This window comes from Elaeis guineensis, chromosome 10 (genome assembly GCF_000442705.2).
Source record: "Elaeis guineensis isolate ETL-2024a chromosome 10, EG11, whole genome shotgun sequence".
Taxonomy (NCBI): domain Eukaryota; kingdom Viridiplantae; phylum Streptophyta; class Magnoliopsida; order Arecales; family Arecaceae; genus Elaeis; species Elaeis guineensis.
The window spans coordinates 35,448,089-35,518,261 of NC_026002.2; the positions used below are offsets into that span (position 1 = coordinate 35,448,089).

Here is a 70,173-nt window from a genome sequence, read left to right on the forward strand (position 1 = left end):
TAACCTTATCATCATGGAAGAGAAAAATTTGTAATTGGATAGGCTGGAGCAAGCTAGTCACACTTATAATTGTGGACATTTGAGTTGGTAGGATTTGACATATTGATGGTAAAACTTAGAATGCAATATAAACTTTCTAGTTTCTTCATTTATTGCTTAAGTGTAAGATGCAAATGCTCACAACTATTTTAAAGCACCTTGGTAGCCTTGCTGCAATTTTCCATTCCTTCGTCCAAATTAATTTCCATCCTGTTATCATGGTAATGAATGTTGTTCATACAAATCTAGTACATAGGTCAGAAGTCTCTAAAACATGCAACTTTCTGTACGATGGCATTTGAACCCTCATAGATCACTTCTAACATTTAGGTTTGCATTTTTCAGCCCCCATTAGAGTCTTGCATTGGGTGCAAAGTTCTCTTTACACCCTGTGTGGCTTATAACCACACCCTTTTTTTTCATAACGGGATCTGATGAAGTGTTTGGCATGTGAAAACACCAAAGATTTTTAGAGGAACAAGGGCCTTCATTATCAGCTGGTTAACATGATGTGTGATTAGAATTTAGCCTACTTTGCAGAGCAATAACAGGTACCATAGGTAATTGATGTAGCATCAAAAAGGGGCTTGTTTTCTCTACAGTTTACATCATTACATCGTAATCTGTTTTGCTGGACAGATAGATGTAACATATGATCTAGATGGATATGAGCCAAGTTGCATGATGTCTCGATAAGCAGAGCTAGACAAGCAGATGCTGTATCTTTCATTATAATTGGTCAGCTCCTACTTAAGTATGTCATGCTAGGTCTTTTTAAGATTTGATTTATTAATAGTGTAGGCTTTTGACTAAGTAATTTGAATTAGACCTCTATTCTTTTCTCTTTTTTTCATCTTTTTTTTTTTGTAATGAGAGATCAAAGGTTCTATTAGTTTGTTTTGATATGATCTCTATTCAAAGAGCATGTTCCTGTGTTTCATAGACAGTTTAATGGATTGAATAGTGCAAGATAAATATAACAAAACTTGATTTTTTACATGGAATTTTAGTTGTCTGGTTCTTGGCAGCAAATTTTTCTGTAATTCTTCATTTTTCTTCCCTTTATAGCTTTCTTCTAATATCTAAGGGGCCATCACTTATTACACTTTGTCCTCCATCCTGTGCCATAGCAATGATTCACTCACGGTTTCCTTTTTCCAAGGCATATCAACATTGACTACTAAATATGTTCTTTAAGGTGCATTTCTTGAGTGCGAGAATGTAGATCAATGTTATCTATGATTTGTCAGCTTGAAGATGGGTGAAAAGATTGGGTGGCAATCAGGTGATGGTTCTCTAGGGGGGATTCTTTGCTTTCGATAATCTTAGAGATTTGTTTAATTGATGTCATTTAAAAAAGACGGCGAGATTTTTCTTTGCTTCTACTTTCTTCAAGTTGGTGTTATGAGGCTTTGCTATTTTGCCAAATCGTGATGTGATCACTTTTACCAGCATTTTAGTTGTGTGATTTTTCCCACCTATAGATATGGTTTATGGTTTTTGAACTTAATTATCAACTATATTTGGCTGCATGTCTAGTGTTAAAATTTTAAAGAACAGATGAACTGCTTGTTCGTACTTAAACTAAGTGATGTTGCATGAGCATGGATGCTAATTTACTGGTCTGACATTGTTGGTCAGTTTTTGGCTAAGTTCTTTGGGTTTGAACATGGTTAGTCATAAATGGTTGGTGAATAAAGGCAGACAAGAAAGAAAAACTGCTGAACTTTTATGATCCAGCATCAGCTTTTTGTTTATTAAATGAAGCAAGTCCATTGTAGGTTTTAAAGTAATTTTGATTTATTCTCTCTCTTTCTCTCTCTCTCTCTCTCTCGCTCACTCGCTCACTCTTGATGGTCTTAAAAGGTGGCCTATGAGCGAAAGGGAGCCTGAATCAAGGTATTGACAGTGTTTCAAAGTCCAGCACTCTTTGATTGTTTAGGTGTTTTAAGTCATTTTTACAAAAGTTTCTGTTTAGATGTTGTTTGCTTTTTTAAGAAGTAGTCTCTACCTTGTTCTTTTTTTTTTTGAATTTATAGAAGGAAAAATACCTATTTCTGTTCATGAATAGCTTATCCGAGAATTAAGTCTGCAAGGCTATCCATGTTGGCTGCTTAGTACATGCATCTATTAGCTCTTTTCTGCCTGTAATTTTATGGCAGTTTAAAGTTTTGACATTGACTGGATAAATATCATATTAGAAAAAATTCTGATTTCAATGATCATTGTGCATTGATGTTATAGTTGTGTGATGAACATACAGTGTGTACCTTCTGTTGCAAAGTTTGTGCTTGTTTTTCTGGCTACATTCCTCCATTAGGATTGAAACACCATAGTTTGATAGATGTGTTGAAGATCCCAAATCAGTCTCTTGCACTTTGTAGCAATAAAGGTGCTTGTGGTTTAGAAATCTGCCTTTCACTATTACTCAGCTGTAAAATGACTTATGTTATGCGTCAGGTGACATTTATTGCATATGGTGCATTATTTTTATGCTTTGTTAATAGCTTTGCAAACTATAGCATTTTGGTGAAGTCATGACCTTGAATGCGAGGTTGCTTATTAAGGGCATGTTTGGTTGGAGGGAGTTAGGCTCTGGAATGGAGATGGGAATGAGTGTCTCTTATTCTAGCTGTTTGCTTAGGGGGAGTCCCTGTCCCATATCGATTTTAGGGGGAACGGGAATGCCCCAATCCTCCAAAATCCAATCCGGACCCTCACTTGGTATTTTAGTCCCATTCCAATTCTGATTCTAATTCTAGTCATGAACCAAATGTGTCAGGGAATATAACCATTCTAATTCCCGTTCCAATCCATTCCAATTCTGATCCAGGTCACGAACCAAACACACCCTTAATGTCATTGTTGGTAGCAGTTTTGGGGTCCATTGATTTCCTTTGTAATCCAAATTGCCTAAAGTCATTGTAATCATATATTCTCTTCTGCACTGACAAAATTTTTTATTTGCTTTTAGTATATGAAATTATAAACATCTTAAGATTTATATTATTGATGTCTTGAGATATGAATGCTGAATGGAAATTACCTGAGCTTCTGCTAATTTCACCATCTGTGGTGTAAGAATTGCATTCCATATCATTGCCCTTTCTCTTCTTCAGATTCTTTTTACCTTCTTGTACTGATTTGAAGTGTTATCTATTTTTCTTATTTACTGCTGATTAATGTCTAAAAGGCATGTTATTCCACTTCTTTCATTCCCTCTTATGCCCATCTATTGTGTGTAGATCCAACATTTTATTTTTATTAGTAATTTTAAGGTCTTGCTGATTTTCCTGAATTTAAGACAGTTCTCTCATAATTTATTCTCATTATGGTTTAGGAGCAACACCTAAAGGGGTTCTACGAGTAATGGGTGTACCAGGAATTACAATATATCATGTCAAAAGCCACTTACAGGTATGGGCCATTGCTTTTAATTGAGATAGGTTGATGCCTTTCGGAAGAGCTGAAAATTACTGATTCTTTTGTGGTGTTCTTGTAGAAGTACCGCCTTGCAAAATATCTACCAGAATCTCCAGCTGATGGTTAGGTCTATTCCCTTATATTTGATATATGCTTCCTCTGGTAGATTCTTAGTTACAGCTCTTTCTTGAAAGCTATTTGAATTGAAACTGTTTTTCTCTTGAAGAATAAAATATCAATTGCGTACTAAAGAACATGTTGGTTGTAGGTTCAAAAGATGAAAAGAAGGATTCTGCTGATACCCTCTCTAGCATGGATTCTGCGTCGTAAGTAACCTTTTGATTGATGATGGGCAGTTTTTTTTTTCTTTTTAGTTTTAAATTTAAAAACTAGCTTAGGTGTGTTTTTTGTGGCCTCCAAATTCTCAAGCATAATTGGGCTTTCCTTGAAAACTTATCAGATGATGCACTTTTATGATAAAAAGTTGGGTAGGGTTAAATCTTGATTAATGGGAACCTTTCGTGCTTTATTGTTGTTGACCTGTTATGATGAATGGTTCAGGAGGAACTGTTTGTTCTTATTACCACTGCTTGAGCAGGTGAAGTCCTTGGGAGATGTAGCCAGCAAAGTAAAGACTGCACCTGCCTCCTGATGCTAACAATGGAACTTGAAATTTAGTCCATAGTTGGTTTTAGGGGTTCATTGTTGTGGATTGTCTTTGTGTTGGTAGTCTACCAACTGCTTGACTCTCGTATATTAGGGATGCGATCTGTATATTTATATGACCATTTGTTGAAGCGTATAACCTTGGTAACATTCTATGGTCCATTTCATCCTGCAGAGGAATGCAGATCAACGAAGCTTTGAAAATGCAAATGGAGGTTCAGAAGCGGCTCCACGAACAGCTTGAGGTTTCTGAATTTACCAATTGACACTCTGGCTCATCTGGCTCATTTATCTTGATTGTTTTTCAGTTTTCCTTGACTCAAAATGCAAGATTTAGTTAGGTTCATAATCAGGTTAGACTTTTGTGTTATTGCCAGTGAAAATTTCATGACAGATGCTTATACAAGCAAATCTAAGTAATCTTTATTTATTTATTTTTTTATCTGTTGCTCTCTTATGTTCATTCTATACCTTTCATCCCTGCATTGCCACTTTTGTTAGGTCTTGTAGGTCCCCACGGTCTTGTAGAGCCTCTTGAGATCTCAATTTGCTTATTGTGGCTGTGTACTTTGTGGCACTTTAGTCAAGCTCATCATCTTATTGTTCGACTTCTGCATTAACTCTATCTGTACATTTTCGATCATTTTAGGTCCAAAGACAGTTGCAGCTGAGAATTGAAGCTCAGGGGAGGTACCTACAAAAAATCATCGACGAGCAGCAGAAGTTAACTGGTGCACTTAAAGCCTCTGAGGAAAAACAAAACCCCTCAGAATCTCCATCCACTTCACAGGACTGCATTGGTGACCCTTCTTCCCCACTCAAGAAACAAAAGATTTCTGATCAGTCGCCAGATGCAACGCATGAAATGCCAGTATCGGAGTCCAAGCCTGATTTCATTGGTCAGTGGGATCGGGAGTTGTATGAAAGGAGTGTTGCTGGTTTTTCTTTTGACTTGGGGTCAGAATTTAAAGAGGGTGGAAATAATTGTGAGCTGCAGGAACACCAACTTGCCGGGGCTACTGCTAACAGAAGTTGAAATGGTGGTCCAAAGCAAAGAGCTCGATTGGTTGCTGGACCTGCCTCCATTGTATTGCTTCATCCACACTGGAATGTGTAATCTTTCGTGATCGATGTTTGCATTGTATAATTCATGCACTCTAGGCCATTTGTAATTATGTCTAGAATCTAGTACAAGTACTGATTCACTAAAGATACATATATTTTTTTCCCTCATGGTAATATGGCAATAGTATTTGTAGTGGAAAGTGGAAACTAAAGATTGGAAGCCAATTGTGCACTATGTGGAGATGGTAGTAAGAAGTTTATGGTTGCTCTAGTTTCTGTGGTCTTATTGGAGCGGGTACGGTATCATGGTTGTGCATGTGTTTTGCGTGTTGATTGGTGAATCAGCAGTATCCCTTCTTCTTCTTCTAGCTGGTCATCCATGGCTATTGGGAGGTGATGAGGATGGTTAGAGCAAAGCATTGAGGCTTTGTTTGGTAGCTTTCCAGTGAAATGAAAATTTCAAAGGAGAAAACAGAGAAAATTTAGAGTCAATTTATTTCAAAAGAACCTTTCTGGTTGATTAGGATGACTCAACTATAATCGAAGTCCTAATTCATAGAAAAACTTCCAACCCTTGTACTTGACCACTTTCTGGTTTCTATAGATTTTAATTATCTTTTCCTTCATTTCTTCTCCACCCAAACAAAGCCTGAATCGCTTTTAGAACTTTCATGGAGGAAGCAGTATTTGCAGTCAACCAATTTTATAGTGAGCCAATAATTTTGTGCTTATCTGCATCACGTTAACAACTCTGGTCTTTCCAAATGCATCACTTGAACTACTTTGTACAACTTTAAACAACGGCTATTATAATTTTCATGCAGGATGCATCATTTGCAGTCCAACAATTTTATTGCGAACCAATAATTTTGGGCTCATCTGCATCACTTTAACAACTCTGCTCTGTCCAACTGCATCACTACAACTACTCTGCACATCTTCAAACAAAGCCTGAATGGTTTTTATAATCTTCATGCAGGAAGCATCATTTATGGTGAGCCAATAATTTTGGGCTTATCCAGTTATCTGCACCACTTTAATAACTCTGCTCTTTCCAACTGCATCACTTTAACTACTGTGCACATCTTCGAAACAAAACTTGAATTGCTTTAATAATTTTCATGCAGGAAGCATAAGTTACAGTCAGCCAATTTTATGGTGAACCAATGATTTTGGGCTTATCTGCATCACTTCAACAACTCTGCTCTTTCCAACTGCTTCACGTTAACTACTGTGCACATCTTCAAACAAAACCTAAATGGCTTTTATAATTTTCATGCAGGAAGCATCATTTGTAGTCAACCAATTTTATGGCGAGCCAATGATTTTGGGCTTATCTGCATCACTTTAACGACCCTGTTCTTTCCAACTGTACCACTTCAACAGTATTGCACATCTTTTGCCTCTTCGCCAGGAGAAGTCTCAAAGCAATTCTACTGCAGGGTTGGTGGTGTTCACTCGACTTTGCATGACGAGCTAGAAAATAGTGGTAAACTTTCGGAAGATCTGAACCCAAATCTAATCTAATAAGAAAAGCCCCCTAACTTCATTTATGATAAACTTTAAGCAGATCTGGTAAAAATCTTTACAGTTCTTCTAGAAGTCATTTAATCTACATTCAACCTTTGTGTGCATACACCATATTGGAGATATCTGATCAGGACAATATCTCCCAAGATCTTTTCAATACTGCATGTCCGCAGCAGGAAGAGAGAAGAAATAAAACAGAAACAATCAAATATGTGGATTAGCCAAAAAAAAGCTCGTCTTCACGGGACATGTAAATTTCACTATGAGAAAAGAAAAAAAAAATTACAAGAGGAGATCATACCCTCAATCCTCGTACATCCAATCTCTCCCTCACAAGAAACTTTCTCTCACAAAAGCTTTCTCTTTAGGAAAATTCTCCTGAACCTCTAAAGCGACCGCTATTCGCAGTCCAATAGTCTGCCTGAAGCCCCTGCTCCTGCTTCTGTTGGCACCTCGCCTCTATTGATCTGGATCTTCTGCCGAACAAAATCGCACGCACACACACATCTCTGTTTATGGAACAGAGCTTTTAAAGCCTTAATTCCACGAAAGAATAAGAGTACAGACTCCTCACAGTGCCCAAAAACTTCTTTAAACCCTCGGATCATGACTGGTAGCGCCCCAGGCCGTCCGATCGTGACCTGGTTTACGAAAAGAGGCGTAGACTATGAGAAACGTATAGGAAATGGAAACGCTGTCTCGATCCACACAAGTCGTTGTGGACTGCCGGTCCACGTGCTGCGCATGGACCATGTGGGAGACACCTCGTCTGGGCCGCGCAGCGCGCGCCCGTATGGGCCTGGGCCGCATGCTTGCGGCCTGATTGCGTGCACCGCTACCTCCGCCAGCCCGGCGCCAGTCGCCGCCGGCCTCCACAGCTCCGAATTTTATGCTATCTTCAATCGAACATATCTCGTTCATCCGAACTCCGTTTGAGGTGATTTTAGGCTCGTTGGACTCCGCTCGTCGTCACGAACCTCGCTGTGGGCTCAATGTGGACCGTATCTGGAGGTATAAAATTCTAACAATCTCCATCTTAACTCGACATTCGGCCTCTTAATTCTGAGAGCTTCTGGATCTCCTCGTCCTCATGTCCTGGAGCAATCGTCTGCTAATCATGGATGGACAGACATGAGAGTCGAGCCAAGCCACTTGATCCCATCTCCATCGTATGCTATGCTCCTCCTGATCTGAGATCTGCTCAAGGTATCATCTTGCTGCAATAGGAATCTCACCTTGCGATATCGCTTGTCATCCTCCTGAGTCTCGCGTGTCGTGTCCGATCCACCTTTATCTGGATCTCCACCTCGCTCTGGACTCCTCTTGGCTCCTGAAGTTCTACCTTGCATTGGGCTCTCCGCTAAGTAGTAATATCCTCTCGTCCTCTTCTTCTCCTCCAGAATAATCCTATAGCTGCATAGCATCTTCAGGATTTCTCCATCAGTTACCGTCCTGTAGTCTCTCGAATCCAGTCTGTTCAATGAGATAAGATTTCGTATGAAATAGAGTATGTATCGGACCTCCTCCAATCTCCTAACTGCACCATCATGTATCCTCCAATTGATCGTCCTGATGCCTCTGATCGCACAGCTCGATCCATTCGGTAGATAAACAATGCCTTCATTGCTCTACAGGAAGTCAAACTACTCCTCTCTGCAATATACATGATAGGTGCATGCAAAATCTAAAATCCACTACTGGAAAGAAGTAGATACCTCATCAGATATCTCCAAGATATCATCTTCTGAGTCGCTACTGGCTGTCGCTGTAGTAGCCCTCGTTCGATCCTTGAGTTAAGAGCAGGCTCTGGCTAGATGCCCTAACTCGTCACACTGGTAATATTTGATCTTGCTCAAGTCTTTCATCCTGAACTTGGATCGCCCTCACCGCGATTTTCTGTTGCTCTGTCTATCGCCTCCTGCTTCTCCAGAAACCACCAAAGCTGAGCTGCCGCCATCTGAGCTCGAAGTTGGGTTTTCTCTCCTGAGAACCTCGTTTTGGAGAATCACCATGGTGATTTCATCCATTTTGATGGTACTCTTCCCCACTAGAAGAGCAGTCACCAAAGACTCATACGAAGGGAGAAATGATGCTAGCAAGACCAGTGCCCTGGTCTTCTCCTCAACTTTCTCGCCAACGTTGAGGAGGTCGGTGAGGATCTTCTGGAAGTGGCTGAGATGCTCCTGCATGCTCTGTCCTTCAGTCATCCGTAGTTGGTAGAACTGCCTCCAAAGAAAAAGGGTGTTGGTGAGAGACTTCGCTATGTACAATTCCTCAAACTTCGACCACAGCACCGTCGGAGAAGCCTCGTCAAGTATATGGATTACCACCTAATCTGCTAGGTACATACGGATGGTACTCACCGCCTGCATCTGTAGCCATCTCCAATCCTGCACCTCCATGATGGTCGACTTCTTCTTGCACAAGAGAGCATTGATCAGCCTTTGCTGGATGAGCACGTCCTTTACCCTTGCCTGCCACAAGGAGAAATTATTTTTTTCATCAAACTTGTTGATCTCCATCTTGATTGATCCTATCTTCTCCATCTTCAATCTTGCTCACCACCGCTGCAATCTGTGTTCGGTACCGCATCGTTCTGATACCACTTGTTGGGGATGTCTGGCTAGGACACCACCTCTCAGGATCTTTTTCGATACTGTGCGTCCGCAGCAGAAAGAGAGAAGAAATAAAACAGAAACAATCAAATACATGGATCAGCCAAAAAAGGACTCGCCTCCACGAGGCATGCAAACTTCACTATGAGAAAAGAGAAAAAAAAATTATAAAAGATCATACCTTCAACCTTCATACACCCATTCTCTCCTTCACAAGAAGTTCTCCTTCACAAAAACTCTCTCTAGGAAGACCCCCTGAACTCCTGAAACGACCGCGGTCCACTATCCAACAGTCTGTCTAAAGCCTCTGCTTCTGTTCCTATCAGCGCCTCATCTCTGTTGGTCTGGATCTTCTGCCGAACGAAACTGCATGCATACACATATCTCTGTTCATGGAACAGAGCTTTTAAAGCCTTAAATCCGTAAAAGAATAGGAGTACAGACTCCTCACAGCGCCCAAAAACCTTCATGAACCTTCGGATCATGACCGGCAGTGCCCCAGGCCGTCCGATCGTGACTTGATCCACGAAATGAGGCATAGATCATAAGAAACGTATAGGAAACGGCTCCCGGTCCATGGTGGACCATGAGAAATTGAGGGGAAACGCCCTCTCGATCCACGTAGGTCGCCGTGGATTGTCAGTCCATGCGCTGTGCATGGATCGCATGGGAGACACCTCGTGCGGGTTGCACAACGTGCGCCTGCGTGGGCCTAGGCCACGCCCGCGCACGCTCTCGGGCCTGTGCCACGCACTGCACGCATCTGCGCATCCGCACTTTGGGTCGCACGTGGCAGCAATGCGTGGCTGTGCCACCGCTGCCTCCGCTAGCCCGCCGCCGGCCCCGCCGCTCCGGATTTCATGCTATCTTTAATTGAGTGTATCTCGTTCATCCGGACTCCGTTTGAGGTGATCTTGGATTCATTAGACTCCATTCATCATCGCGGACCTCGCTGTAGGCTCAATATGGACCGAATCTTGAGGTGTCAAATCCGAACAACATCATGGGATATAAAGATAATAGAATGAGATGGTCTTGATTGTAATTGGTGTGATTAAGGAGAGCAACATAATCTTGAGCCTATTTAGTTAAGGATAATCTGGTATGAAAAAATAAATTTCATATTTATATATAAATGAATAAAAAAATGTTAAAAATGATGGATCCATATCTATTTTTTTTGAGAGAAAAGTTAAAACAAATACTATCAAATATTTATATTTATTTATTAATAATTAATATATTGATATATAAATAAAAATAATTTTTTAAATATATATAATTAATTTAAAATATTTATTTATTTATATAAATATATTTTAATATCAAAATAACCAATTGACAACGTTTAGATAAATGGGTCATAAATGGCCGATAAAAGAATTGTAAAAGAATATTTATACCTAAATCATTTATTCAAAGGTGTTGTTGGATATTTAATAATATTTTTATAAAAAAATATTTTTAATTAAATATAGTAATATTTTTTCAAAACAAATTTTAAAAAATAATTTTTAATAATTAATTAAAAAAATTATATTTTAAAATAAATAATTTTTAGAAATGATTAAATTATCTCGTATTATCAAAAGAATTTTTATATATTTATGGAGAGATAAATAGTATTAAAAATTTGATGATGATATATATATACGATCAATCATATGGATCTACACGTTGGACAGTCTTATTGGATATTTCTACTGGATTTGTTAATTTTTTTTATTATGCTGATTTGTATGGATATTTTTATTTAGACTGGCTGCGGAGGGGGAGCGTGGCCTGGCGGTGGTGGAACCGTTGGCTTTTTATTTGGTCAATGTTTCTTGGTAAACGTATACTGTCAAAAATGAGCCAACGTCTTGATTTGTTTTGACTTGCCTTGACGTGTGTACTGCATTACAGTCTTAATGAACAATGGAGTACTAAAGCTAACAAATTCTCAGTTATTAATTAAAAACTCCAAAAAAAAAAAAAAAATACAACCTTTCCTTTAATCCTTTCCCGGCTCGCACTTTCCTCTTCAATTCATCTCTCACCAACTGTCTATCCCCACTTTGAGATCTCGGAAACCCTAGCTCTAATTTCTCCGGGACACTCGCCGCGATCGATGGCCGTTGCCGGTGGGGTCGCGGCCCGAGCCCTAGCCCTAGGCGTGGCCGTCGTCCTCCTCGCATCCCTGGCTGCTTCGAACTCCGAGGGCGACGCGCTTTTCGCTCTCCGCCGGAGCCTCTCCGACCCCGACAACGTGCTCGAGAGCTGGGATCCCACGCTTGTCAACCCCTGCACTTGGTTCCACATCACCTGCAACCAGGACAACCGTGTCACCAGAGTGTATGCCTCTTCCCCTTGTTGTCTTCCTTCCTCTTCTTCTCATTCTTCCTCCAATTGCTTGTCTTTTTTCTCCACAACCCGACCCCCTTTGCTTGGATTCAAGAAGTGATTGCTCGATTCAGAAAAAGGGTTTGCTTGAAGAATTTGCATTTGATAACATGATCAATGGTTCTAGCTCCCTTCAACTCATGGATTATTGTTAAAACCCTTATTCTGTATTGAATTAAGGAAAAATCATTTTTTAGACGTATTATATGCCCAAAGTTGCAACCTTTGCCAATGAAAATTGCTTAGATGAAGAATTCGTATTTGATTTCATGATAAAAGATTCTACATCCGTCGATACCTTGATTTCTTATATTGAATTATGAAAAAAATGATTTTGAGCTCATCACATGCTCAAAGTCGCAGACATTCAAATAGAAGTTCCTGAAACATTTTAAGCATGAATTCCTGATGTGATTCGAATAAGACATGTTGTACCTATCTTGCTACTGTGTTTTGATTTCTTATGATGAGGTCTAAGCAATAGGTTACACATGACAGAGAGGTGCAGATTTAAATGGATACAAAAAGTTAACGTTTTTGACGGTGGCCAAAATATTGACTCGAATGACTGGGATGCTGATGAAAAATCTTACTTAAGTTTAGTTTATTTGGTGGGGTATCTATTTATTATTTATTTTTGAAGATGTGCTGCCTTTTATCTTCGTATAACAATGTATTATATGATATGCTGAGAAAGAGATTGCAAAACTTTTTTTTTTTTGGTATTCAATTCTGTTTTTGTGCAGGGACCTGGGAAATTCAAATCTGTCAGGCCATTTAGTACCTGAACTTGGAAGGCTTGAACATTTGCAGTATCTGTAAGTCTCCTCTTTCTATAAGCCGTATTTGGCTTTACATGATGCTATTTTTTAATCTCAATCTGGCTTTTCGATTTATTTGTTTGACAAACATATATAACCTGAGATTGACTGTCAAGAACAAAAAAATGCAAATTGAGACAGTATATTAACAAGCAAAATAAAACGTATTTTGAGATATTGGTCCTAATAGGATTATTTCTTATTCCTTACCTTAATTCTGAATCGACTCTTTTGAAGAAAATAAGTTTCTTGAATTTTTTTTTTAGAACTTTGAATTATATCCCATGAAAGGAATGTTTTAAAAAATCACCTAATTATTTGAATCTTTGTGATGAAGTCGATGAATTATACATCCTGTGGTTGAATAACAATGACTTCATTTTTTTACTCTATCTCTTGGTAATATTTGTATAAAACTCGATTGGATCCTCCTTGAAGCATAACCTAGAAATAGATCTTTATTATCTAAATGGATCCGGAACATACTATTGGGAAGTGATTTAGTAATTAAACCTTCATGAATCAATTTCTGTTCTTTCATTTCAGGTGATCCCCTTGATGTATCAACTAATGAAGGAAGAGGTATATAACTCAGTTGTCCTCTATATTTCACAAATGTGAAGTTCAAGATAAAATTAGGATACTAGAAGAGGAGGATCATCATATATTGTACAAAATTTTCTCTAGTTCTTTCTGGTTGAACTTCTCAATCTGCTTTATACCTCACAAATAGAAAGAAGTGCAATTCCCATTCTGCCTAAAATCTTAGAAATTTGTTGATAGTTGGAATAAATTTGTTAGAATTACAGGGAGGGCACCAACCAGGGTTCGCCGTACCGGTCCGAACCGTCCGGTACGGGGCGTACCGAGCCGGACCGGTGCTTTAACGGTCCGATTCGGACCTTTTTTTCGAGAAACACCCCGAACCGCAGCGAACCGAGCGGTTCGGTCCGGTTCGTTTCCATACCATCCAAAATCGGACGATATGGTTCGTTTCGGTCTGGTTCGGCGTGAACCGTACCGACCGTCCCATGTGAATAAAATGAGGAGGGGGGAGGGAGGTGGGGTCGGAGACCACATGCATAAAGGGAGCATGTTTGGAGTTCTCTGAGATGTCTCAGAGAACTCCCGAGGGTCCGAAAGTTGCGAAGGTCTCAACGAAACCGTTGAGACCTCCGAAAAATTAGAAAAAAACTCTGTCAAATTGTAGGAGTGGTTCGAGGAGAGGCTGATCTTTGGCCGGAGGTAAGATAATGTGTTATTTTCTTAGTAAATATTTTTTTTTATTTTTGTTGTTAAAAATAGGATAAGAATGAGAAAGAATGAAAATAAGAGAAAATCATGCCAAAATCTTGTGATTTTGGGATGATTTAATTATATGTGATAGATCTTTGGAAGATTTATACGATGATACCAAAATTGTTAATTTTTGTTAATTATATATTTTTTAAATATTTTTAAATATTTATTTATTTAAAAATTAAAAAAAATTAAATTTTAGGAAAAAAAATCAGAGTTTGGGAATCATGTTTAGAATGATTCAAGCTACTTAAATCTAATTTCAATTTTTTTTTCAAATATTTGAAATTAAAAAATTATTTTTTTAATTATTTAAATTAAAAAATTTAGTTATAAAATAAAAAATATATAAAAATAGTGTTATATTTTAGTTAATTTAAAAATATTATTTGAAGCATATAACATATTTATTTTGAATGTATAAGTTTTAAAATAATTATTAAAATTATTTTAAAATTATATATAATTATTTTAATTATCGTTAAACTCTCGTATTTTGTTATACTTGCATATATTTATAAAAAAAAAATTTAGAGCATGACGTTCGTTCACTTTAATTAATCAGCTATTTTATAGTATATATTTATTTATATAAAAATTATTAAAAAAATAAAAAAATAAAATATCAGTGTTAGTTTTGAAATTGAGAATAATGTTTAGAATGATTCAAAACAATTGAAATATTTGAATCTAACTTGGGATTTTTTTGAAATTTTTTTTGTAAATATTTAAATAGTAAAAAATGTTATCAAATAAAAAATATATGTAATTAGTGTTATATTGCAGGTAATTTGAAATAATTAGTATTTTGTTATATCTGCAGAAATGAGTAAGAAGAAAGATCAAGAGCGTGACATCGGTTGGGATCATGGCGAGATGCTCTCAGCTCGGCATCATTAGAGATGCAAATGGTGCAACACAAAGTTCAAGGGAGGAGGAGTGACTAGGTTGAAGCAGCATCTGACTGGTGGTTATCCTGATGTGTCCATGTGTCGGAAATGTCCGCAAGAGGTCCGACAATTGATGAAAAAGCACTTTGTTGATTCGAAAGCAGCGAAGGAAAGGGCAAAGCAGAAAAAGACCAAAGTAGACCGTCGAGCTGCAGGGCCACCTTCTTATCACTCTAGAGAGTCAGAGGAGGCTTCTGCTCCAGATGATGAGGAGACACAAATTGAGGCTGTCATTCATGCGAGCTTGGCGGATCAGTACCAGCAGGAGGAGATGGCCCGGTACAGAGATCGATTCGGACCATCATACTACAAATCAGGATCTGGATCAGCGATTGGTAGGGGAGAATTCGAGTTCAGGAGGACTACCTCAGTCAGAGAGCCTGGTGGTAGAGGGAGCAGACGCAGCATATCTTCTTTGTTGGGAGCTTTTGGCCGTAGGAGGAGGTCCTCCAGAGATATTCCAGCAGGAGCCAGCATTCAGGATTTGGATCCACATGCTTTGTCCAGCAAGGATTCAAAGCAGCAGAGAATTGACAGTATGCTGAAAAAAGATAAGAAGGATATGTGGCGAGCTATTAGATTATGGTTTCATTTCAGCCATATTCCAGCAAATGCAGCAGTCAATCCTTACTATCGATCTGCTATTTCAGCCATAGAGGCTGCCAGCCAGGGTGTAGATCCTCCAGGACCTAAGGACATCTATGGTCAGCTTTTTGACAGCAATAAGGAGGATCTGCAGAGATGGATTGCTTCTTACAAAAATAAATGGCCTACATACGGTCTGACAGTGATGTGTGATGGTTGGACAGGTCCTACTAGGCGGAGCATCATTAATTTTTTGACATACTGTGATGGAAAAATATTTTTTCACAAATCAATCGATGCTTCAAATAAGATGCACGATGCCACATATATCCTTGATCTGATGGAGGAGGTGATTGATTCAGTGGGTGAGCAGCATGTCGTGCAGGTCATCACAGATAATGGACCATAATATAAGGCTGTCGGGGAGTTACTGATGGAGCAGCGACCGCAAATATGCTAGATTCCATGTGCTGCACATTGCATTGATCTTATATTGATGGATATCGGAAAGATTCGCAGGGTGCAGCAGGTAGTGGACATTGCCCAGACCATTACTAGATTCATCTACAACCACACATGGGTTCTTTCATTGATGCGGACGTATACTGGGGGGATCTTACGACCGAGTATCACACGGTTTGCTACCAACTACATAGCACTTGATAGTCTTCTTCAGAAGAAAACAGTCCTACGTCAGATGTTTGTTAGTGCCGAGTGGCAGGAGAGCAGATATGCGAGGGCCGGCACTGATGGAAGTCATGTGGAGAACTTGGTGACGAGTCAGTCATTTTGGCAGTGGACTGAGAAGATAGTGAAGGCTATCAAGCCTTTATATGAGGTGCTTCGCGCCGTGGACAGCGAGAGATACCCCCAGATGGGTTTCTTATATTACATGATGGAGAGGACAAAGAAACAGATCAGTGAGAATGATCCTAAGCATGCTCAAGAATTCATTAACATTATTGAGCACCGTTGGGACTATCAGATGGGCAGAGATTTGCATCTAGATGGTAAGTTTGGATTCAAGAATGTTTTAAAATATTTTTTCGAAGCATGAAAATAAAATTGTGCTTAATCAGTCTTGAAATTTATCTGCAGCTTATTACTTGAATCCGAGATTTCAGTATACTATTCCGGGGATAGATATGGATAGCGAGCTTCTTGCTGCTCTTCGCAATGTCATATATAAGATGGTGCCCGATCCAGAAATCGCATCGTTGTATCTGCAAGAGGTATGCTAGTTTAAAACAGATGTAATTATTCAACTGAATTCGATCTGATATATTTATAAATAATAAATATATTTTGTTTTAGACGAAACAGTTTAGAGAGGGATCAGACAGTTTTGGAGTCCCATCAGCTGTCGTAAGCAAAAAGCAGATGAATCCAGGTAAATTACATATCAATAATGAGCAATTTAGATTGATATGTAATTTTGCTTAATAATATCATCAAATTTGATATGTAATTTTGCTTTTGTAGCTGAATGGTTGATTCATTTTGGAACGTCAGCAGAAAATTTGAGACATATAGCTGTCCGTATTCTTTCTCAGACGGTCTCTGCTAGTGGTTGTGAGCATAATTGGTCCACTTTCGTCCTTATCCACAGCAAACAGAGAAATCGTCTGACACAAAAATGCCTTGACGATCTTGTATATATTCACTACAATCTGAGGTTGAGGCTAAAATGTATTCAGGAGGAAGTTCAGTTGAAGTACACTGATCCGACGTTGGATGATTATGCCGACGAGGATGACGATCCGATCATCGGATGGTTTGCAGGTCAGCAGCAAGAGCCAGAGCTTGATGAGTCAGGATCCCCTCCACGACCAGCCAGTGTGGTGGCGAGGGAGATCAGGGTGGATCCAGAGCAATGGGCAAAAAAAAATATTCCACATAGGGTTCTAGCTGATCAGCCATAGTCTGAGGGGACACAAGGGACTCATTCATCACATGACTCGCTATCCGATACATCTTCCCAGAGATTCGAGCGGGAGATGTATAGACGATTCTCTCGGCAGCCAGCAAGAAGGCATCCATCTTCCCAATCACAGGAAACTCAGTCACAGAAGGGCACAAGGAGGGAAAGGAAAAGACAGTTGTACGTGCACCACTCTCGAAAGTACAGGAGCTATCTAGTTTAGATACGGACACCAGGGAGAGTGATGATGATACTGGTAGTAGTAGCCATGGATCTAATGATCAGGGAGGAACTGGAGGACAGGAGACCACCGTTTATGAGACAGCCACAGGGTGATATTCGATTCACCGGTGAGTCTCAGTTTGCGCATGTCACACAGGATAGGGATCATGGTGGGCGAGTCGGTAGAGATCGTGGGGAGCCGATTTCATATAGACGACGGGCTCCTAGAGGTCGTCCAGCACATGATGCAGCTGCGGACAATCTTGCACGTGGAGTAGGGTCCATGGATGTATCTGGATCATCCTCGCATTATGGATCCTATTATCCACAGCCATCTTATGATCCATATGCATATGGTGCATCCGAGGCATCATCTTCTAGTGGTTACTATCCTATGCAGTCTGGAGCATCTTACGGATCAGATTTTGCTACTGGCATATTTGAATGGGCTCCTCCACAATCGTACCATCATCTCGAGGATACTTCTCAGAGTCAGAATTTTAGCGAGAGGTCTGAGATGTCTTACAATCCAGAGAGGATGCTTTGTGGGATAATGAATATTCGAGAGTACGGTGCAGCTTGGCTAGAGGGTTGGACTGATGTCCCTTCAGACTATGCTGATGATCCAGACATCTACGAGCGTCACAAACACTCGACAAGAAATTAAATGCAGAGTACATCTTAAGATTCGTATATCAGTTATTGCGCTTTGTATTTAAATATTTAGATATATTTTAATGTATATTTTATATATTTTTTCTTTAGTTTTAAGATGACACAGTTGAAATATAATGTAAATAAATATATGTTTGAAATTTTGGATCAAGAGTCTTTGTACCGCAACCTAACTCCAAATTGAACCCAAATATATCAATAATATGCAATATAATGCCATATTGAGGTTGTATTTATCAATTATTAACTTCAAAAATTCAAAAAAAAAAATAAAAATCGAAAAAAATATTGTGTACCGGTATCGGACCGGCACGCTTGGGCGTACCGAGTGTCGGTACGGTATAGTACCGGTACCATACCATATCGGTTTGGCACTGGCACGCGGTCCGGTACCGGTACAGTGAACCTTGGCACCAACAATTATTTCAAAGAAAGGATGTGAGAATTACCTAGGTCAAACACTTGATAAAGACCTTCCAAGGTCTGAACTTGGAATCTTCTCCATGTGGAAGAGGTGTGCAACAAGTGGGCTTTTGCCCAATTTGCCTGATTGGATGGACATTTAAGAAGGGAACAAATAACTATATTACTTTAAGCAACAACTGACAGTTGCTGTTAGGACGTTGGAGGGATCCTCTGGATATCAAGTTTCGGTAAGAATATGATTAAATTTATGTTATCCTGCATATGCTGGAACATGATACTACAGAAGAAGATATACCACAATTTTGGAGGATACAATGTTGCTTGAATAGCGAAAGTTATTTTAGTATCAAATATTTTTTTGAATTTTGGTTTTTTATTAATTAGAAAAATAAAGGAAAGAATTATATGTGCCAGTATTGGTACATATATATACCTGGACATTGTCGACACTTTGAGGCTTGCTAATGAGTATAGGAGAAATGAGCACCGGACTTTGGAGGATGTCTACCATGACTTTGACTTAATCATCTATCCCTATCCTCTGAGCTAGTAGGTTCCCCCACATACGCATGCACACAATGACTTATACAAAGACACAAATTTCATAGACTTTCTTTAGTCCATGTATGAATAGGTGAAGAACATGTACATAGAAGTCTTCGAAATAATCTATTGCATGAGAGGACAAGTCTTCAAGCCTTTTGCTGCTTGAAAATCATTTTTCTCAGTATATGTATATCATGAACCATGATGTTCTGTATATATACAATGGTTTCTAATATAAAGTCCTAATGTGAATGATTATTGAGAATGAATACTCATTTTCTTCCTTTCTGAATCTGCACTTCAGCTGGTTGTTCTTTTTGATTCCTTATGTTCATCTGCAATTTACTTCTGCAATAACTCATGACTATTTCTTCTACTGTGCTTCTAAATATGCAAGAGTTCTGCACAGTCTTTGGCAGTTCCTTAGTTGTTTATGATATATCTATAGCTTCCGTACTAATTTTGGATTTGTTTAATTCTTTATATTACTTATACAGGGAGCTTTACAAAAACAACATTCAGGGGACAATCCCAGCAGAACTTGGTAATCTAAAGAGCTTGATTAGCTTGGATTTGTATAACAACAACATTTCAGGGACTATACCTCCAACATTAGGCGAACTGGAGTCTTTAGTATTCTTGTGAGTTCATATTAACTGTTTTTTCCATCTGGATAATATATATGAATAGTGCTCGAGTGAATACAATCTGTGGTTGGTATTTTCCATATGGGCATCAATCACGTCACATCAGTTGGCCATCAAGGATTGGGGACCCAGTCCGTTCTAGTGGTACTGTACTGGACTGGAGAGATTCCAGGTCCTTAGGTGCATCCAGAACCCTTGGTCTCTTTCACCCTGACACTTGGGACAGCCTGACATCCCAGGATGCTGGTTTTTTAATCTATTTTTATTTTTTATTTTTTCTTTCCCCCCTTCATTCTTGTTGTTGATGATTATTGTTGTCCATCCTAGTTTGTCGCAATATCATCATGGTACCATACCGACCTAGACCTCCACTGGGACAGACCCCAGTACTGGGATTTAAACCCTTGATTCCAACTAGTGGGATGCTGGTGTAGTGTCTCTGACAAGGTTAGCATTTCATAAATAAAGGGCAGGAAAAAGCAAAAAAAAATATTAAGACCACCTTGGGCCTTCTGGATCCTTTTGGTCTAACTTTATTTCTGTTCCTGCCAAGTTGGTAGCTTTCTTTTTTGGATTCCTGTGTTATTGCTGATTGCATTCTATGCTTGTGTAGACGGCTTAATGATAATAAATTAACTGGGCCAGTCCCAAGGGAACTTGTTGGAATTTCTAATCTCAAAGTCGTGTAAGTGTGGCAGTATTTTCACCTACTTTATATTACAATAGACAATATTTATTTCTTGTGAGCTAATGAATTGCTATTATTTTGTGCCTTCAGAGATGTCTCAAGCAACAATCTTTGCGGGACGATTCCCACCTCTGGGCCTTTTGAACACATCCCCCTGAACAAGTAATTTCTGATTTTCTTTATTTTGATCTATGAAATCTTCAGTATTCGTTGTTCTGATCTTTAAAGTGGAGAGTTCGTAACATTAGCTATTTTTCATTGTCCATCCTTATATCTTAATCTGCTTTATCTTAGTAATGCAATAGAATTGATTATGACCACTGCCAGTTGCTGGAGTTTGCAGCCATATAGTATTGCTGTTGGATCCATAGGATTTAACTGTAGAAGGTACGTGAGATTATTATATTTAAGAGGTTGTAGCATGCAAACAATCCCAACAATAAATTAAATCTGATAATAAAACGAGATGTTTTATATCGACTAGAAGGAATTTGTTTGCATCTACAGCTTCTGGCAAGCTTCAAGAGGTACAGATTTGTCCTTTGATTCCCTGATCCATAAATTAGGTCATGCTTGCAAATTTGACAGACTTGTGCTGTATTATCAAGTGCCTTGCTATTTATTTATTTGCATTTTGCAGTTTTTTTGCACTGCTCAAGATATTTTCACTGTTAACAGTCCTTTCATGGAAAATGGTATTGGAGGTCTTGGAAGGATTATGAGCTTTGTTGGAAGGTTTGTCATAGGAATAGAGAAAACTGGAGGGTAGTGGGGCCATAACAAGTTTGATAAGGTTTTTTAGTGGTGGAGGTGCATTTCAGATATCATGTCTGTGTTATGGTTGGGATGAAGGAGATAGTTATGTAATTGGAACTGCCATTCAGTCTGGGCCCTCCTTGCTTATGAACCCATTCTTCTTATTAAAGAATTACATAAGGAGATGTATTTGATAGCATCTACTAGTTTTATTTAGAGATGAAATTTACTGAAGGACATCAGTGAATTGAACCATGTGCTTGATGTCTTGGTCAGAGGAGTATACCAGAATATTAAGGTGAAATAATGGGAAATTCTCCTTCCCCTTGAAGTGAGGTAACTCTTATTATATAATTGACTAGTATGATCTGTTATTTGTTTGTATGATTATGGTTACAAATCAAATTTATGCTACGTACCTGTTGTAACAACTACCATGGCCTCTCTTCTTATAGTATGCCTTTTTTGGTGGGAAAAAAAAAATCTATATGATGATCCATTTGTTACTATAACATCATGAATGTGAACTTTGGGCCCCCACCAGGAGATTGGGATAAATAGTAAGGCATCTTCCACTTAAGTTTTTGTGTTTATTTTGTTAGGAAGACACAAATCATCTACACGTGCCTCTACTGTTGTGACTTAAACAATAAGCACCATCCAGGTGAGCTTTGGGACCTTATGTGCATGTGTGGGGTGAAGAGCATAAAGTTGAGGATTGGGGAGGGCTTTTTTAGCATAACTTTTGGTTTTCTTGGAGTGATTGTATATTATCATGGGAACTCTATGATTTAATGTCCTATTCTCGCAATGGAAAGTATTTTGCTTTTGGTTTATATTTATTTTGAAACTTTGAATCTTGCAATTGGCTTAAAACTTTAGAAAAGTTTATAATTGTATCAAATATTAATGGTGATAGCTTGATCATATGCAAGAAAGATACTGAGAGAACTTGATAGATTGGGGTGTCCAAACAGGTATTAGGTCATTATAGATTGGGGAAAGACCAGAGAAAGCTTGGAAGAAATTTGTGATAAAGCATATAAAGATGATAACAGTGAGTAGCTGCTTAGTAATAGATTTCAAAGAAAAATCATAGGCCCACCCAAATTGATGGTATAGGCATTATTTTGATTTCTTTTGCTTTTAAATTTTTAGAGATGGTTACATAGGCTGAAAGGATTGGAAAAGCTATATGAAATTTTCTAAGAGCACATTTTCAAAGGCCACATTTTACTGAGCAATTACATGATTTTCTTCTTAGGAGAAAAAAATTATGGATTTTGATGAAGTTGGGAAGGGCTAGACAAGCTTCAAGTGCTAGAAAAAAAAATAAAGGACAGGGTAGAGTGGCTTCATTTCACCGGGCAATTTCTTGTTTTATATGTTGTGGCATTTGATGAAGCTGAGATTTCCAAGTTGATCCAAGAAAGTTGAGTTAGATCAATATTGACTCAGAATGGCATCATTTGTGGTATCATCCATGCGGTAGCTGTGGTATAGTTTAATATATTTTAATTAATAATGTTTTCATTTCTTTTGGTACTTGGTTTCCAAGATAGTCCAATCAAGAGTGCTGACAATATAGTGGTTTCATGATCATGGAGAGAGAGTTTCTTAAAGAAATAATTTCTCATTGGTGTGGATCCTCTAGAATTTCTATTTGATAATTAAAACAAATGGCATCATCCCATCCATAAAGTATCAGCTTTCTGGATCATGGTACTATCTACAATTATAGACTTCTTTTTTCTGCATGATGATCAGAATAATTCTTTTTCTTACTTCATTGTCATATACCTCATGTTCATCATCAGACGTATCATAGGGGCTGCTAATTAACGTAAACTGGATGTTCCTGAAAGAACAATTTAATGAATAAGCTATTGGTTACCTTTTTGTTCTCACAAATTGGACATTAATTTATTCTGTCATGTATCGTCTAGCTGTAATCTCAAAATGCTCTACATTTTTCTCTTGGTTTTTTCCTCTCTTCGAATTACTCTATATGGCGATTATTCATCTTCTCATTTCACTTTATAATTATATTTCCGATAAACATGTTATGAATGATTCTCTGCAACTCTTGAACAATAGGAAACAATGTTGTGGCTACTAATAATTCTTTCTGAGCATTCACCTTGCAGCAGGTGCAGGTTTCATTATCCATTATAGAATCTGAGCATCACTATATAGATCAAGATTGCATCAATCTGCCAACGATTATGCTCTTGTTGTCTATGACAATTAGTAAATAGCTTTTAGGCACTGTAATCAGCATCTCCTTTCCGTCTTGTCTATTTATATACCTCTTATGATTTTGCCCTTTGCTCTGCAGCTTTGAGAATAATCCCCGTTTGGAAGGTCCTGAGTTGCAAGGGCTTGCAACCTATGATACAAACTGCTAGATGGTGACTGGTGACGAACTATCACAGCGCAGTGTACCTGGGGTTCGCGTAACGTTGTCAAATGGGTAGGGAATACTTACGTATTGGTTTTGGAGTTCAATCTAGGCCATTATATAAATCTACTTTATAGCTGTCAGCCTCATATTTGTCATGCAGAAAAGACTGCTGCTTGATGTTGTATTCGGATGGCTGGGTGAATGTTTTCCTTGTACTGCTACCTGGGGTTATAATAAAATGTAGACCAACCTAATTCTAAAAACTTTTGAGCGTGGTATTGCTGTGTGTGGCTTATGGATGCAATTGGAGTAGTCTGAGTGTTTAATGACTTGCTTCCAAGCTCTTGCTTCAGATGGGGTTGTGTTTTCCTAACCTGTGAAATGTTTTTTAAGGAGCTGCTTTATGCTGAACTAGGAGGAGAAAATGTTAATCCTTGGGCTGTACCCTGCTGATGGAAGGCCGTGACCTCCGACAATCTTTGCTGGTGTAGAATTGAGTGTCTTCACCCGATTAAACCTTGTGTTTCATATTTTGTGATTGACCTTGTATCAATAGCTTTCCTGTGATGATGTTGTAGTTTTGTTTTGCCTTTTTTTTTTCTTTGGAATAGTGCTTTTGGGTTTACAGCAACAGGTTGGAGTTCAGGATACCAACTGTTTGATTTGTAGTAATTACTGATACTGAGGCTTGGTGGCAAAGTAACGTCCAAAATCTAAGTCTATTGGTTGGAGTATATAGCTTTTCACTATGAATCCAATAATAATAAATGTTTTCTTGTCTGTGCAATCCCATATTGTAGCTGAATATTTGCGTGGTCTACTCGAGATAGTGAGTAATCTGATCGTCTCCACTCCCTTCGTTTGTCATGAGAGGGTTGATAAGGATCCATCTCATAGGGCTCCTTTCTTTATAAATATTGTGAACCCTTCTGTCACAAGTCCTCATAATTACGGGATCCTTGTCTCCTTGCCTATACAATTAGAAGCAACATTCAAACTCGAATTTATTGAAAACCTTAATGGTTCAGAATTTGTTGAAACAAAGCCTAAGAGGTTTCTTAACTAACCATGATTTAGGCTGCAAAAAAAAAAAAACAATAGCTGTTCAGGAAATATTAATTTTCTATTCACAGGTATGGAACTTTCAATTGATTCTCAATCACCGTGGCTATGAAAATGGTAGGAGAAAAATCTAAAACAATAGTTCTCCTTTAATGATCAAGACAAAACCACTTATTTTATTATAGGAAGAACGAGGAATTTCTTTATGAAATTCATTTTATAGGTATTTACAAAAATCGACCTCAATTTTATAAATCAGTGAATCTATACTCAAAACCACTGGGTGAGAATTCTTAGTTAGCACTGAACAACCAACATTCACTAGACACCGCAAGCACAAGAAGCATTTAAATTTACTCAATAACCTTCCATTTAGGAATCAAGGTGTCCCGAATGTGTTGCAGACAACTATTATCTAATTATACTTAAAAGTACCTGGGAGATCTGACTAAAAGATGATATAAATAGTTCTGAAGTCAGTAAATGTTCTAGTTAAAGAGAACAAAAATTAAATCACACCACATGCTGTAGAACAACCTAGCCATGTGCAAGTAAGTACATAAAACAAATTCCCATGGTGCGTCTCTATCCTGGAAGCCCCTCCTACCACATACATGCATTAGATGCAACCAACTGCCCTCAACTTTTTGTCATGCAGAGTTAGCAAGAACTAATACGCCTATTTTGTGAGATTCTGTCATTTCTTTCTCCCTTCCACAGTCTGTCAGAAGTTCTGTACCATATTTAATATTGAATTCTGCAAACACTTACAACAAAAAACAAAAAAAATGTAAACATTAAATCAAGGTATCATATGCATTTGCATACGCCCAATGCCAGTAAAGTTCTCTCATTTTTTTATAATGGAAGTAGTTGTTCCACCGCACGTGGAATGAAGCCTGGATCTGGGAGACACAGTCTGTTCCAATACTTTTCATCCTCAATATCTACATTAGTTAATGCTCTCTGATAACTCTCAACAGCCTTCCTTGGATGTCCTTTGGCAATGGATGCCTGCAAGTTCCACGACACATCAGAAGCTTGTTAGCTGCCAAGCAATGGCCACTATTTGAGCAAAAAAGAATACAGAAAACTACAGTGGTTGTAAGAAAATATGCAAGTTTTTTAAGAACCAAAGACAACCACCAGACTGGCTTGAGTGTCAGATTGTGAAATATCTACTTTGGAGAACTTGGTCCTTCTCAAAGCTAGTAATTATTTAAGCTTGTTGAAGGAAACCAGGCAATTTAATAGTTCTGAATAAACTAATGTGTTTATTCATGGTACATGTATAAGAACTCGTACATCTGATAATTAAACACCTCTTGATGCATCTAAAATAGGCTAGATGGAGTGAGATTTTAAAGAAGAGAACAAAAGACATAAGAAAAAAATGAGCACACAAAATGCACAAACCCAATGCTTTTTGTCGAGTTCAAACAGACAAAATCTCCATTCTCTTGATTCCACCCCATCAATGCAGACAGATATATTGGTCCAATTTGTGTGATGAAATTCCAATCTGTGCAACCCAAAGCCCAACCCAGCTCCAGTTGCTTTGACATATGCTTCCTTCAGACACCAATATCTACAAAATGAGCCACAGCAGTTTCAATGAATTACAACAGGTACGTGGCTGCGCGATTGTACTGCCTCACAGGTTCACACAATTAGTAGCAAATATATTTACATGCACACAAACTTAATCTGAAACTTGAGTTTGTAGAATTAATCTAGTAAAATATTGGACTTCCAGTGCTTCTTAGAAAATAAGGAGCGATTTATATTCACATTAGTTGCAGATATCATTATGATATTGGGTCAATTGTCTAGAATATGAAGCAGCTGATAAAATAAAAATTTTTCATAATGCAACATGATAGAAACCATGCTAATAATCTTGTACCTGCAAAACTCAGCCAAGATTTCATCTGAAATGCCAGCATTGACAATTTTCTTCCATTCTAAGACTGTAAAATATGATGAGAAGTTCTTGATGAACTCAAGAGCTGTTTCTTGCTGAGGGACAACAAGAGAAAAAATGTCTAAACCGACAAGGCAAACTGATTCAGATGCTATACCAACATAGTCTCCATGATGTGATACATTGAAGTTGAAATTTGGAAATGGAAAGTCCCATTCAAGATTCTGCATTAAATTGATAGAAACAAATCACCAGATATAAGACCTATGAATGATACAAGTATGCAGCAAAAAGATATATCGGATTCTATGAGTTTCTTGAATGAGATCTTTGCACAAGGGAATGTCAAAACAAAAAAGTTTATGCTATTATATATATTTTGATAAAACCTTTAAACTTCTCTAAAAGAAAGCATAAACCAGTAATAGATTCTTCTAGCCACATTTTCTGCACCTTTTTCTTCCTAACCTTGAACTACATATTGTTGTTTTGGTAAGTAACACAATTATACTGAACTGATATTTCATTTTTATGCAACAATTGAATTAAAAAACAAGTACCTTGATCATATTAAAATGATTCATTAGACAGCAGATCTTAACCAATATGAAGTGATAAGACTAACTTTGATGAAATTACAGCCATACCAGATATGGTTTTCCCTCAATTGTACGGTCCAAGATTATCTTGCCAAATGGAATACCCAAAACTTCATGCACAAGTGTGTACTGAAGCAACCGACTAACAAGTGCTCGTTTCCTGTCCTCAAACCTTATAAACCTATTTAAATGTGAGCTTGATGTTAGAAAATGAATCTACATAACCAGCTGAATGACATAGCCAGTTCTAAGTCTCAAACTTTGAGAGGTAAGAAACAACTTGATTATCTCAAACTAATCAATTAGTGCAAAGAAAAAAAGGTGAACTCTCTTTACTTAACCAATCTTCCTTTATAAATTATAATCAAGACTAACAAGCCTTTCTTGGTTCTAGTCACTGTGGTTTTAGGAGCTAGGTTCTTATATGGCTTCCTAAATGGAGAAGAAAATAACAATGTAGAGACCAAAAAAAATTTCAATTCGAGAACATACTAACACCGAGAGCACTGTATATGTTCTTTGGCTGCCATTCAATTTTTCAAGCAAATATTATCATGCACAGGAAAACAAGGAAGCAATGCTCAGCTTTCCCTTGTTTAAGGGGAACAAACAGTGTATCCAATTCCTTTTTGGGGAAAAAAGGAGAGAGCATTCCCAGACATTACCCTGAACCTTGTGCTCTAGCTTTCTTCTTTCTCCCATTTTCGTTACAATTCTGATGCACACTGACCATCTCTACCCACCTGCCCCCTTCATACGATGGTTAATCTAACCAGGCACTGTATGCTCCTTGTAAACCCTGTAGCTCCTCCCTCTTGTCTGCCTCTGAAACATCACATATCACATTTACCTTTGGATAAATGGTCAGAGCAAAGGCTTCAACTACAAGGAATTTACCAGGTGAGAGAGGACTTTAGAAGAGATCAAGACTTGACACTCTAAGGTCAAAGTATCCTGATTCCAGATACTTAGGGACCTCAAACCACATAATATCGTTTTGTTTTTCTTCAAGAAGATTAAAAAATCATACTTTTTAGAAGTCACTAAGAATATCTCACAAGTTGTCCTACCCAGGACTGCATCAAAAAAAAAAAAAAAAATCGTTTTGTTCATTTAGATGTCACTAATAATATCTGAAGAGTTATCATTTCAATTTGAAGAAAAACAACAGAAAAGATAAGAAAGAAGTGCTCACCGGGTGACGGCCGCCTGCTCGTGTGGCGGAAGCCGAGAAACGAGGAAAGAGAACTGATCCTGAGAAGGATTCCACTGAGAGATGTCGACCAACCATCTCCGCACTCCATCCTCCATTCGCCCTCCCCACCCAAAACAATAAGAGAAAAAGAAAACCCTCGAAGCCAAACCCTAGAATGAGAGAGAGCTCTCAAATTCCCCCAAATTGCCGGCCAAGTTGAAAACTTCATTTATTTGTTTTATACCTTCCGGCCAATCACGGTATGCTGCACCTCCACACAATCCCAGATAAGTCGTTTCTACTTTCATGTGGACCGTTATTTTGCATTGGACAATGTGAAGCCCAGTAATTCCAAGGATCCGCGGACTATGATAATACCACCGGGGATTTCTTAGAAGCTAGGGTTTCTGATTTGTTAAAAACCCCGATTGCAAACTTGTCCCGATGCTGGGGAGAGCGCTTCGGAGCTATGGGAGGAAGGTCGCCGGCGCCGGTGTTCTCGAAGGCACGAGATTGATATGTTTCGCCGGAGAATTGGAGGGGATTCCGAGGGAGACCGCGGACGTGGTGGTGATCGGGGCCGGGGTGGTGGGGATCGGGGTGGCCAGAGAATTTGCGTTGAAGGGGAGAGATGTTTTGGTGGTGGAGGCCGCCTCTACATTTGGGACTGGAACCAGTTCCCGGAATAGTGAGGTGATTCATGCTGGGATCTACTACCCTCCCAAAAGCCTGAAAGTAAGGAGATTTATCTGTTTTTTGGTTCAAAATCTCTCTTTTATTTATTTGGAATTTTTGCAGAAGGTGGCTGAGGACTTCTTCTAGTTCGGTAGTTAATGTCTTTGTGAGATACATTGTCTAAATAACTATACTAACGTGATAAAGTTTCGATTTGTATTCAAAAGACCTCATTCAGAATACTGGATTTCTTGGTCTAGAGTAAATTTTCTCTTCAAGTTTGCAACTTGCAATTCTAATCTTTATTATTTGTTGGAAGAAGCACACCTAGTGAACCAGATGGAAATTTAATCCTGGAGTTCTCTGTTAGAAGTCAGAACTCATGATACTATGCTTTAAGATCTTCACTATAGCCTGTTTAAGTTGAAATGGAAGTTTAGTTAAATTTTTCAAGCCAAACTAAGCCAAAATATTTACTTTGGGCACCTTTTGCTTCTATTATACAGGAAACAGCCAATATCCTTCATATGTGATCTACTGTCATTGCCTTTCCGGCCCTATTCATGATTGGTTTCTACCATCAGATGTGGAACATGTTTGTCCACCGCATTAAAGAATAGACATTGCTTTTAAAGACATATTCGCTTTGAATATGTGATTTCTTTAGCAGTAAATAGATTTCAGTTATATTATCGGAACATCATTTTTTGTAGTGTTCTTGAGAGCTTCTTTATCCTTGGGCAAAATATGCCCTGTTGCCTCAGGATTCCCAAAATATTGACCCGGCAGAGGATGGCTGCCTCTCACAAGTTTATAATGGAGTGCGCCTTGTTTTCTTATCCAGCTTTCATCAACATGCTTGTGCTTCACAAACTGGTCTTGAATGCAGATATCTTTGGCTAATCATGAGGTCTCGAGTTTCTCTGTCCTCGTAGTCTCTAGAATTTCCTTGCTGCAACTTTCTGTATCGTTAACTAGACTTGTTTGTGTTTGCTACCTTCTAAATTGTTCACATACATTAATGAAGTTGCACCTTTAAAAGCTTATGACTGTTGTTCAGGCAAATATAGCTTATGTTTTTGGTTATCTATATAATAATAGCAAAGCAATATATGAGTATTAGGAGTGGCTTTCTATGTTGACACGTTAGATTATAGGATAATCTCCCATAACGTCATGTGTCAAGTCTTTTTTTTTATATATATATTTTTTGCCATCCGCCACGTTTCCACTCTCCCCGTAGCGCCCTTCTTTCTTCGTCCCTCTCGCGAGAAGAGAAGGAAGCCGTCTCCATCGTCCTCTTCCTCCCCATTGTCACGTCAGCCTTCCCCTCCGTTTTTGCCGGCACTGCCCCAACCACCACCGTGGCCGTTGACGGAGTTGGGGAGAGCCCCAACAGCTCCGGGAGCGTGGAGGCAGGGCTGAGGAAGAATGGCGTCAACAAAGTGGCGCCGGCTAGTCCTCATCTTCGCTGCCGAGCAGCAAAGAAAAGGGGGAAGGGGAGGAGATGCTAGCGATGCGACGGTGGGTGCGGCTTCTAGAATTGTGGCGCCAACAGTGTGATTCATTTTCAATTTGGATTTGTTTGATTCGATGGGATGCGATTCCTTATCAGAACGGTTCTGAGACGGTGTCGAATTCCATCAAATTGGAACCTGTCCTTTTCTTCCTCAGCCTCCTACCGTGCATTCCACCACCACGAGCAATCCCCGTTGGAGTTTGATATGGGCGATGCTGGAGAGAAGCTCGAAGAGTATACCATCATCAAAGAAGGGGAGGCTGAGATCCTCTTGCATTGCGGCAACATAGTCTTCTATAACAAAACCTAGGTGCCAGTTTCTCATCCCTTACCTTTTTCTTGATTTTTTTGTATAATGGTTTTCTAGTTGTCCTTTTGTTGTTTCGGATTTTTCTTTGGTTGGTGTTGGTGAAGATCGATCCTTTTTGCTTGGCTTTATTATATTGTTAAAAAAAGTTGTTTCTTTTTTTGGGTAGAATATTCCTTTTTCATTGATATTGTTGTGAATTTGTGGTCAGATGTTGAACTAATTCTATTATTCATAGCTTAGAGAACGATGTTCTTTGGAATTTTCTTATTTGATAACTATTGAAATAATCTTATCAGTATTTTCTCTAATAGTGAGCTCTGTGTCAAATGTGAAACAAATAGAAGTGAATTAGTGTTTACACCCTGAGTTTAATTTAGATGGATATCAACCAAGATTTTGGGAACAATAGTGTTCCTCTCCCTTCTCTCTCTATCTCTTTTGGAATAATGCTCGACAAAGCATAGGGTGAGTCCTCCCTTCTTTGATGATCAGAGAAGACAAACTTGGAGGATGGCTTGGATTTTGTGTTGGGTATTTATCGTGTATTTTCAAGTTTTTTCTTTATTTTTTCCTTTCTCAGCCCTTTCAATCGGATGGGAGGCTTGGGTTTAAATTGCATCATGCGCACCGCACAGGTTATATACTAGTTCATATCTATCAGGAAAGAGGAAACAAGATCCATGCTACTTTGGGAGTATTCTTATGCATTTTGAAATGTCTCTGCAGGCAAGTCTTTGCGTAAGAGGAAAGGAATTGCTCTACAAGTATTGCTTTGATCGAGGAATCCCCCATAAAAGGACCGGCAAGCTTATAGTTGCCACTAGTGTTGCAGAAGTTCCAAAGTTGGAAGATTTATTGAGGCGAGGGACAGAGAATAGTGTTGAAGATCTGCGAATGATGGAGGGATCTCGAGCTATGCAAATGGAACCGGAACTTCAGTGTGTCAAAGCATTGCTGTCTCCTAGCTCTGGGATAGTCGATTCTCACTCACTCATGCTGTCTTTAGTGGTACTTTCTACATCTTATTAGACCGAAGTTCTTGTTTTGTATGTCCAGCAACATTCTTCATTTTTGTCCTATTCATCCTAGAAATTTTTAGATTGATTCATCCCAACTATATATGGCTAACTTAATGCTCCATAAAAATACATGTTGCGAAATGTACACTTCGAAACTGCAGTCTCTGAAGAGGCATCACCATGTCATTATCTAGTACAATGAGGTATTTAATTTCTTTCTTTTTTTTAATAAGTACTATACTCCTAGGAAAAATGTCATCAACAGCTACTCTCACAAAAAAAAATGTTACTTTAAAATCAGAACTTCCTTGCTGATCCTGGAACAACATTTATCTGCATATTAAATCAATAAAACTATGTCATTGAATCAATTAAGATAGTGATTGGGTGACAAGTAACTTTTCTAATGATTTGTGCTGTTAAAATAAACTTGAATAGTTGCTGAGTTAGGTTTTCATGGTTAGCTACTTATACTCCTACTCATACTCCTGGATTATTTATCTTGTCATAAAGTCTTAGCACAAGTGGATCATGGAGTTCACCTTATAGTTGTCATATATGGACTTATTTTGTTGGAAATGCTACATTTGATTGCAAAGAATATCATGGAGTGTAGACGAAATATCCTGATTAGCACAACTACATGAACACAGGGGGAAGCTGAAAATTTTAGAACTACTTTCTCTTATAATACTACAGTTATCGGTGGTCATTTTGAAAATAATTGCCTCCATCTCCACATTTCTGAGAGCAAGGACCTTGAAAATCATACTGGGGACGTTCCTTTGTTGCCTCAGCTTATAGTGATTCCCAAGCTTGTAATTAATTCAGCAGGATTGAGTGCAGTTCCGCTTGCAAAGAGATTTCGTGGCCTTAAGCAGGGAGTTGTTCCTGCTGCTTATTATGCTCGTGGATGCTACTTCACTCTCTCTAAACCTAAGTATCCTTTCAGCCACTTAATTTATCCAATACCAGAGGATGGTGGTCTTGGAGTGCATGTTACATTGGACTTGAATGGCTTTGTCAAGTTTGGGCCAGATGTTGAATGGATTGATGGTATAAATGATTTATCAAGCTTCTTGAACGGGTAATTTTACAAAACTTACTTGTACTAGCATTTTTTCTGTTTGTGGCTTTTATTACCATAACTCATCTGTGAGCTCCAAAAAACTCCAGGAATGCATATATCTTGAAATAGTTGGCATAGATAATAACTGGCTGCATCTCATTGCAGCCATAAGGCTGATGTACATTTCTAGTTTTCCAAAGTAACTTTTTGTGAATCTTCAATAAAAAACTTTAGATAGCACAAAGGGTTATTATCCAACAGTAGATGAAGATAAATGGTTCAATATATCGGTATTTGCAATTTTTCTGCGTTCTGGTTTCATAAGTTTTTAATGTTACTTGATAGTGGGAGACACCTGTATGGCAATACCTTATCCAAAATGTGAGTTGAAAGAGAAGCCGACAAAAAATCAATTATGGAATCGAATATGTTCCACAAACAAAATTATCATTAATTTTTTTTAAATGCCACAAAAGAGCAACTAATCCCTGTTTTACATATTATTTGAGAGATGAATTTTTCTATTATAAAACTGAAGTTTGTTCATTTTAATGAAAATTTTCCTGACCATTCACACTTCCTGTTAATCTGGCAAGCAGATGAATTATACTTACATGCAAAAAATTGCATAGCTACTGTTCAGAGAGACCTTTTAATATGGACTTCTCTCCAGCATATAGAAGTTACTTATAATGATTAGCAACTTTCTTTAAAGTTCTGAAAATATACATCTGAAACGTGCTTCAGGTTTGATTACTCAGTCAACTCTGATCGTTCACATAGATTCTATTCAGAAATCAGAAAGTATTTTCCTAATTTGAAAGATGGATCTCTGGAACCTGGATATTCTGGGATTCGACCAAAGCTTTCTGGTCCAAGACAACCTCCTTGGGATTTTGTTATTCAGGTATCTTTCTTTTTGTACATCTAAAAGCATCTCAGAATCTACCTTTTCTAGTTCTTTTATTGTTGAATTTCTTCATTCAGGAAGGATCTGGTTCTTCTTTTTTTTTTTTTTTTTTGTATTACTTCAAATGGTAGGTTTTTCTCAATATTAACCAGAAAAGTCTTTGCTTAACATTCCGAGTTGGTTAGACAGCTCTGAATGTTCTTTTCTGAGTATTGCTTATATTGGTATTCTTTCTCAAGCTAATTCAGTGTTGCAATTTTAAAAGGAGACCTGTAGCTTTATTTCCAGTGGTGTCTTTACAAAACGTACATCACAAATTTTTTAGTTGCATGACACAACCATTTTTTTATTTTTTATTTTTTATTAAGGATGCATTTATTGATATTAATTTAATTGAACCCTATGAATATTAGACAACAGAGTTAAGAATAAACTAGAAACAGTATACAATATAATGACACTAACTATCTTTGAGCAATAAAAATGAAAATGAAATTCTATACCAAATGGCCAGTCTTTTAATTGGATAAAGCACTGTACATTTGCAACAGAAAATAAAGAACTGCTAGGGGATTTCTTACGTAAGTATGTGGTAAACCACTTGCAATTGACCAACCATTAGTGATTAGCACCAGCCTCTAGCCTCATGATTTAGGAGAAGATGTGATGGCCAGATGAATCTCTACCATGCACTCGAGATAAAAATCTGCAACTTATATTTGTGATAATGAGACATGTCTTAATCTGCTAGCAAGTACAACAAACCCAATCAGAATTTCATCAGTAAATTTTGAAAATTTTCAGAACTCGTTTGAGTAACATACTACAAAAGTTTAAACAATGGTATTTCAGAATTCAACTATAGCTCTTTTAATTACCATAGCTCACTAAATGAATGTTCACCATCTAGAATTTTGGTTAAAGTCTGGCAAGCCTCTTCTACATGTCCTTGTTTCAGTTTCTTTTTCCCCTACATGGTTATCCCTTTCTTTTGTAACAATATAGCTCGACTCATGTTGCACTGCCTGCAGGGGGAGGACATTCATGGTGTTCCTGGACTCATTAATTTGTTTGGAATCGAGTCACCTGGCCTAACATCCAGCTTAGCAATTGCAGAATACATTGTAGCAAGGAGTTCAAGATGACATTTGCCTCATGGAGTTCTATCATGGTCAGGTCTTGCTGCTAAATTACATTTAGCCCTATAAGAATCATAACTAATGGTTCAAACTATGTGGAGTGTTTCCATTTGGTGCCTGTTGTCTATTTTCCAAGATACACTTATGCTTTTTTCAAGGTATATTTGTTGTATAACCATATTATTTATATAGGTTTTGAAAAAGAGGAGTTAGATGAGGGCACTGAGGAACGTATGTACTATAAAGGGCATGCAAGAGGCAGCTCCACTTTGGTTTATAAGTTTCTGTACAAATCTGAAGGAACCATAATCAACTCAATAAAGAACCCAATAGCTTTTCTTCAATCACAAAAATAAATCTGCACTGAAGATATTCCACAAACCAGGCAGCCATTTCAATCTCTGAAAGATATTTCTTTAAACTTGCAGAAGATGGCATAATTCTTGCTCAGGGGAACTATTTTCAGTTTGTAAGGATGGAGAATGAGCTCTCTCTCTCTCTCTCTGAGTTGGAATATAAATCTCCAGTTTGTGCTTCAGTGCCTTCAATGATGGCCCTGAGGATAATTTTGATGGTTGGCATGGAAAGATTGGCAAGGGGTGCACTGTCTGCCACTGGGGTGGCAAATTAGTGGCATGGGGAGATTGGTGTAGGCCAAAGGCAGGCTTAAAGTATTCAGATTACCATTTCACATGTCCGGAGGGCATCCCAAAGCATGCTTTTCTGTTGAATCATCTTCATCGAATCCCATGGCAAAAATGTTTTCCTTTTGTTCCCCAGCAGATCACAGAAAGCCCATCACCCAGAAAACAATTTATACATCAATACTGCAGTTCAAAGAGGCAGTGGTAAGCCAATTTAGCTACATCAGCAATCACCGGAAATTTATTGCGGCAATCCTTCAACATTATTATAAGAGAAACTTAGAATCATCTAAAAACATTTTTTTTTTTTAAGTTGTGCATGACACTCTTGAGCAATAATTTAATTCGAGCATTCTTCTAATACCACGTTACATAGTTTAAAAGAAGCCCTCCCTGGCCAATCCCAATATATTAAGTAAAATGTTTTGATTCGAAACATAACCACCAATGGTTACTTCGCATTGACATCCTCGCATGGGGGTCCTCCACTCCACCCATTGGTTAATCATTGCCAACAACTGTCTGAACCTGGCCTTCTGAAAGCCTGAATCTCTGTCAAATGAGTCAGCTCAAGCTTTGTGACCAAGCCCCTGTTTGTGCGGACGTATAAGAGTTGAGAAGGAGCGTACTTTGCTGAAGTAGCTGTGGCTTTCTCTGGATCCAAACTATTTCCAGCTATTTTTTTTCCCTTTGTTGGATCTTTCAGGAATACACTTGGTTCATTTTGTGTTCACCAAACCTCTAAAATGACCTGCAGCTGGATCAATTGGACGATAAATGTGCAGTTACAAACAACGCAATAAGCCCTTAGTTATTTAAAACAGCGGATTCTTCGTATCAGAATGATAAAATTTTTTTGGAGGGAGATTCGAAGATGGTAGTTAATTGGATTAATGGCAAGGAGTTTTCACAACATCCCGTACTAAGGAACATCAGACTTGTTTGTGCTACCCTGTCTGAATTTTCACGCATTCGTGTTCTTTAAGCCTTAAAAGATCTAGACAGAAGGATTTCCACCCATTTTGGCTTTCTTGATCAATGCGGATATAGGTATCTCTTTCATCCGCTTGTAGTGAGTCTTCTCACACTTCTGTTACCCAAAAGAAAAAAGAAAAAAAAAAATTCCTCCACCTCATCATGAACATAGACCAAGTTTGAGCTGGCCTTACTTAATTCAAGCTTGGGCTTTTTCTACACCTAAATTCCACCATGATGCCTGTTGCGGGAGAGATCTGCTGATCGAGTCTAATCCTCCATAGAGGTACGCCCAAGATGATATGATAAGGTCACACCGGCTGTGAATCCAGACATCATTCATACGGTCAGTCGCGTAGGTGAAGCTTGCACCTAACATCCACGACTAACAACCTCGATACCGAGGAGTGGGAGAGATTCCTTCTATGACGAAGGCTAGAATGTGGCCTACATGTCTGCAGAGTTAGACTTAACAAATACAGATTCTGGCTAGCAACCTATGGCTCGATCTCCAAATAAAAGAGATAGGAAAGAGACCCTCAGGGTAAGCAAGCTCATTCCGCCTTTGCTATCTTTTCTCTCTACTGTTTCTAAATCTCCGACTAATTTAAGCATCAGAGGGTCTTCCGTCGGAACACCGTTGATGAGTGTGCACTTTCTTTGTAGGTACTCTCTGGCATCGTAGATCTTGACCGATATCCAGTTCTGACCATATTAGCACTCGACTGGAGCCTTGCAGCAATAGATTGACACTAGAAAAGGGCTTCAGGATCTTTTTAAGAAAAGAGAGAACATGGTGTGGATGAGAGCACAAAACCTCACTGTCTCCCATCAGTAATTTGTTTGTCGCAGTCGGAGCAATGCTGCTCGTGGATTTGTTGCAGTACAACCTCCGATCATAATAGATCTACCATTGTCTGAAGTCCTTGCTCACCAGATCTAGATGCTGACCAGTGCTATATAGCAACTTTAATAAGTGATGAAGTAGCAGCAGTAGCATGTAGAATCGAATCCTCGAGCGGTTCCGTCCCATCTCAGCAGGCAGTCTCGCTCCCAGAGTTCGGGACCCACCCTCCGGAGGCATTCTTGCCACTCAACTGCCATTTTGGCTCATTCATCTTTTCGTCAAATCCTAAGAGAAGGGGCATAACAAAGAAGCTCTTCCTCTACTGGCGATTTGGTCCCGATCTACTTTTCTAAGCCTAGAAGATCTTGGCGGGAGGAGCTCAAGAAAAAAAGTTTGAAACATCAAGCATTATCTCAGTGAAGTCCATATTGGGCCTCACCGGAGCAGTGACAGTCTTGACTTCAACTCTCAACCACCATTCACTCAGATCATTTTGGAGGAACTGATCTTGAGTCAGTTCAAGATATCTCAGTTAGACTTGTATGACAGCTCTACAGATCCTCTTAATCATCTACAAATTTACAGAACCCTTATGATGCTCTAGGTTGCTTTATACACCCTCCTATGTCTCACCTTCCTGACCATCCTCAGAAGTCGATGCATGCATGGTATTATGGATTTTGATCAAGGTCCATTTATTCATTTGAGCAACTCGGTAGGCTATTCATTATCCACTTTAGTAGCTGTCGACCTCAACTGAGGAACTCAGACAACTTCTCTCTCCAACAAAAAGAGGGTGAGTTATTGCGTGACTACATCACATGCTTCAATGCTGCTATGCTCAAGGGTGTGACCTCGATCAGTTAGTGGCAATGTCGGCACTCAAGCAAAACTTATGAAATAAGTGCCTTGCCTTCTCACTTGATAAGAAGTTCTCGAGAGACTACGCCGACCTGCTGGCTCAAGCTCGAAAGTGTGCCTAGGTGGAGGAAGCTCAAGAGATCCATAGGCAGATGGAAGGAAAGAAGATCTTTGGCAAGAAGAGAAGTCAGAAAGATCCCTGGGTGGCTCCGACCAAGATAGAATCTTTTTGATTGTGAAAGAGCTATCGCCTGAGAAGCTCTTTCCGGCAATTCAACAGCGACACTCCTCTGTTTGCCCCACAATTTCAGATCTTGATGGAGATCAAAGGCTAAAGATATCTATGGTAACTTGGACTGATAAAGTCCCCCTCAGATAGGAGCAGGAGGAGGTACTGTCTCTTTCGCCATGATCATGACCATGACACTGAGTGCTGCGAACTCAAGGACGAGATTGAAGCTTGGATCCACAGAGGCTACTTCAACAAGTACATATGGAAATAGCAAGATCGAGCCCCCGACGAGGAGAACAACAACAATCGGTCAATGGCCGGTATTATCAATGCCATTTCCATCCCAACTGGAGGCGTGGGGGGCAAGAAACAAAATTAGAGAGAAAAAGAGAATAGTGCACCAAGGGGCATCACTCTTCTCTATAACTCTTAAGAAAAGTCAATGGCATCATCATCGCTTTATCGACGACAGCCAACCATGATGTAAATATGATTTTTATTTATAATAAAAATCTACCTGACACTCTATTTATGATGTTGTCTGAAGGATAAAATTATCAGCCAATCTAGAAAAGGAGAGATTGAAGCAAAGGCCACATCAAATGATACACAACCCCAGCAATGATGTTCTTGAAAGCAGTCTCAGAAGATTCATATGGCGCATGACAACCCAATCGAATCATCTGATCCTCTGTTGGTCTTCGCATGCGGATGAAGCCTTAAGCCCCATAAGGCTCGATGCCCATAAGAGAGTGAGAAGGTCCCCAATGTTCTCACGACATGGAGGCTTTGCCATCGGAAAGCTTAACATAGCTCGTTATAGCCACGGATGGCCCACTATAGCCATATAGCCTATTGTAGTCTAGATGGTCCACTATAGCCATCAATGTGACTTATTGTAGCTACGGATGGCCCACTATAGCTGTCAACATGACCCACTATAGCTACGGATAGCCCACTGTAGCTTCATGGCTTACTGTAGTCAAGACGGCCCACTGTAGTCACGGATGGCCTACTGTAACCAAGATGGTCTATTATAACCATCAATATGGCCCACTGTAGCCACACAGCCCATTATAGCCATTAACATGGCCCACTATAGTCAATAGGGATCAATCTCATAGAGATCTTACATTACCAACAGAAGCGGATGACAATTATGGAAAAAAAATTGACTCATCCCAAAGCAACAAAGAGAAGCACTAGATTATACAAAAAGAAGCCTCAATGAGAAGAAGTGTTTCGTTCAAAAGGTTCATTACATTTCAACTGAGTAAAGCTTATTACAACAAAGAAAAAAGAAAGGATCAAAATGGCTCAGCCGGCAATCTCGGAGCGTGAGCCAGGCTTCAAGATGATGCAATGCCTGATGGAGAGCGTGAGACTCCCCATTCAACGACACTCACCGGCCCCCCTCAAAAGAACATCAGCGATGATGTAGGTGCTTCCCTTTCGGAATCTCACTCACCTTCACGATGCATCTCCATGGAAGGTTAGAAAGCAGCATTGGGTAAAAGAAGAAGCAAACCTTCTAGAAAGATGCAAGATCTAATCGTGGAGGATAAGGCATCTAAGAGCCCAAATGGCTACCACTGTAACTTCTTAACTGGAGCAGAAGAATTTCCAATACCTTCCATGTCAAAATGAGATGCCCACCAAGCACTCTCTTAAAGTATACGATGACTAACTAGGGGGAAAAAGATCTCCCAAGTTGAAAAAAAGTACCAGCGATTTTTCGACATTGGACAAGGCAGCTCCACCATAATATTGAGGAAAACAACTAGGAGGATACCAGCTCCAATTAGTAGAGCCCCTATTTATAGAAAGGACAAGCCCAAGCAAATTTAAATACCTCTCTAGTTATGCGGCAGATGTTGCCACCTTAAAAGCTGCGCTTCTTGAAAAGCATATATCAGTATTAAATGCGAGCCCTTCCAGATTTTCAGACTATATGACTTCCTGCCATATACTATCGAGACAAATCGTCTTCTCTGATTCATCAAAGCAATGCAGCACCGGTCAGCATTCGATGCTTGGCACGAGTATGAGTCCAAGACTTTCAGTCCATTCAATATGCAAATAAAGCAGAAGCTTCGGACAATATCAAGGAAGACTTCAACTCGAGCACAGAATTAATTCGACTGACCTATTCGAGCCATTTGAGCTCTTGATCGAAGTAAAGAGCCGATCACACCAACATTAAAGAGAAGCAAAAACTTCGAATAAAAGATACATATAGTGAAGCACATATTTTTCATTAATTAAAAATTTTATTATAGAGCTTCGTCGAAGTGAAGGAACCAAAAGAAAATACAAAAAGATGAAGATCTAATCCTCATCCCAAAAAAACACCCCAGTTTCTTCATCATTGTTGCTGGGGCGAGGGCGCCTCAAATTTAGCTTCGAGACCATCTTCTTCAGGCCTGCCTTACAGTGGATGAATCCAGTCGAAAATGCCTCGATGAGTTCGTTCTCAAAGTTCATAGAGACTTTATACTCCTTGATGCATTAGAGCCTAGCCTCAGCAAGAATCTTTGTCGCAGCCTCGATAAACCTCCGACGGCCCTTGGGCAAATGAGGCTCTATTTGAACCTCGCCACCCTCCAAAGGGGGATGAAATCTAGCCTGATGAAGCAAGAGCTTGGAACGATCCCGATGGAGCAACATGCGGCCTCATGGCCGCGACTGATCTAATATTCATTGAGGACTGCTATTAGTCAAAAATCAAAAATTTGAGCTGGGCACTCCTTACCCTTTTGGATGAGGACTCTCCACCGAAGGAGCTTATCTTCTTCTTCATGGCCGACTTAATGATTGACGACAACGGCAATGACTTTATGATGATCAAAAAGAGAAATTTTCTCTGATAACTACAATGACAAAAAAGCAACTGACAATCGGATGGCAGGAAACCACATCGGATGGGTGGGCCATTTATATAGGCCACCAATGGTACAAATCCAATCATCAAATTGTCAAATTATGTTATTTGATCAGTTCTAAAGTGGGGGACTGCACGGCCCTTCATCACATCCTTATCCAATTGAACTGTGTGGGAGAACTCATAAAGCATACTTCGAAACTCATCAGGACTTGCCATGTGGCAAGCATGGCAAGTCATGAGTGAGTCCAAAAGCAGCCTCCAAATCTCCTCTCTCAAGCATGACATTTCACGGCTCCTCGAGCTCCATCCCTAATAAAAGAGGTATGAGTTGCGAAATGACGTCTCCTTAAATCCTTGAAATCTTTTCTAAGGGTAATAACACAAATGTGACTAAAAAGGAATCAGGTCAACAGTCCAGTTACCAAGATAGTTACTCCCTTCACTCAAAGCCTAAAAATCTCTTCAAACTCGGATGTGGGGGGTATATGTTATGCGAGAGATCCACTGACTGAGTCGAATCCTCCATATGGACATGCCCAAGATGATGTGATGAGATCACACCAGCTATGAACCCAGACACCACCCATACGGCCAGCCATATACGTGAAGCCTACACCTGACACACATGACTAACAACCTTGATATGGGAGGGTGGGAGAGATTCCTTCCATGATGATGGCAAGAATGTGGCCTACCGATTTGCAGAACTAGGTTTAACAAATACAGATTCCAGCTAGCAGCCTACAGGCTCAATCTTCAAATAAAAGAGATAAGAAAGAAACCTCCAGGATAAGTAAGTTCACTCCATCCTATCTTTTTTTTTTTTTCTATTGTTTCTAAAACTCCGATTAGCTTAAGCATCGGAAGGTCCTCTATTGGAACACCTTCGATGAGTGTGGACTTTCTTTATAGATACTTCCTGACATTGTAGATCTCGATTGTCATCCAGCTTCAACAATATTAGCACTCTACCATAGCTTTGCGGCAACAGTGTCTTTACGGAGCCTGAAAATTGGAAGCTTCTTTCCATCATTTAAAGGGTGCTTTGTAGCCCAAACCAAGACATGAGACTTTAAGACTTGTTTGTGCTCTTGAGTACATGCTAACAGACTGCAACCGGCTTATTTTATGCTAAGACATTGCATATCTATAAGATCCTTTTTTGCATGGTTTTTTTTTATGCAATATAAACACTGACTTTAATTTTAGAAACAATAATCGAGAATGTCACCCTCAAAGATCCTTTTTGCATGGTTCTTTTTTATGCAATTTAAACTCTGAACTTTAATTTTAGAAACAATAATTGAGAATGTCACCCTCAAAACTTAATCTCAAGACTTCTTTCAAATGAAAAGCAGTATCAATGAGCCATATGTTTAACCTCAACAAGCTGCCTTTGTAAATCTGATCTTTCTTTACATTGTATCTGGCTGGTTAATCTGCTTTCACCTTCATCCTCTTTCCTAGTTTTCACCCAAAACCAAACATGCCAAGGCCAATCAATAAACTCAAAATCGCATCTCATTAAATAATACTTGCAGCTTTAGACTTGGGCATTCTCTCATCCTAAAGTCCTTCGGCTTAGATTAAGATATTGCATGAATTTGGTGTGAATCCCATCTAATAATTGCCTACCACATGATAGGCTTTGGAGACCACAAAATAATCTACGTTATATAATATACCATAGTTTATGATATCTATAGGTCATAAAAAAATAGTGACAGTTTGAAAAGGTGCAAGCAAGCAAGCAAATATCGCGGCGTCGAAAAGAAGGGAGGCATTGTCCACTTCAGCAGAAGAATATAATTACTTGGAATCAAACCGAGGCGAAGAGGATCACAGGCTTATCCAATTCCTTTTGAAAACAACGGTTTCGCACGCCTCAATCTGTGGGCCCGCATCCATATCTGCTGGCTTAAAAATTTGATCATATCTTTCTTTGAGTAATAATGGAGGAAGGAAATATGTACAAGGTTGTGGTTGCGTGAGTAAAAAGGAATATTTCCAACTTGTGGATTTGATATCAGCTTGCAAAAGAAAAGGTTAAACTCCAACCCATCAAATTGGCATCCACTTAGAAAAAGCTAGAGATCATTTGCTATTTATCATTGCTCAGTTCATCACACGATCAAATCTTATGCAGAGCATCAATTTTGATTAGATGGATTGAGCGGTGATCATTCATAGGTGATTGGTGGTAATGCTCTGTCAACTTAGCCAATAGCTTATTATGATATTATATATGTGATTTTTTAAAAGCAACATGTTAATATGATAGTATATGACTAATTAAGCGCAAAACATGAACAGGCCATATATGCAGACATGTGAGCATGTTGGAAGAGTCTTTCCATCCTCAAGTTAAAATGAGTCAATTACTTGTTCTCCTTCAGTTCTTGTACTTAAAAAGAGAAGGAAGTTCATCCTATATACTAATTACTTTATTATATTTAACCTCTGAATAGATTAATATCCAACCTTTGATTTTTGTAATTATTTTTATATTCCCCCCCTGCACCAAACCCCCTCAAAAAAAAAAAAAAATTCCCATATGTAGGGATGTAGGGACTAAACATAAAACCTTGACACTTTTGTGTCCTTGGTCTCATCAACTAAAAATCTATAACATCTATATCATATCTTGATAAAATCATATTAGTTTATCTTAGTTCACAATTGGATATCCTATACAATTATTTTGTATATGGTATATCCATCACCACTATCGGAATTGAAGCATTAGGTTATAAGATAAATCTAGCACTGACCAACCATAATTAGATAATTGGTGCATTACACGTGGCCAAATCTTTCTCTCTTGAATCACGAATGCTATCAATAGAAGCAAGCATACTTGGCCTAATGTAATTTAATCATGCGTCAGAAGATGGGCATCACGATATCTTGAAATTTTAGAATCCAATTGAAAACGATTTTGTTGTGAAATTAAGTATCATGAGATTGAATAAGATCTATAATAATAAGAATACTTGAATGGATAGGCATATGTGGATCATTTGCTTTGATTTTTTTTTTTTATCAAGATTTAGCATGCTAGCATTGACTTATGAAAAGGTATTTTATAGAGAGCATCTACATAGAGGTGCTCTTGTATAAAGAACTTACGATGTTTTGTATCAAAAAAATATCTATGTTGTTTGTTTGGTCAACTTCAACTATTTTTTTTCTTAAACAAGTTCTTTTGAAACTAAACATTTCTTTGGTGGTACCCAATTAAAATTATATATTTTCTAATCTTTGTTGCGAGGATAGTAAGATTTTTTTGTAGATGCTATGAAGCAAATATAGACATTATAGGTCCTGAAAAATATGAAATATCATATGAAAAGATTTAATCATTAAACAATAATAGCATAATAGAATTTTTAATTGCTTTAGTAATAATCTAAAAATATAAAGAAATTATAGACATGAACAAATAATATCTGACTTTTTTAGAAAAAATATTTAAATATAAAATAATAGATTCAACTTGGCGAAGTGATTTCTGGCTTGGCCTATAATCATTCCAATCTATTTACTGTCTAAAACAATCCAAAAAGATGTATTTAATTAGTGCAAAACTTTATTCTGCTAGTTCTAGTATATTGTAAGTTGTGGTCTTCCTATTTAAGGCCTCTAAATTATAATGAGCAAGTAACTCCATGTAAAAAGCTCATTTACCTTTTTTTTTTTTAAAAAAAAAAAGCTAATTTGCGTTAATTTGAGGCTTTTAGCATTGATGAGATTTATGACATGAAATAATAAAAGTAAAAGATAAGGTGAAGAGGATAAGGATGACCCCACTCATCCTCCCGTCCCTATCGTCCTTCCTATGGGGTTTTAATAAGGATCCACGACCCTTGGAAATGCCAACGGTACCCTTTCCAAATATAGTTGCCCTCCTTATCCGGAAATTAATTATATACTTGTACGAATGCTTTTAATGGAATAGCACATGGTATCTTATCCTATTAGCTACGGCTATCCCGGGGCCCGTTTAAAGCGGCTTGTTGCACTCTAACACTCCTATTAGACATCAGGCAGCAAGTCAAGGGGATCAGCCTCTCTCTCTCTCTCGATGAACATCAGTGTCACACTCTTTGTTTGGCAGCTTTGAAGTATGTGAAGGATATTGTCCTACCCTGCTTGAGCTATCTAAGTCGACAGCCACTCTCACACTCTTGGCAGATCACTATAATGGTGCCCTATTGGCACATCAAAGTACTAAGAAAAAAAAAAAGTTTTGCTTAGTACTGTAATCATCTGATTAATTATCCTATGAATTATATTATGGAACATGATTAATTATGGAAATGGTTAATGAGTGCTTCAAGAACATAGGTGATTGGCAATAGTAATAGTATGTATTGCTCTCATTAGTCAAAGTTATTTCATTATCAATTATATTTCTATGGTTACTATCATAAAATCTTTATCTTTTTGTTATTCTATACTACCTACTGATATTAAATCAATGATGCAAAAATAGGAGTCATGTCTCCAAATAATCATACAGAAACTAGACAAAGTGAAAATCAAACTATTATGTACCACAAAAATAAAACAAAACAATTATACATCTTGTTTACTTTGAAAGTCTCTCAGACTTCAAAGTCCATGAATTATCAATCTTATAATTTATATAATTATATTTAAAAAAACATCATTCCTGGATTAAAAAAAGCACCTTCCAAACTTTGAAAGATAAGCATAAATATTTTATGTATATTAATCATAATATTGATTAATCATGAATCCATGAAATTACAATCAATCTTGCATAAAAAAAGAAGTAGATGAAGAGCCAGTTATCTTTTACTTAAAACAAATAATCTAATTCTAATTATTAGCTATTTATATGTTGCAAAATGGCATATAATCAACCAAGATACAAGGCAGAATATCTCATTCTATCCAGCATAGCTGTTCCACAATACATAATTAGTAAGATAATTAAAGCAAATAGTGTGATCATCCACACCTCCAAACTCCACAGTAACAAACGATGATAAAAAGTAATATTTTCTAATGATGCATTTAAATTAAAGCAGAAATTCATGTACCTTTACAAGTAATAACTCCAAATCCTCATACCCACTTTTGTCCTTCCACTAGCCTAGCGGAAGGTGCGGTTGAGCGCGGATGCAGAGGGGTATTTTGGTCACATAAAAACGTTACTGCCCAGCCCTTGTCCGGCTGGCATCTCCACGCTGCGCTCTAAACACGCCAACCTCCCCGATCCATGGGGCCCACCACATCCAACGCGTTTCTATCTACCACGTGTCTACCTCGCCACGTCATCACCCTCGTTTCGTCCCCTCTTTAGAAAAGCCTTTCACCTCCTCCCTTCTCTCTTCTCCTCTCGCTCTCCGGCGCCGTTCAGTGGCAGTCGCCGTAAATTTCCACCTCTCCCGCGGCATTTCCACAATCCGCCCCTCCCCCTCTTCCCCTTGCTTTCTTCTAAGCTCTCGCCGGAGTGGCTCGCTTCGTAAATAAGTACGATCAACGGTGGCATTATCTTAGTCATTTCTTTTGTTAAAAAAAATTATTTTGTTTAATATGAATTTTTATTTTTTTTGGGTAGTCCTACTGGGAAACGGAGATGGGTAACGCAAGCGGGAAGGATGGAGAGAACGGGCCCGGCGGGCCGTCGGCGAGATCGGACGGCGGGGATCTGGCGAACAACCACCTGGTGGGCGACATGGGGATCTCGCCGCCGGAGAGCCCCCGCCAGTTGTCGCCGTTCATGTTCGCTCCCCAGGTCTTTGATTTCTCTCTCCATTTAGCTATTGTTTTATTGCTCATTTTTGTTGGATCTTTTTAATTATTTTTGTTTTATTGTTATCAAAATGCTGCTTTTTTTTTTTTTTGTTCATATATATAATCTGATGTGAGTTGCTTGGTTGAAGTTCTTGATGGTATTCGTGTGTATGTTTGTGATTTACTTGTTTCGTTTTTTTTATGTTTAACTTGATATTGTTTTTGGTGTAACGAGTGTTAATTTGGTAACATATTGTTTAAATTATTGGTTATATGAGTAATGCCTGTTGAGATCCATTGCATGGTTAGTTGTTGTTTATGTATTTTTAATTAATTCTTCTTTGATGATTATTAGAGGTAGTTTACTGAAAAAGAAAGAAAGAAAGATCTGATCGGATTAAGAGGAGTTCTTGAAATTCTGCAGCATTGATTCTGTTTTTAGAATTAGTGGCTTTTTGAGCTTCATGATGTTGTTAGCTCGTGTTTGGAGTGGGATTTTTATTTAATTGACTTAACAATGGTCTGAATGTGACATGTCTCTCTGAATTTTTCATGGTAATTGTTTCTTTGAAGCTCTTTATCTGGCATTAGTTTAGTGGGTGCTGCATGACATATTATAATGGGGAAATCTAAATTCAGTCATTAGCAACAGCCAGTTGGATATGAGACACTGTTTTGCAGTGCGACATGTTAGCGACAAGAAGAAGAGTGCTATGTGTTCCTTGAGTGCTGAATAACTAGATATGCTTGTCCATAACTTTGTCTGCATCGTTTATTGAATCTTGTTATTAGTGTGTAGATTTTTTGTAAAGGTGATGTCTGAATGTGGTCGCTACAGCTGGTTGGATATGAATCCCTGTTTGTGCTGTGCAATGAGAAGTTGACCTCAAGCAAATGAGTGCTAGGTGTTTGTCAAGTATTTAGTAATCAGATATGGTTGTTTTGAATTGTTGGATATGTGGATGACCATGATAGGAGCAATTGGGAATGCCTGGAATATTGTTCGGGCAACAATTGGTTGGCTATTGGGCCCTTGATTTGCCATGAAAGCCATCGGCAACACATGGAGTGGTTGTGAAAGTGGTGGTTTGGGTTCTGAGCCAGTAGCCATGAATCTCTTGAATATTTTGGCTTGTGGAGTGTGGTGCATGCGGACACATGACTATGTCACTAGGAGATATCAAAAACTATACCGATTCAAGTAATAGTCATTTATGCTTTAATATGCAAATTCATTATTTACCGCTATTATTCTGTATATCTCCTATGCCAGTGAGGTGTTGTGAAAATGATCCTGAAGATTCTAAATCTACCAACTGCATGTTGCTTGAGCTTCAATTCTTAATGGAGTTGCATGTGCAACTAAGCATGAGGATTTGCCATTCTATGATGATGCTCTTATCCATGAAGATTAGTTACTATAATACACCAACTAGCTAAGAAAATGGTGACATTGGTCACGTGGATTTGATTTCAAATATTAAAGTCTGATGTTGTGTGTTCATTTTTGATTTTTACAAAGATATCTCTTTATTTGATATGAAAGATCTCAATAAAAGGAAAGCAGCGGGATGTCATACATAATCATTTAATGTGAACATTGGATGGAAAGGATTAGAAGAAAACCATGATCCATTCATGAAATTAAGATTCAGAGTTAAAAGAGATTGCACTCAAGAAGCTAGAACAAGATAGCCACTGATCGAACTACGTTAGTTCATGGCATGTTAATGTGATCTGGCATCATACAATAAATCCCTTAAAGATTGTTATCTTAAGGAGGAGATTAATTTGATTACTTGGTTTTGTTTATTGACACAAATCAGCAAGACAGCAATGCATTTGGTATTGATATTAACTTTGCATATAAGAGAGCTAGTATGTAGTTTTCTATCTTTTCTATCTCAAGATTTTTATTAGATTTGGACTTAATTCATTCAAAGCATGTATATTTTCAGATCTAATGATTTTGTTAACTTTTGAGGTAGCATTGAGTGAGTTTGCTATCCTTTTTAGCATTACTATTTATGTTCTTGCATATAAGCAAGACAGATCATTTGGCGAATTTGAAACAAAGAAAATGAGGAGATCATTCGGGTACTTAAAAACAAAGACAATGACTGTCTGGAAAGAGTTATGTCCTGAATAACGATGATGAAATTGGTAACCCATTGGTCAAATATTGACTTTGTTGAAACTGACTGTTGGGATTTCTTTCTTTTTCAATAAATGTTTTATGTTGCCATGCAGATTAATTTCTCTTTATAATGCCACTAATTAAAGTCCAAAATTAAAACCAGGAGACTTTATTGTATAGAGAGTTACATATATTTCTAGTCAATGGCAGATCCAAAAATTTTGTTTTATGGGGTCAATATAATAAAGAAGTGGAGGAGCTACACCGGGAGAAAGAGAAAAAAAGAAATAATAAAATATTATCTTTTAAAAATAATAAAGTATATAAAAAATGATAATTTGTAATATCTTAAATATCCTTTACAATAAAATATTATAAAGTATTACTGTAGCAAAATCCTAGATATTATGAAATATTAAAATTATAATGGCTAACCAAAAATTATTCTAATCATATATATTTGATATGAGTGGAAAAAAGGAGAAGACAGAAAAAACTAAAAGAATGTTACAAAAAAATGAAGCTAAAAAATACATATCTAATTCAGGTTGAGAAGAGAGACAAGAAGAACATATGATTTTCTATTGCATTTAGATTGATTAGGATATAAAAAATAAATTAATATAAGAATTAAATGTAAGGGTGGATGGATGGGATTATAGGGTTGGGATGGGGCATTAAAAGACAAATAGAGAAGTAATGAATAAAAGAGGAGAAAGAATGAGAAGGGGGGAGAGAGGTCAAAGTGGTGTGACAGAGGGAGAGAGAGGTGGGATATGTGAGTCATTAAAGAGAGAGAGAATGTAGGTCATAATTACTCTTTTCATCCTTTAATGTGGTCCTTTTAAGGTGTGAGGTTTAAATATAAGAGGTGGTCCTTTTAAGGTATAAAAGCCAAATTGATGTGAGGTTTAAATATAAGAGGTGGATGGATGGGATTGGGGTGGGGTATTAAAAGATAAATAAAAAAATAATTAATAAAGAAAGAAGAAGGAGAGAGAGTGAGAGGCAGGATGTAAGTCATTAAAGAGAGAATGTAGATTATAATTACTCTTTTGATATGGTCTTTTTTATCCTTTACTTCTTCAAAATTTTATATGAGATATGGAATTAATTCATAAAATTAATGGGGTCAATTTTGGCTTTTCCTACTAGCATATATATATGCCTAATGTTGTGGGATCAATTTTGACTTTTTCCACTAGTTAATATGTCTTTTCCTACTAATATATATATACATGGGGCCCATTTTTTTTGTGGGGTCAATTGACCCCTCATTTTCTTACGTGCATCCAACAATGTTTCTAGTTATGATCAGTAGATATGTATCTTTAGTGTAAATTCTCAATTGGCCATGATTGCCATATGCTTCTGAAGAAGAAAAAATGAGAGTAAAAGAAGTTGATGCAAAAAAAAAAAAAAATTCTATCATTATTTTTTTCCTTTTACTTTGCCTGAGCTTCTGAAGAAAGGACACCAGCTTTTGTAGTCCAATAACTATTATCTATGGTTCACCCTATATGTCTAGTATGATGCTAGTTAGGTGTCATGACTTGTAGATGATGATGAATACTATGTGATAGAAGAAAACAAAAATCAAATCACTATTAGATGGGAAAAAGAATTCATGGAATACATGACAGTCAATGTGGGCTTACCAGATTTGGACTTGCCTTTTCAATTATCAGTTCTGACTACTTGGAGCTTATTTAACTAGTGATAGCCATTCTTCTGAAACAGATTAACAGGTCGGTCTTATGTTTCAGATTCCAATAGCTCCACTGCAGAGAGGTGCCGAGGTCCCTCCGGCTTTCAATTATACAAGGATGAACTCTTCTCATGGGCATTTGGATTCTCCCCTTGAAAAGGGAATTCCCACACTGATTACATGGAGCGATGGAGGAAACGATGTTGCTGTGGAAGGGTCATGGGATAACTGGAGTTCAAGGTAAATGCTGTTAAATAAGTAATATTCTGTGGTTGTCATCATAACTTTCCATTTTCTGGGTTGTGAATAATCAGAAAGAACAGAAATTTTAAAGACCAACTGTATTCTATGAGTGAGTTTTTCAGGAAGGTATTACAGAAGTCGGGCAAAGATCACACCATCCTGTTGGTCCTTCCATCTGGGGTCTATCAGTACAAGTTCATTGTTGATGGTGAATGGAGGCACATTCCTGATCTTCCTTGCCTGACTGATGACATGGGGCAAACCGTTAATCTTCTTGATGTCAATGTAAGTATTAATCTTATTCTTTTCCATATGCTCTTATGATCAACGATGAACATCTTGCTAAACTTATTATCATATTATCAACATTTTCCCCCTTATTCCAGGATTATGTTCCAGAAAATCTGGAAAGTGTTTCTGAATTCGAGGCACCACCATCGCCAGACTCCAGCTATGGTAGGTCATTTCCTGTTGATGAGGACTTTGCGAAAGAGCCACCAGCACTTCCACCTCAGTCGCATGTTACAGTCCTTGGCCCCCAGAACAATGAGGATTCTTCAAAAAAGCCCCAGCATGTTCTTCTCAACCACCTCTTCATCGAGAAAGGATGGGCTTCGCAGTCACTGGTTGCCCTTGGCCTGACCCACAGGTTTCAGTCCAAGTACGTGACTGTTGTCCTCTACAAACCTATGAGAAGGTAGTAGCAGTAGAAACATCTGCTACAGAAGTTTGAGAAGGTGATAGAAACAGCTGCCACCCTCCCCTCTGTACGTAAGGGTGATGCAGTTGCTGTTGATTTTAAGGTACTTTTGCACTGATACTGTGAATTCTCTCCTTCTATAATTAGTTTGTCTCAGGATTTTTATATTTTCTTTGAGCTTTTTATCACCTGGCATTTTGACCGCACACAATTCTCAGTTGCTATAACCTTTCTGACATGACAAGTTCATGTTGGATCCGCAGATAGCTGCAGAAAACTGCTTGTCTGATTGTGACTGCCTACGATTGGATAGGTAATCACTCCAAACTCATGGTAGGAACCATTTTTGATATGGAAATGGGCCTTGTTACATCTGTGCAGCTCTGTAATGATTAATGGCAGATTAAGTTAAGAGGAATGCTAATAGTCCTTGTCAACTACTAATTGCTATTGCATTGCAAAAGCTTAGATGGGGTGAATGAACATGGTGTAAAGTAACACCATTATAACCACATTAAGCCATTGCTGTTATGAATAGGTTTCCATTCATTTGTCCATTTGACTTCAGCCATCACTTGGAAACCAATGCTTTGAGAAGAAATGGATGTGAATTATACCAATCAAATTGTCTGAATGTTGAGGGCTTGAACATCGTTGGATCTGAGAGATTGTTGTCATAGTTTTTCCTCCATCCAAATATCTATTTGCTTTGCCTTCCATCTCAAATAGCTCTAGTTTCAGCTAGAACCTGCCCATTATTCCCATATGCTTCACTTGAGTGTTACCTTCATCAAGAGCCGATGTAACTGTTCTTTTTGAGCAAAAAGGTGGAGAACCCCACCTCACACTTTCATCGGAAAAGAATGAAGGAAATAAGGTTCGACGACTCCGCTTTACAGAACTTGCATAGCATTATTATGCTTCTTAACAAATGATCAGGCATTTTATCCGGAGCCATGCCGCCCAGCACAATGCCGAAATTGCCTGCATCAAACCTTGAACCGATGCCTGAGGTTCATCCACAAAACAACATCGCAGAAAAAGATAACGCTTCTGGTCTATGGGCTCGCCTTCACCACATACACACTCAGCTGACCTCCAGTCCAAACCCAGTTCCTCAAAATTTCCAGCATCAGGATTCTATTTTTAAAGGGAAATTACAGACCCGTTGACATTAAATAGTCTACAATTATACCAAGTATACTCCTTTAAAGTTTCAATTAGCCCCCTTGACTTTAGTTTGAGTCAATGTAATCTTCCTCTTCATCTAGCCTATGACACCATCAAGGATCATACAAAATGATCCAACCGTCCTCAGCCTAATAAAGGCTGCTTACCCCGTTTGTTTCGTGTAAACTGAAATAAGGAATGAAGCAACTATCTTACTACCCTACCCTACCCATAATCGACGACCCTCCACTCCGACAAGATCCTTCTCCGGCAACCCTCCAGTGAGGGTTACAGGGCTCAATAGTAAGGCCAGGCTAGCTTACTGACAGAGACGGTGAAGATGCTTAGGTTGCATTGATAACTCACAATCTACTATTGATAATTTAATATAATAATCTGAATTACTGTATTTGATATATTTTTTAGATGATAATCTAAATTACTTCGAAAAGAGATAGCTATTCAAATTACCACTTCGTTGATAATATTGCAATAAAAATTTTGAATAAAATTATTCTTAAAAAAAATCATATAAAACTTGTTGTCCAATCTTTCCCGTCTCTACCCCCCTCTGCATGTGCCTCCGACCCATGACTCCTCCATCTCCCTTTGCCTACCTGCATCTCCTTCATGTTCTCCACCACCCCCTCATGGCACCTCTTCACCACTTCCACAGCTCCGCACACGCCCATCCCTTCTCACTCCCCCTCCCCCCTCCAATGGCCGTGATTCCCCATACCCTTTGATCCGCTACTTCTTCACACTATTAGAACAACTATATCATTTTCATTATTTTTCATCAGAAAAAAAAAATATTAAAATAAAATTATTAAAAATATTTTAAAAATTCGATTTCATACTTCACATCAAACATGACAATCAAAATTTTCAATAATTTTATTATAATATTATTTTTATATATCAAATATCATAATCAATATTAATAATAATTTAATGATGACAATTTATTTTAAAGATAATTTACATTGCTCAGCGATGCATCAAATGCAACCTTGGCCATGCCTCCCTTGGTCCATTACTGACGTCTCCCCCGCCACCGCCATCTACGAGGCAAATGCAATGTACCATAGCATGTGATGCCTACTGAAATTTCGTGAATTTAAATCAGACTTCCATACCTTTCTTCTCTGGTGCTTGCCTGCTATCAGGACAGCATACCATGACTTGTCCAGAATTCCAGCGAGGGCCTGCATGGGCCTCCAATTTGCACTAATATTTAGAGAATGACAGATGTCCAAAATGTTGGTCCCACAGGCAGTGCACAGCATTATTTAATCCGGGTTCTACTAGAAGCCAGATACAGGCCCAATCTGATGAATCTCCCAAGGTACATCATAAGGATTGCTGGAATCTGACATTGGGCATAGAATATACAATGATCATCATAATTATAAGTACAAATTTCAACAAATTATTCAACCATTATATCTGGAGGACAGATTCAAGGCTCACTCTCCACAAGATGACAACAGGACCAACTCTTTCTAGCTTAAAGTAAAGACTAAGGAAAAATGGCGCAGAAGGTAAATATACAGTTCATTGTGCAACAAGTCCGCATAGAGTAGTAATCTCAGACAATGTGAGGTGTCCTCCCACCAGAGCCTAGATCACCTCCAGTTAGTAGCACCAGTGTCAACTCCTGCTGGACATGACACCACAAGAAAAATGCATCAAGTTGTAACAGAGGTGGACTTTCCCAGAGCTCATATCTCCTATCAACCTGCTCAGGTGGTGATGTGTTCCAAGGTGCAGTTTGATTTTGAATGGGATATCCATTTATTTGCCTGATCTCTAATTGGACAGGGCATGTGGGCACAATATAATCATTTAACTAGTAGGCTATTGCAAACTAGCAAAGCTGTCAATTTTAAATCTATGTATGACTTGTCTTTGCCTAGATGTATGCTGGTGCAATGCACTGTCTATCTATGCCACTCTTTGTGCCATGGAGAATATCAGAAATACAACTCACCGGTTCTTTTCTTACCACTCACTCTTCATCACTGTCAAAGACAACTGCCTTTCTACGATGCACTGCTGTCTTTCTTGGCGGAGACTCTCCATCTGATTCAATCTCCTTGCGTTTCAGACTGCTGCCTCCAGTTTCCTTGATCTTTTTCCTTGGCTCCTGTAGCAGGTACAAGATTGACAGCAAAACATCAAAAATAGGTATGAACCACGAGAACACTCAAGTTGGAAGTTCATGCATATTTTGGCCACTCTTGTAAATGCTCTGCAAAGGAACATTTCAAGTCAAGCACACTTCAGACAACTTAGACCTGTTGGCAAATTCCTTACCCACACAGACCAGTGAGTTACAGCCAATATTTGAAAATTTGGATGGGACCAGTAAACCACCAACATGTTACTGGTCAACATGTGACATGTCCAATACCCATCCAACTTCCTGCCAAGTTCAGTAAAACAAGAATATTGCACATGGCTGGGGAAAAGCAGAGTGCAGAACTCCAAATGCTCCACTCTAGAGCACTCTAGAGTTTGGGTTATGTAGTGAAATAAACAATCTCAATGTAAACTGCAATAGTTACCAAACATTTCCTTTCTACGAATGTCGTTAAACACAAATCCAGAGTCAACATAAGCCTTTCATGCCCTTCCACATGATTTCTGTCCATGTTATCCTCAATGTATGGTCATAAGTATGATTCACAACTTAGCGTCAGAAGTCACAAAAAGATCTAGAACTGAGAGGTCTAAACTCCAATTTTTGTTACAAACTGTAACTAGTATGTTATAATCAGACAATGTGACAAAAATAAGACATTGTAGATGCACTGAGTATGTGTTTTGCGGGTCACTGCAACTGAATGAATGCCCATTGCAATAAAAATAAAAAATTGAATAACAAATTTATTATTGAAAATATTGGACATGGAAGAGATAGAACCTATTAAAAGGTAAATGATTAATAGTTCATATAACTTGTTTCAAAATTTTAAATGCTTTACCAAGGGCATAAACCAACTGTCCCATCAATATATTGATTCCATGCAGTTCCATTTATTCTCAAAAAGCTTTCTCAAATTTTTAATCGTGATTTCAACCCAAGTTTTCTTAACCACTTGCTTTTTTCAGAACATTGGGCCTAAATCTGAGCCCATCCTAATACATGATAAACCATCAAATGCTGCTTCATCACTTCATGCTCAACTAGTAAAATTCTATTTTCCTGCAATTTATCCATTTCCTAAAACAGAACCTTCCTAACTATTTAATAAATTCTAGCCTGCATAATTTATCATACTTAATAATGTGATCTAGCAGTAGCTCTTTTTCTCCAATTAAGTAAGCATCCATGATCATGCATCGTATGTAGGTTGTTTCATAAATAGATCCAAAGTTATCAGAGATAGCAATGGAAACAGTAAATCAAGATTAGGGAAGGCGTGTCTTACCTCATCTTCATCTTCTTCAGATGAAGAATTTGCACCTAAAGCTTCTTCATCTGCCTCGTCCACCTCATATTCATCTTCATGGTCTGGCTCATCTTCCCTTGTATGTGCCGGCGACCTCTCAATATCCTCACCATCACTTTCATATTCAGATTCCTCCCTGTCACTCTCTGAATATTCCTCTACCTGGCGTCTTGCTGGACGAGCAGCAGGCAAAGATGGTTTGCGAGGAACACTTTTGAGTATATTTGACTGATCATGCATACAAAATTAGCATACATGCTTTAGGAAGTTGAACAATGAACAGCCAAATTAAATGTGTAGGAAAATAAGGAAAGCCAATGCAAACTCACTCTCTTTGCATTCATTATGCGCTTCTCAGCCTGTGCTTCTGCTTCCATATCTTCCTCAAAACGATTACGAGCTGAAGTTGCCCGGCGAGAATTATAATAGTCTTCAGGTTCATCTTCCTGAACTCAAGAATGATGAGATCAAGTAATTAAAAAATGTTCCACCATTGTCTGCAAATTTCTGACATCAAAATGTCAGGCACCCAACATATTTAAGCCACAAAAATAAATGAACACCAGCTAGAAACTATGAAGATTACTGAGACCAAGAGCTTTTTTTTGGTACAAATTGAAACCAAGGAGCTACTAAACTATAAATGATTGCAAAAGAATGAACACACAGCCCAATCTAATAAACTCACATAACCAGTCTAAGGGAGAAGGTGATCTGACAATATTACAAGCATCTCAGTTTCACCAAATCTACAACAACGATAACAATACTTTGAGCAAAAGCATGCTAACACATGCACAAGAATGCACATAACAAAAACACAAACAGCAATGATGAAAGAAATAGAAACCACAGTGCATATGATAACAAATATTTAAAGAATGAAAAACAGTAGAAGAAACCAACAATAACATAATCATGCTAACAATGTTTCAATGAATTATCAAACCATACGTTGTGTTATCAAAAGCACCTCTTTGGTGAAAAACTTGTAGAACATTGTACCTCCTAAAGTTCGACATTATAACAAATCAGTATATATGCTGTATATGATGAACAGAGGAAACCAAAATCAGCGACAACAATTGCATGATGTAATTCACAACTCGGATATATGTAGAAGAATCATTTTAATCTTCTAAGGGAACAAACAACGAGTTTGTCGAGAATCTTAAAACAGTTTCATACTATTTCACATGACTTTGTTATTTAGTAATTAGTCAAATGTCAAACAATATAATAAGTATCATGAAAAGCAGACCTCCTCTAATGCCTCCTCCAAAAACCCTGGAGAAAGCTGTCGTCCTCTGCTCACAGTTTGAGTGTATTTCCGGTTCACCTTTTCACGTTTCCTCTGAAGAAGTACATTGGCTCTGATTGTTTGTCCTTCTACCTGCAAGAGAATTTTCCCCCTCAGTATAAAGTGGTAGCACATCTAAAAAGATGAAAAATTATAAAATAGAAATATTTAAGAGGTGAAAATAAATTCACATAGGCTTGGCCATATTTGGATATGAGCTTATGACTTGATGAGCAAAAGGTCCACTGCATCAAATGGTTTTCAACAAGTTGGAATCCAATTACCTCAATATCACTTTCTATCAAATGCAAGTTTCAGGAACTCTAAAAGCTACTAATTGACCATTGAGCAAAGAGGATAAAACTACAAAAAAGGAAAATATGAAGAGTTGCAAATAATCAGTTAAATGGTAGTGACTAAGAATGCTCCATTTATTGAGATTAATGAAATCAGCTTGAGAATCAAAGATGCGAAACTTTACATCTAGAGCATACAGTATTGAAAGATGAAAAGCTGTCTAGTTCAAGCAGCTAACAAAAGCAATCTGCAAGTGTATTAAAATAATTTGAATTTTAACAGCAAAATTGATGAAAATAGTGTTGAGCCAATATAACTATTCAGGTGTGGGACAGGCCCAGCTGTAAATATTAGATCGGTAAAGCAACTTATTAAGTAATTGATAAAACACATTACAGTACCAATAACTAAGAGGTAACAAATTTACATGGGATCAACAATCATAAGCACACACTAAATTGCAAAAATGTGGTTTCCCAACTAACAGGTCAAATATCTGGATAAACTATTTCCCAAGTTTGGCCACACCAAACATGAAATGACTGGAAGCAAGCATCTCTTACCCTTTCCTTCTCTTCTTTTTCTCTCTCTGGATCAATGTCAGTAATACAGTTTTTAACTTTATAAACCTTCTTATGACGTGAATCGACAAGAGCAGTCAGTAAACGGTGAGACTTTGATGATAAAGAAGATGGCATAAATCTCATCTTCCGTAAAAGCCTTCCTTGAGACTGCAAGATCCCCTGCATTCACACAGATGACAAAGCAATTAATTTAACCAAACATATTGTCACCAAGTGTTGCACATAAACCCAAATTATCAAAGGATGGAACCAGAATTACAGTTTTCAACCAATCATCTACATGTTAAAATATAAAATGCTTGAGGCTTCGAGCATAATTATCACACAAAGCAAAAGACATGAGAACCACCTTTCCATGCCGAAGAAATAGGTGGGTTTGATCATGATCACCCTCATGCACAGATATGTCAAGAACTTCATTCCCAATTAGTAACTGTAAGCTTCCATCTTCCCACCTTACAAAACGTGCATTGCTTTCATACTGTAGCAAAAATATGCAAAAAAAAGTTAGCTGCATAAACATCAATAAAGGATTCAGTTGAGTATTTGATTTGAATTAGAAAGTAATTCATAAATTATAGCATCTGCGCATATAACCCTGTCTGCAAATCAATTAACAGAATAATATCTAAAGGAGACTTATATTCAGCTCAGCCACAACAGCCAAGTAACATTTAGCACCTGCCCTGCGCATGAAAAAAGGGATTGACTTCTGAGGGATCTACAGTCAGTGGAGTCAACTAAGCAACTTGCAACAAAGATGTGATTGCTACAAGAAAAACTGCGAAAAATAAATCCAGCTTGACATTCTAGCTTGGGTTTATGTATACATGTGATCTGTACCCAGCAAATAATGTTTATGCACCCTAAATGTTATAAGTATGCATGCTGGTGCCATGAAAGCCTGGCATTGGCACAAATGTGTTGTGCTGTGCCAGTGCTTCCCATTCATTGGCACAAATGGAAATGGGTCTGGCACAATAAAGGCTGACCAGCATGAACCAGCTTTCAAATTATCTCAGGTTGCAAAACATAAGAAACAGATGGCAGAAGTATATAGAAACAATTTTCCTTGAAGGAGCATACTATATGAATTTCACTAACAAAGGAAATCAGCTAATATAACGGAGCAACCAAACACTTAACGTCCTAAAGCAATAAAATAGGTAAGATCACACCTTCAGCCTAACCAAAAAAAATGCAAGGAACCCCAAATAAGGATTTTTTTTTTTTTTTTGTGGTGCAGGAGTTGGCGGTTGGAATACATACGCATGGTCATCAAATCAGCATCCAAGAATTCGATACGTAAAAACACAAAAAAGAACAAAAACAGCCACATAAACAATCAGAGTTAGGCTGAACACACAAATATAGTGAAATGTGAAGCCATACAACTACCCAACTCCCCTTCTCTCTCTTGCGGCCTCAATCCACAAAGATCATCACATTCTGGTCCCCTTAAAGCTCAACTAGGTTAACTTTCCAAACAAGGAGCTCCTCAACAACATTAGAATTAACTATTTTACAATAAACTAAGGGGAGGAAAATCTGAGAAGGTCATCCACAAATTGGCAGCCAGTGTGCAGGTAGGAAATAGATGATCCTGAGTTCCCTTCTCCATATAACAATGAACATCACATGATTACCTAAATGACCTCAAGTTTAGGCAGATAATTTTCTGTCAATAGCCTTTGGCTAAATTCACCAGCAATAAGCAAAGCCTGATACTAGATGGTTACCAAGAATATCCCATAAGAAGACCATTCATAGATTGTATTGTTGCTTTGCTGCAGATACTTTGTGAAGTTTGAAAACTTACCTTGCAGATCCGCATTTTTTCTGGAAAAATTCAGATCCACAAGTTCAAAATGAAAACCTCCATATCTATTAGATGTCTTTAGAAAGATGGATCCAGATCCCCCTGAATCCTTTTGCTTGCCAAACCAAGTCTTCAACCTCAGATTTTTCTCATAGTCAATAGAAAAATTGAGAAAAAGAAAAAAAGAATTGATAGAAACATGACACAGGCACTATTGGTCCATCCAGAATTTACTTCAATTTCCATTGCCAACATGAAAGCTAAGACCTTAGTTATACATCCTGAACTTTGTCCACCACAGGCTCTCAGAAATGCTGCTTTAAGTTTCCCACACAGCAATAATCCAGGGTAAGGCCAACCACATTTGCCCATTCAAATTATAGCCAGCCCAAACTTTAACTTTTCCAATGTCCAGAACAATCCAATAATGTTAATTCTACCAAAACTTACCTTTTATATGATACCAACTGATCCATCCATAATATAATTTTATCATAATACCTCACTAAATAGAAAACAATATGTAGGTGGGGGCATTTACTAATTAAATAGTGAACATAGGTCAACTTGCCAACCCATAAAGAGGGGAGCAAAGGACAAACAGGAAAAGATTAGCCTAAAAAACCCATTAACTTGTTCAACAACTGTCCAACAAAAAAGGGGTGCCTCCATTAAATCCCCAAAAAGCATTGTTAAATCCACTTTTCTGAAACTCATCCTTTACAATAACATAATAAAGTAACCTTTGAGCAATCAAATCATATTTCACATCCTTTCAGCCAAATGACATATAGAGATGTCAAAGACTCAAGACAAAGAAAACCAAGTGCATTGACCAAAAAATGTCATGCGTAACAAAAAGAAAAGTTAACATAAGTGAAATAGATAACTGTGATAAGTTTATGTGGCAAAAAATATATTGTAATTCAATATGCCTTCACTTACAGAGGTCGTGCCATCGCGATTCTTGACAGCTCTCCAGCGCACGATATTGTCCTCTAGGCGTATACGTTTCTTAGCTCCTGATTCATCTGTCACAAACACATCCTCTTCTATGTATGTCTTAGGATCAAAAGGTTTTGGTTCAATGCCCATGATGTTTGATACCTTGATCATGTTCATCTGCAAGAAAAAACTATTTCTTAAAAGCAAGATCTTTGCCAGTCATTCATAGAAGGACCATCAATATCATAAAACAGGTTGCACCACAGGTTCTGTAGCAAAGGAGTCCTTTAGAAAAGAACAAAAAAACAGATGTGCTTTGAGGTTCTCCAGAACAATTTAGTAAATTTCAAGTACAAAATGAAATTGCAATAGAGGCAAAATCACTAATGCTATCCATTTATTTTGCATGCGTCGGAAATGTGGGGCTGGACAGATAATGCATCTTAGAACATGTTTTGAATAAAGCTGTCAGCTTAAAAGAAAGAAACTAAATAATGAATGACAAAGAGTGGATGCTTTTGCAAGAGATAAATGGTGAGACAGGACAAATCAAATAGAACTACCAAATGACCATACAGACACGCTTCTTGAGACTTGTTAAGATGCATAAAAACTAAATAATGAATGATAAAGAAAGGAAAAGATGCATAAAAACTAAGACATGTTAAGTGTCTATCTAATAGGGATGATTAATGCTCAGATTAAATTAACACCTCCACCATAGATTTAACATGGAGTACTGGTCCCTTAAGTCATAGTATAGACACTCTATAATCTTGAAGAACATGATGCATAGAGGAAGCCAGAAGACAAGGACTCACCCTTGCAGGATGACCTGGTGGAGGGTGCAGCGGAATATCCAATTCCAACGGTGGACCAACTGGTTTCTCCTTTGGTTTCTTTTCAAGATTCTCATCTTCTGACTCATACTGGGCATCATCATCAGGCACTATGTCCTCTGGTCTCAAACCTTTCTCATAGCTCCCTTCGTCCTCCATAGGAGATCTCTGAGCAAAATAAATATTGAAATTTTTTGTTAGGGAGAAGCAAACAAATTTGCATGCAAAGCAAATCAGTACAAAGAGTGTTGAATGCCATGTAAAGAAAAGGCCAACATCGAGAGATGATCTAAAGAAATTGATCTTCATAAGCACTTCATAAATTCCCTGGTGAGTTCATTTTTAAATTTTAGAGCTTTTTCTCAAGCAGTCAATTGTGAATAGTTCAGTTAAACTACCTTGCACCCCTATAATGGATCTATTTTTTTAACAGATAAATATCTATCTCACCCTACTGGTTCCATGGGGAAACAGTACAATGTCCTTATTCTTTTATTTACCTAGACAATAAAAAAACATTAAACAACAAGCATCTGACAGTACTTATCCGATTTGAGGTCATCTGGATGGATCTTATGCAAGCATTGCTTCTTATACCCCAAGACTTCCAAGTAGAAATTTTTCTTCCAGTCATTTCTCACAGCTTCCACCCAAGTATCCTTTCTAGTGCCACTATCACCTTCCTCCAAGCTGCAATATACTAGTATCCTATCTAACTCTTCTAGTTATATTGACCAGGTATCTTTATAATGTTTTAATACTTTGTAAGCTAATAGTTGAATTGCAGGGGATCTTCCGGTGTCACACAGCTGCAAACACAAGCCAGATAATTAGGCATTCTAGGAACCCGTGTTTAGCAATCTACTAATATCTTATATGTTGACATTGGAACACATTATGCCTAGCTACATAGATTAAAGAAGAATCTTATAGAACAAACAATTTGCATCTAGTAAATATAAATAAAGAGCACCATATCAACTGCAAATGAGGAAACAGCATTGCCTTCTGGAGAAAACACAACTAGTATTCTATATTTCTCAGTCTCACATGTGAATCTTGCTCGATTTCATTTTGACCACCATACTCAGCAGGTTCTTCCTCATCAGAGTCCCCAAAAACATCACGAACAACTTCATGATCTTTTTGCTCATCTACTAACCTGTTGCAGAATTAAGAAAGAAAATGCCTTTAAATCTAAAGATCAAACCTTCAATAAGGAATCGACAATAAAATGTAGGAAAAAACAAAGATAAGCTCTTCGAGCAAATTTGTCTAAAAGGATTTAGCTAATAATTGGTCCTGGCACAATATAATCATAACTAAAATAAAGTAAATAATTCATGAACCTTCAAACTCTCCTCATATGAACAGAACAAAAATCTTTATCCTTTTCTTTCAGGTGGCCTTTTTTTTGTATAAGTCTGTGTGTGTTTGGTATGTGTGTGGGTGAAAGCCATGTGGGCTGGAGACCAAGCCCGGCTAAGGAACTAGAACAGCCATATGGCATATGCATTGTGTACACCAACATCACCATCTGAAATACACAAAAAATCATAGAGCACCTTAGTAAGATTCAAACCCAGGACTTCCACCAAAATCTAGACCATAATAACTGCTGCCCTTGTTAATGCATACGATTTGTAAGCTTGTCACTCCGGATGAATCAGACTGGAGCATATGCTTCTATAGAGCTGGTCAGTAATTTGAGAAAATGAAAGTGACCATTAAATTGTCCTGACAAGTATGTAGTTTTTTTTATTATTATTATTTTCAATCACAACTAATTCTATGCACACACTTGTAAAGATGTACATTCGAATGTTCGAGGAGAAATGCATGACTAGAAAAGATTTTACCTTGGTTTCCTTGTATGATCAACCTCCACATCTTCATTATCATGGTCAGCATAACGATTATCCTCAGATCCCTCTGAGTCACTAGCAACTACTTCTCGTCTCCTACTTGTTACTACTCTTTGCCCATAGCCTTCTTCTTCACTTTCAGCATCTTTTGCCTCACTCTCCATCCTTTGATCACTAATTTCTCTTTCCGGAGAACTCTGAACCCTTTCTCCCTCACTCTCTCCCTGGTCAAGATCTATATCTTGAGCTTCAGCTTCACTTGCCACTTCAACTTCACCTTGCCCCTCAACTTCACCTTCCACTTCACCTTCTCCTTCAACATCGATCTCAGCCTCGCCTTCTGCTTCATCCTAAATAAAGAACAAGAGCAAGAGCCTATTGAGAAGATGAATAAGAAATCTGGCTTTACCCTCATCAGTCATAGACACTGCTAAATGCCATAATTGTTGAAAAGATAGTAGAACTCGTACATAAATGTAATGGTAGCATAACAAGTTCAACATTGGTGAAATCATAATTACCTAAAAAAGTAACCAAGCTCCAAATACATATGAATACACTGTGCACAGGATACAGCATATGATCATATTTCAACACAAAGTAGCCCATACCTATTTGGCCATCAAGATTTCCCCTTGAAAGGTCATATGTCTGTGTGTATAGCTTGTTTCAAACCTTTTCAACATGTAGTTTATTAAAGTTAATTGTACAAAGTTACTGAATTTCTCAAACTTGGCAGTCTACATATTCATGCACATATTCTGTGATGAAATATGATTGACCCAATCAATTTGTCTTAAAATGTTTAGTTTGCAAGCGTGTGAATCATGGCGATTTGTTTTAGTAATAAATGTTCAACAACAAAATTCATGCATAGAATTTGTGACTAAATATTTTCTATTTTAGTTTCAAGTTAAAAAACTTGATTTATTTATGTACCTAGTCAGAGTCAGTATCTACATTTCCTAAAGAAACTTGGCCAAACATTATTAATATATACTTTTGTGGAAGGATTGAATTAAAAAAATCTTCAAAAATAATATTAAGAAACAACTAGAGAGAGAATTATACAATTTAATAGATTGAGTGAAGCACACACCAAGGGGAGAGTTGAGATAGACTTTGACACTTTCAGCCATAGAGGATATAAGTGGCCTTCATTGCAATAGAAATACACATACAAGTGACCTCATGGGTATAAGTGATCCTTATAAGAAAATGTGAAACTACGTGAAATTATCATTTTACTGAATCATTTCAATGGACAGTCACTTGAACTTTTAGACAAGTATTTGATTATGGTCTCATGTGAATTACTGAGCCCTATTTTAAACATATGTGTTTTGAACTTTTTCTGTGTCTTACTCCATATTGAAAGCTTTGATTTTGAGATTTCATTATAAAATGACTTCAGTGAATTTATATTTGAGTTTTCTGGTGATAATTTAGTTATGTATTTCGTTTTAAAAGTCATTTGTTTTCAATGGACTTAAGTTCTTTTGACCAGGGCGAAGTTGCTTGCCAAGCTTGTAGCTCATTCCATCTATCATACAATATCTTTAAGTGATAGTGAGGGCTTAGCAGACCTTTTTGACCAGGTGGAACTTGGTTTTTAGAAGTTATCTTGTCAGATTTAGTGATTGTTGAAGTGACACTAGCTACCAAGTAGTTTGCACTTTGTTTGTATCTTTGAAGGTATGGTATTATATGATAGGCAATATTTCAATCTATATGTGGATTTTAATCCCAGAGTTATGGGTTATAGCTTGTTCTGACATATGATTTCTCTAAGGATGGTAAAATTTTAATGTTAGTTTCAATCAACTGTGATGCTCTCACCTCAGAATTCAAAAAAAGTTTTGATCTCAGTGCTGGCACCTGCTTTATGTGCTAATATATGCTTAAATAGTTTAATGACTGTAGTGAAAATAAATGTTATCCTTTTCAATGGCAAAAAATGTTTTTTTCTCTCTCTCTTTTTTTTTTTTTTTTGTAATGATGAAGTTTATATGCACCCACACATAATTCCACAGAAAGTTTGAGTTCTGTAAAATTCATCACACTCGCATCCTTAAACAACAAAACTAGTTTTCCGTTAATTAAAAAATAATAAAATACCTAATTCTGCAACTTTTTCTGCTGTTGTGCATGATATAATGCCTAGAAATTGAGACTTTCACGCACAAGAACAGCAAAACTAGTTTCCATTTGATTGAGGAAAAAACTAGACATAAATTTTGAAATTTTTCTGCTACCCTGCATCACATAATCCCTAAAATTTTAACTTCACAGGAACAACAAAACTGGTTTCATTTTTTTTTGGGTTAAAGATTTAAACAGAGGTTCAAGATATCCATATCTAGGTGCATTGATATCAGTAACCCAACAAACATCAATATTAAGGCATCATTGCAATAATTAACACCAATATTCACGCTACTTCCTGAAACCCTAAGTCAGGCACGATAATTAAGATCCTTTGACGAACATCAGGAGGAAATCAAGGAAAAATAAAAATAAAAATAAAAAAAGACAATCAAGTTCAATAAGACTTTCCGGATTCATACCGAGGGGTAATCGGAGTGGTTGGCAGCGGCGTCGTGCTCGGAATCGGCCTCCTCTGCCTCCTCCTCCTCCTCCTCTTCGGATTGATCGCCAAAGAGGTTCTGCATCATTTGATTCCTCGTCTCCTCCTCCATATCTCTCTTCCCTCCCATCCGCCGCCCTCTCGATCGCTCTCTTTCTCCTCTCCTCTCTCGTCTCGTTTCTAAGCCACCTTCTTCGCTTCCGCCAACAGTCGGAGCGTCGGAGGTCGGAATTTTTTTTCTCATCTATGCCTCCGTTTTAGCGACAGGAGTTAGGACCCGGGGACCCAGGCGGAGCGGGTTTGCTTAGGCCGTTGGAACCGTATCCGACACCTCCCGATCCGACCCGAATTTAGAACTTGGATTACGAATCCAATAACGGCGTTACTCTGTCCCTGGGGGCCCTCGTCGAAACTAAGGATGGCAAATAGGCTGGGTTAGACGCAGATCAAATCAAAAATTCATCAATCTAAATTCCATCTATTATAAAATAGATAAAAAATTTAGATCTCGACTTATTTATTAAATAAATAATCTGATCATTTATCAAAAAAATAAATAATCTGATTTGACCTATATAGTTTATTTATTAAATAGACCAAGTTAAATAAATCAATGGATTAGATGGATTAAATAAGTCAAATAAATTAGATTAAATATATTAAAAATATGTTCAATAGATTAAATGAATTGGATTATTATCTAATCTAATTATTAAAGGAAAAAAAATGTTTTTGTACAATGAGATTTTGGGATACTAGTAACGAAGTGATCCAAATTTTATGTTTGTCAATTTGGTCAATAATATGGCAAGACCGATTAAAATAAAAAAAATGAACAAATCAAGCTCTACATCGTTTGCCCATAATCATCATGTGACTCACTAAACAATATGTCTGATTTTGATCATACGTTACCCCCGATCCGGCCCTCGCCGATGCTATCTTCCTCCCCTACTACATCGCCCTCGATGCCCTCCCTTTTCTCTACCACCCACCCCTCTTCAACTCCAATGCTCTCTGCAGCTGCAATCTCGCCGACTTTCTCCGTCATAACTAGCCGGCCATCCAGGGTCAGCACCATGGCCATGTCCACTTCCTCATCCTTGCCCTCCTCGATTGGGACGTCTCTCGAGACCTTGATGCCAACCCACCTCTCTGGGGCACCTCCTTCCTCCACCTTCCTGACTTCCTGAACGTCACCATCCTCTCCCTTAAGGCCTGTCCCTAGTTCTAGCAGGAGCATACCATCCCCCACCCCACCTTCTTCCACTCGACCACCCTCACCTGCCTTGACACCTGGCTCACCCGCACCTATCGTGCCCACTGCTCCAACTTCATGCTCTTCGCCGACGATGGTAGCGGAGGCGGCCCCAACATTCGCGGCAGCATCTGAGCTAGGTGCGAGAACCAAACTGACATTTGCGAGGTAGTCGACTGCTCCGATGACCCCATCCAGTTCATACAGCCAACTTCTACCTCCACCCACTCAGTGACACGCCGATCTAGAGGTCCACCTTCGACGAAATCCTGGCCAGTTGCATCCCAGTGTTCTTAGAGGAGATCGAGATGCGGGCATAGTATGGGTGGCACCTCTAAAAGGACCAATTTGAGGAGTTCTCAGTGTTTATTCTAAGGGAGGAGGTTAGTTTTACCAGGATCTAGTATCGCCGATATATGGGCAGCGATATTGTCGGTGGAAGTGTGGTGGATGCGGAAGAACGTGTTCGAGCTGGTGCCTTGGGTGATGTATTGATAGCACAGTAGGTCGTTGGGGCTCCGAGCGAGAAAGGATGCTGTGGATCTGGCCATCAAGGAGGTGCTCAGAAGAGTCCGTCGTTGGGTGCTGGTGCTGGAGGAGGGGGGATCCGAATCCACTCATTTACGATAAGGATGCTGGCAAGTGGTGGTAGAATGGACGGTCTGGATTGGCTCTACTGAGCTACATGTGGTCACGTGACAATCATGAATAAATGACATTGAGCTTCATTTGTCCATTTTTTTGATTTTGATCGATGTTGTCGTGTTATTGACCAAATTGACAAATATAAAATTTAGATCATCTGATTGCTAGTACTTCTAAACTTTATTATACAAAAACATATTTTTTTCATTATTAAATTAGTCAAAGGTTCATATCTGAACCTAATCTATTTAATAAATATATTGAGATGAGTTGATATGTTTATGATCCCAACTTGTTTATATCAAATCCAAATATGTTTAGAGTGGATTTTTTGCAAGTTGGGTTGATGGGTCGAATCATAAATTACTACCTTTAAACAAAACCATAACGAGAACTATGATGATTATAACAGCCATTATTTGCTCCATCATGAGTTATTTAAAATATTTAATTATTATAAAAATTATCAAAATAACATATCATCCCACCCATTATAAAAGACAATCTGGTTGCCCCGAGCATTACCATGATCACCAGCTCATGCCATCGTCGTGGCCTCGTTCACAAGAGAGAACAAATTGACCATCCATCAACCATCTATTGTAATGTTATTCCATCCAAATGTAAACTCAAAATAACTTCATTCTTAACTGCCTCAATTTTCTCTTCTGCATCAACTCGCCGGCCATCAGCAGCCACCTCTCAACCCTCATTGGTGCTGAAGCTAGTGCTAAACTTTCAGAAGTCTCTTAAAGCCTCTCAGCCCAACATTGATGGATCTTCTAAGTGGGTGTCAAGCCCACGCAATATGAGTTGACATGAGCCCAAAAGAGGGAGAGCATTGTTGGATGTCCCTCCTTACGTGGGAGTACAAATCTTTCAATAAATTAAAAAAAAAAAAAAAAGGGAGAGAAGAGTCCAAATGGGACTCTATTAGTTGAGCCTATTTAATATAGGCAACAAAGTCTTTGTAGTGTTTGTAGTGTGCGTAAAATCTAGGAGAGATGCAGAAATCAGTGTGGAAAAAATAAAGTGCGAAAATGGACTGCAACAAGGAAAAGAAGAAGAAAAAAAAAAGAGGATTTGATACTACTTTGTCAGATGATTAGATGGTTGATTGTATTCCGATTGTGATAAAATTTCAGTACATTATTTATGATATCGAGAGCTATAAGTTGAATAGTTTTGATCTTTGAAGTCTTCTCCAATAATTATTTCAAACATTCACATATTTGGTGAAATCTATTCCTGTTTATTATGGAAATCTGCTTTATTGGTGATGATTATTTTTTATTATGAAGCCAAAATTTATTCTTGATGATATATAT

At 38.0% G+C, this 70,173-nt stretch overlaps 6 protein-coding genes and 2 pseudogenes across 16 annotated transcripts in view; 6 read left to right on the forward strand and 2 right to left on the reverse strand.

Annotated features, from left to right (window-relative positions):
* Positions 1 to 5,361, forward strand: part of LOC105032052 (myb family transcription factor PHL7) — a 6,954-nt gene extending 1,593 nt beyond the window's left edge. For both annotated transcript variants that reach the window (XM_010906392.3, XM_010906393.3), the window contains exons 3-7: positions 3,380 to 3,456; positions 3,542 to 3,584; positions 3,731 to 3,788; positions 4,304 to 4,373; positions 4,778 to 5,361. In XM_010906392.3, coding sequence (XP_010904694.1) covers positions 3,380 to 3,456; positions 3,542 to 3,584; positions 3,731 to 3,788; positions 4,304 to 4,373; positions 4,778 to 5,164 — 635 coding nt within the window. In that variant the 3' untranslated portion in view covers positions 5,165 to 5,361. The remainder of the gene's footprint in view (positions 1 to 3,379; positions 3,457 to 3,541; positions 3,585 to 3,730; positions 3,789 to 4,303; positions 4,374 to 4,777) is intronic.
* A 5,934-nt stretch (positions 5,362 to 11,295) lies between these two features.
* Positions 11,296 to 23,923, forward strand: LOC105032053 (leucine-rich repeat protein 1). 3 transcript variants are annotated; one of them, XM_073244493.1, is made up of 7 exons: positions 11,296 to 11,672; positions 12,467 to 12,538; positions 19,663 to 19,806; positions 20,426 to 20,497; positions 20,591 to 20,662; positions 20,806 to 20,887; positions 23,595 to 23,923. In XM_073244493.1, exons 1-6 carry the CDS (start codon positions 11,449 to 11,451, stop codon positions 20,849 to 20,851), a joined length of 630 nt encoding a protein of 209 aa, XP_073100594.1. In that variant the 5' UTR covers positions 11,296 to 11,448; the 3' UTR covers positions 20,852 to 20,887; positions 23,595 to 23,923. The 3 variants fall into 3 exon arrangements, 2 of the variants coding, with proteins under 2 accessions (XP_073100594.1, XP_010904696.1); XR_829725.4 differs by lacking the exon at positions 20,806 to 20,887 and having other exon boundaries at positions 11,297 to 11,672; positions 23,595 to 23,729; positions 23,821 to 23,923; XM_010906394.3 differs by lacking the exon at positions 20,806 to 20,887 and having other exon boundaries at positions 11,297 to 11,672.
* LOC114912796 (uncharacterized) lies at positions 14,516 to 19,654 on the forward strand (annotated as a pseudogene).
* A 1,244-nt stretch (positions 23,924 to 25,167) lies between the features above and the next one.
* Positions 25,168 to 28,653, reverse strand: LOC105032056 (uncharacterized). Of its 5 annotated transcripts, XM_073244492.1 has the most exons (7): positions 28,441 to 28,574; positions 28,143 to 28,321; positions 27,911 to 28,070; positions 27,294 to 27,426; positions 26,629 to 26,870; positions 26,139 to 26,310; positions 25,168 to 25,736 (listed from the first exon to the last, which is right to left on the reverse strand). In XM_073244492.1, exons 3-7 carry the CDS (start codon positions 27,976 to 27,978, stop codon positions 25,581 to 25,583), a joined length of 771 nt encoding a protein of 256 aa, XP_073100593.1. In that variant the 5' UTR covers positions 27,979 to 28,070; positions 28,143 to 28,321; positions 28,441 to 28,574; the 3' UTR covers positions 25,168 to 25,580. The 5 variants fall into 5 exon arrangements, with proteins under 5 accessions (XP_073100593.1, XP_010904699.1, XP_073100592.1 ...); XM_010906397.4 differs by lacking the exons at positions 27,911 to 28,070; positions 28,143 to 28,321 and having other exon boundaries at positions 26,629 to 26,692; positions 26,804 to 26,870; positions 28,441 to 28,649; XM_073244491.1 differs by lacking the exon at positions 28,143 to 28,321 and having other exon boundaries at positions 28,441 to 28,577.
* Positions 28,654 to 28,884: 231 nt separating this feature from the next.
* LOC105032055 (L-2-hydroxyglutarate dehydrogenase, mitochondrial) lies at positions 28,885 to 35,425 on the forward strand. The gene is made up of 5 exons (XM_010906395.4): positions 28,885 to 29,175; positions 31,671 to 31,952; positions 32,617 to 33,050; positions 33,780 to 33,939; positions 34,974 to 35,425. The coding sequence occupies exons 1-5, from the start codon at positions 28,885 to 28,887 to the stop codon at positions 35,085 to 35,087; spliced, it is 1,281 nt and encodes a 426-aa protein (XP_010904697.1). The 3' UTR covers positions 35,088 to 35,425.
* An 11,453-nt stretch (positions 35,426 to 46,878) lies between these two features.
* LOC105032057 (SNF1-related protein kinase regulatory subunit beta-1) lies at positions 46,879 to 52,245 on the forward strand. The gene is made up of 5 exons (XM_010906398.4): positions 46,879 to 47,026; positions 47,115 to 47,291; positions 51,194 to 51,375; positions 51,501 to 51,663; positions 51,765 to 52,245. Exons 2-5 carry the CDS (start codon positions 47,133 to 47,135, stop codon positions 52,077 to 52,079), a joined length of 819 nt encoding a protein of 272 aa, XP_010904700.1. The 5' UTR covers positions 46,879 to 47,026; positions 47,115 to 47,132; the 3' UTR covers positions 52,080 to 52,245.
* A 2,381-nt stretch (positions 52,246 to 54,626) lies between these two features.
* Positions 54,627 to 67,176, reverse strand: LOC105032058 (protein LEO1 homolog). 4 transcript variants are annotated; one of them, XM_010906402.4, is made up of 12 exons: positions 66,923 to 67,176; positions 64,350 to 64,705; positions 63,541 to 63,652; positions 62,473 to 62,658; positions 61,652 to 61,828; positions 59,237 to 59,368; positions 58,867 to 59,046; positions 57,968 to 58,099; positions 57,036 to 57,152; positions 56,686 to 56,934; positions 55,257 to 55,397; positions 54,627 to 54,911 (listed from the first exon to the last, which is right to left on the reverse strand). In XM_010906402.4, the coding sequence occupies exons 1-11, from the start codon at positions 67,070 to 67,072 to the stop codon at positions 55,260 to 55,262; spliced, it is 1,929 nt and encodes a 642-aa protein (XP_010904704.3). In that variant the 5' UTR covers positions 67,073 to 67,176; the 3' UTR covers positions 54,627 to 54,911; positions 55,257 to 55,259. The 4 variants fall into 4 exon arrangements, with proteins under 4 accessions (XP_010904704.3, XP_010904701.3, XP_010904703.3 ...); XM_010906399.3 differs by having other exon boundaries at positions 54,627 to 54,908; positions 55,242 to 55,397; XM_010906401.4 differs by having other exon boundaries at positions 54,769 to 54,908.
* A 679-nt stretch (positions 67,177 to 67,855) lies between these two features.
* LOC105032093 (probable xyloglucan galactosyltransferase GT19) lies at positions 67,856 to 68,852 on the forward strand (annotated as a pseudogene).
* Positions 68,853 to 70,173: the final 1,321 nt, after the last annotated feature.

Bases quoted from the DNA above. Each gene is read 5' to 3' on its own strand.
- LOC105032053 (XM_010906394.3), top strand. From the start codon at position 11,449: ATGGCCGTTGCCGGTGGGGTCGCGGCCCGAGCCCTAGCCCTAGGCGTG. The intron at 11,673-12,466 runs GTATGCCTCTTC...GTTTTTGTGCAG, and splicing joins GACAACCGTGTCACCAGAGT to GGACCTGGGAAATTCAAATC. The intron at 19,807-20,425 runs GTGAGTTCATAT...ATGCTTGTGTAG, and splicing joins CTGGAGTCTTTAGTATTCTT to ACGGCTTAATGATAATAAAT.
- LOC105032056 (XM_010906396.4), bottom strand. From the start codon at position 28,556: ATGGAGGATGGAGTGCGGAGATGGTTGGTCGACATCTCTCAGTGGAAT. The intron at 27,427-28,440 runs GTGAGCACTTCT...ACATTTAAATAG, and splicing joins GAGCAGGCGGCCGTCACCCG to GTTTATAAGGTTTGAGGACA. The intron at 26,311-26,628 runs GTACAAGATTAT...CTCATTTTGTAG, and splicing joins ATCTTGGCTGAGTTTTGCAG to ATATTGGTGTCTGAAGGAAG.
- LOC105032055 (XM_010906395.4), top strand. From the start codon at position 28,885: ATGCTGGGGAGAGCGCTTCGGAGCTATGGGAGGAAGGTCGCCGGCGCC. The intron at 29,176-31,670 runs GTAAGGAGATTT...ATGTCTCTGCAG, and splicing joins ACCCTCCCAAAAGCCTGAAA to GCAAGTCTTTGCGTAAGAGG. The intron at 33,940-34,973 runs GTATCTTTCTTT...CACTGCCTGCAG, and splicing joins CTTGGGATTTTGTTATTCAG to GGGGAGGACATTCATGGTGT.
- LOC105032057 (XM_010906398.4), top strand. From the start codon at position 47,133: ATGGGTAACGCAAGCGGGAAGGATGGAGAGAACGGGCCCGGCGGGCCG. The intron at 47,292-51,193 runs GTCTTTGATTTC...CTTATGTTTCAG, and splicing joins CGTTCATGTTCGCTCCCCAG to ATTCCAATAGCTCCACTGCA. The intron at 51,664-51,764 runs GTAAGTATTAAT...CCCTTATTCCAG, and splicing joins TTAATCTTCTTGATGTCAAT to GATTATGTTCCAGAAAATCT.
- LOC105032058 (XM_010906402.4), bottom strand. From the start codon at position 67,072: ATGGGAGGGAAGAGAGATATGGAGGAGGAGACGAGGAATCAAATGATG. The intron at 58,100-58,866 runs GTAAGAGATGCT...ATTCTCTTGCAG, and splicing joins AAAAAGAAGAGAAGGAAAGG to GTAGAAGGACAAACAATCAG. The intron at 56,935-57,035 runs GTGAGTTTGCAT...ATGCATGATCAG, and splicing joins GCATAATGAATGCAAAGAGA to TCAAATATACTCAAAAGTGT.